Raw genomic sequence first — 72,089 nt, forward strand, 5'->3', positions numbered from 1 at the left:
AAGGCCAGCAGGGCTCGGGCTGGTGCACTAAATGCGGTAAGCCACATAGTGGAGCTTGTCGGGTGACAAGTTCGAGATGCTACGTATGTGGGTAGCAAGGCCACTTGATTAGTGATTGCCCCAAGAAGGGCTTGATTTGTTTTCACTGCAACCAGATCGGCCATAAGTAGGCCGATTGTCCGAAGTTGTTTTGTAGGGGAGGATCAGTGGTGGTGCCTGCGCCCGCCATGATGAGGATTGCCGATGGCCGCCCTATTATGGCAGAGGCTCCAGCGGTGAAGAGTAACGCCTCTTAGATGACTACTGTGGAAGCTCGTGCAACGCCAGATGTTGTGGTTGCCATGTATTTACTATTCTCTGTTATGTTTTTATATGTATTCCTTATGTGCATGTTGTATTTGTATAGGGACCTTTTTGGTCATTGGTATGTCGACTCATGTTTTCTTTAATTCGGGTGCTACCTAATTGTTCGTGTCTCTTGCGCTTAGCAAGAAGCTCCAGGATGTACCGGGAACTTTGGAATCCTCACTCGAGGTAGAGATTATAGATGACTGCATTATGAGTGTTGCTAGGGTGTATCGGGACTATGTAGTGAATGTGCTTGGTGAGAGGTTTCGAGTTGATCTAGTTCCGATACCATTGCGAGGATTGAAGGTGATTGTCGGGATGGACTGGTTGGGGGCGAACGGGGCCATGATTGATTGTGAGCATCAGTGTGTGATGGTTCGAACCTGAAGTGGGGGAGAACTGGTTATACACGGTGAGATGGTCTCGTTGGGGCCAACTCTTTGTTTGGCTGCTAGGGCTAGGAGATTTCTAAAGTAGGGATGTACGAGAATCCTGGCTTATATCTCAGATAGGAGGGTTGAGACCACGAAGGGTGTGGGTAATGTGCCAGTTGTACAAGACTTTCGGGATGTTCATACCGCAGAGTTACCAGGAGGACCTCAAGAGAGGCAGGTAGAGTTCTGCATCGACTTGGTGTCGGGTGCCTCTCCAATAGCAAAGGCACCATACCGGTTGGCGCTACCCGAGATGCAGGAGTTATCTACGCAGCTTCAGGAGCTGCTAAACGGAGTGTTCATCCGTCTGAGCAATTCCTTATGGGGAGCACCGATCCTGTTTGTGAAGAAGAAGGATGGATCACACAGGATGTGCGCTGATTACCGAGAGCTGAACAAACTAACTGGAAGAACCATTATCCGTTGCCAAGGATTGATGATTTGTTTGATCAGCTGCAGGGTGCATATTCGCTTTCCAAGTTTGATCTTCGGTGAGGGTACCATCAGATGATGATTCGGGATGAGGATATACCAAAGACGGCTTTCAGGACTCGGTAATGGCATTATGAGTTTGTGGAGATGTCATTTGGGCTCACAAATGCCCAACAGCGTTCACGGATCTCATGAACAAGGTGTGTAGATCGATGTTGTATCGGTTGGTGATCGTTTTTCTTGATGATATCCTAGTCTATTCTAAGACTAGGGAACAACATGAGCAGCATTTGAGCGAGGTACTAGAGGCCCTGAGAGTGGACAAGCTTTGTGCAATGTTCTCTAAGTGTGATTTCTTGTTGCGGGAGGTACAATTTTTATGGCATATCATCAATTAGGAGGGAATTTCGGTTAATCCAGCTAAGGTTGAGATTGTAATGCTGTGAGAAGTACCGAAGAATGCATCAGAGATTCGTAGCTTCTTGGGTTTAGCAGGCTATTATCGAAGATTAATCCAGGATTTCTATAAGATTGTTGTGCCATTTACCCGCTTAACTAAGAAGAATGTGACCTTTCAGTGGGGCATGGATCACCAGATGGATTTTGAGATCTTGAGACATAGGTTATGCGAGGCTTCGATCCTGGTACTACCCAAGGGGTTAGATGATTTGGTAGTGTACTGCGACGCGTCGATTTTAGGGTTAGGCACGGTACTGATGTAGAGGGGGCACGTGATTGCTTACGCCTCGAGGCAGTTGAAGCCTCATGAGGATAATTATCCTACTCATGACCTGGAACTGGGGGCAGTGGTGTTTGCCCTCAAGATTTGGAGGCACTATTTGTATGGAGTACGGTGCGGCATCTATACTGATCACAAGAGGTTAAAGTATATGATGGATCAACAGAATCTCAACATGCGACAGAGGAGGTGGTTAGATGTGCTGAAGGATTATGATTGTGAGATCCTACACCATCCAGGCAAGGGGAACGTGGTGGCCGATGTGTTAAGCTGCAAGACAGCGGGGTACCCATTGAGAACATTTGTATGAAGATGACGATAATTTCTCCTTTGTTGGATACGATCAAAGAGGCCTAGGTGGAGGGAACGAAGAAAGAGAATTGGATGATAGAGAAAATTTTAGGACAATATCCTTTGTTTGTTAATGATAGTGATGGCCTTTTGACACATTGTGGCCGAGTGTGGGTACCAGTGACGGAGGGAGTCACACAGAGGCTATTAGAGGAAGCGCATAAGTCCAAGTTGTCGATACATCCAGGGGATAGGAAAATGTATAGAGACTTGAATTTTGGTTATTGGTGGCCCTACATGAAGCGGGAGATCGCTTGGTTCGTAGAGCGGTGCTTGAGTTACAGGAAGGTCAAGGCCAAGCATCAGCGGACTCATGGAAACATACATCCGCTACCCATTCCCATGTCGAAATAGGAAGGGATCACTATGTATTTCATCACGAAGTTACTGAGGACAAAGAGGGGCGTGGAAGCCATATGGGTGATCGTGGATAGGCAGGTAAAAAGCACCCACTTCATTCTGATTTCCGAGAGTATATCCGCGGAGAAGTTAGCGGATATTTATGCATGAGAGGTGGTGGCTAGGCACGGGCTACCAGTATCGGTAGTCTCGGATAGGGATGTTCGGTTTGCATCTAGGTTTTAGAAGAATTTCCATGAGTGTGGCTACCAGTGACGGAGGGAGTCACACATAGGCTATTAGAGGAAGCGCATAAGTCCAAGTTATCGATACATCCACGGGATAGGAAAATGTATAGAGACTTGAAATTGGGTTATTGGTGGCCCTACGTGAAGCGGGAGATCGCTTGGTTCGTAGAGCGGTGCTTGAGTTACAGGAAGGTCAAGGCCGAGCATCAGCGGGCTCATGGAAACGTACAGCCGCTACCCATTCCCATGTCGAAATAGGAAGGGATCAGTATGTATTTCATCACGAAGTTACTGAGGACAACGAGGGGCGTGGAAGCCATATGGGTGATCGTGGATAGGCTTGCAAAAAGCACCCACTTCATTCTGATTTCCGAGAGTATATCCGCAGAGAAGTTAGCGGATATTTATGCATGAGAGGTGGTGGCTAGGCACGGGCTACCAGTATCGGTAGTCTCTGACAGGGATGTTCGGTTTACAGCTAGGTTTTGGAAGAATTTCCATGAGGAACTGAGTACCCAGCTACATTTTAGCATGGCGTACCACCCCCAGACCAATGAACAGAGCGAGAGGACGATCCGGATACTAGAGGACATGCTTCGAGCATGTGTGCTGGATTTTGGAGGGAATTAAGACATGTACCTCCCACTAGTAGGGTTTTCATACAATAAAAGTTATCATGTCAATATCTACTGAGCTCTATTTGATATGTTATATGGATGGAGATAGAGGACCCCGGTTTATTGGAACGAGGTTCGGTACCGTGTTATGGGGAGCACGGAGGTAGTGCTCAAGACTACCAGACTGGTTCAGCAGGCGTGCGACTGTCTGTGGGACGCACAGTGTGGACATAAAACTTATGTTGACCGAAAACGATCGGAGCTTGAGTTTCAGGTGGGGAATTTTGTGGTTGTAAAGGTGTCACCCAGGAAAGGGATTATCCGGTATCGAAAGAGGGGTAATTTGGGGACTCTGTTCATAGGCCCATTCAGGATCACGTCCCGATGGGTAAGGTGGCGTATCACATAGATCTACCAAAGGAGCTTAGCCAGATCCACAACACCTTCCTGTTAGCTAGCTGTTAAGGGACTAACCATTCCTACAGCTAGCTGTTAGCTACATAGGTAAATGCACATCTACGGATGTCTACTGTAATACTATTTGTTTATCCTAATACCAAAGAATACTTTAAAGGACTAACCATTCCTACACCTAGCTGTTAGCTACATAGGTAAATGCACATCTACGGATGTCTACGGTAATGCTATTTGTTTGTCGTAGTACCAAGGGATAATACTTAAGTTATCTATGTTATTACCTTATTTTGTGACACATAAACGATGAGGTAGACTATATATCTATAATAATAGTGATATTTGGGAAAAACATCCATTTACACAGAAATGAAACTTTTAAAACATCATGGTCTTAGTAGAAGGCTACCTTTTATACTAGTAGGAAATATGAGATTTTCTAGGGCTTTCACACTTATATCAAATGCTTCATCAATAATTGCATGTTTTTCATAACAACTTTCCAAATCAACGACATTTAAATACTTATGAATTCACTAGCTTTATGTTGATCTACTCGCTTTCAAAATAACTTGTATTCTCAGGTCACCAGTAGACAGGTACGATGACCAGGTTTTGAGAAGAAAGAGCACAAACAAGACTTATCTTTTATTTTGATTATATTTTAGTGTTTTATTACAATGAAAGAACACTCATGTATTAAAAGTTTACTTTTAATGCAATTGATGATGTTGTTGCTTGTTTACTACTTTACACTGTTATGATAATGTACATGACATCCTTCACCCCTGAACGTTTCTGACGTTCTTGGTTTTAGGGTGTGACATTGGGCTTCAAGAATCTGCATCTAGTTGACCTTGGGGAGCTTCTGGAGGTATAAAGCTTGGACCTCTCCACTTTGATCACTAGATCTAGCTAGGGTTTTCTAGTTTTGTCCTCTTTGTTGATTTTGCATCTTCTCTTGTGAGTTGAGCAACTCCAAAGGATGGAAATGATAGATCTGAGGTCCCTTGGTCCATTTGCGACATAAAAATGGAGACTTGGTGGGTGGTTTGACCTCATATGCATGGGTTAAGGACCTTAAAGAGGTCTTAATGTGGGTGTTGGGAGCATATGGGACATGCAAAGGCATAAAGTTGCAAACTTTATGCCTCAGGTCATCTTAATAAGCTTAGATATGACCTTTGGACGTAAAGGAATCGAGTAATAAACAATTAATGGAGAAAGTCCTTAATCTGTTAGTATGTTGGGGTAACCTAGAATACGTTGCGTGTAAATCCTAGAGACCCAGTACGCTATGCGCAGCAGGGTGGTACGCTAGGCATACACACCACAGATAGGCTTGGATCTATTTTGGGCATTTGAACTGTTGGGCTTCAATGAGTTATTGGATTTGGTTATATTTTGGGAATAGTGGGTCATTTTATCTACTATGGGCCATGGATGTTATGATTGGGCTCTGTTGGGCCATGAGGTCCATTAATGATTTATGGACATGGAATTTGGGCCCATTAACAAAGAAATATTAGTTGGGCCTTATGGAGGGACTTGAAGTTTGGGTTTCCCATTGAAAGTGTGAAATTCTAAAATTAGGTAATGTTATTATTCGGTGCGGGTGGTTACAAATTGTCAAGAGAGCAGCTCTCAGATTCTTTAGACAAATGGTGCGTCTTCTCACCATACCAATGGGTGGCACCAAGACCGAACCATTTTATGATATGTGGTACACTAGCTATAGTAGAGATATGTAGTATGAGAGTTAACTTTACGCTAAGTTGTATGTTAGTGATTTTGTGATATTTGCATGAAATACCATAGGGGAGCCCAAGGCACTTGGATGTAAGGCCATGTAGGGAGCCCATGGTTGTCCGGCAGGGAAAGACCATGGGGAGAGCCTATGGAACTTAGGTGTCAGAGCATGTGAGGAAGCCAATGGCATCCTTATGCCGGGATATGTGGTAGAAATAGCTTTTATAGCTAATGTTATATGGTAGACATAGCTTACGGCTAACATGATATGTTATGTGGTAGAGATAGATTTATAACTAATATGTTGTGTGTTATGTGACTTGTATGTAGGGTATGCTCTGGGGGACTCACTAAGTATTAGCTTACAGTTTGTGGGTTTTTTTCACATACATCTGAGCCCAAGGGCAAGGGCAAGGCTTGATGGCACGACGTGCACTCTGTCACCGATGATTTATGGGACACTCCGATGTTTTTAAATAATGTTGTATTGAATGTGGATTTGAAAACAATTGGTTTGGATTTCATGGTTATTGGAAATGTGTTTGATTAATAAAAAATGAAAAAAATCTTTTGAAAATTTGGGTTGTTTGCGTTTCGAGCATTCTAACACTCCTAAGTGTACATGCAACCCTAAATACCTTAGATCTATGTTTTCTCTATTATACATGCAAATATGAACTTTCCAAGGTATTCATCCTAACTAGCATAATAACATTGATTCGTATGAATATATAAAGTTAGAATTACATACCTCTTTGATGTATAATGTCTTTATGAAGCTTGAGTGCCTAGTGCCCCAAGTGTGACACCTAAAATGGTTCACACAACACCAAACACACTTGGAATAAGTTGAGAGAATATACACACTTCATGAAAATAGGCTAGCCCTTTCACATATACTCTAGTGCCAATTTTGGCAACAATAAGATGCTTATATAGTTAGTGACATTTAGGGTGAACCCTAATTGTCATGGCTTTCCATTTCCTTGGATCCATGGGTTCAAATATACCATGGAGCATCTTATGCGTTTTAGCCCAACTTGAAAAGAAATGAAGCATTAGCCCACTATACAAGTATGGATGATTTACACAATCAAGCCATCTATTTAATTATTCTTCTTTTGATCACATAACTAATCCTAGATTTTTTTCTTGATCAATACTAATTAAATAATCTTATTAATATATTAGAACTTATAATATATTAACCAACCTTAAGTGTTATTTCTCTTATTATAGTCTATCCCAATGCATGATGCCATTCATCATGTTGGGTCGCGTCAAGTCTTACCAATTATAGTTATGGACATAGACATTAATCTAACAGTCTACAACTTTGATAAGTCTAAAACTATTATTGCAAGTATGACTTCAAGAACCGACTAGAAATTGTAGCTCTCAAAAGCTTATGTCGAATTCTGACCTTGTCGATGATCTCTGACTTTTGTCAATGACTTGTCCATTAGATAAGGGATCATATATTCCTCCATTCTAGATATCATATTGACTGAGACATGGAATATAATCATTCTCTCTGTCCATTTTTTGTTTCCCGATTTCCGATTTATGACGACTGACTAATTGAACAAATCAAATCAGTCCAGGCCCAACCGAGTAATTACATTTGTCATCACCAATTCATTGAGGGGCCCACAAATATCGCTTTTATCCCAATGGTAAAAGTAATGGATAAACTTCCACTCATATGGGTTGTTGTACTACTTGTTGAATCATACACAAAGGCAAGTTTTATAATATCGAGTTACCAATGCGTATTCGTGCAATCAATGTATAACTAACTCGTAGTAACAACTAATATTTCTAGGTTTGAAGAATATAAGATATTATCGTCTCACGATCACTCGTGATAAAATCTATGAAGTGATTCAAATGAGCATAGGTTGAATCCAATACTTAGAACTTATGAGCACTCATGAATGTTGTAGCACCTCTTGGCTATGTCCCATACCTTGGGCATCTACAAAACCCAATTCATAACACTCTTGCCTTAATACCTACTTCCAACGTATTATTGACTATGGATTGTTTGAATAACATAATCATTCAGGAAGAACGACCTAGTTATTCTGGTGGGGCAAGGTTACTAGCCAAGTTGGAGCCCGAGATTGGTGGGGCAAGGTTACTAGCCAAGTTAGAGCAGCCTGTGTGGCTAATATGACGTGGGTTGAGTTTGGTATGAGGTTTAATTTGGAGTTTTCACCACCGATTTTCATGCAACGACTTGTGAGGGAGTTTGATGACCTTACACAGACCACCAAGACTGTGGTGGAGATCAACGCCAAGTTTCGGGAACGAGCCTTGTTTATCTTATAGTACGCTGTTAATGAGGACATGAGGAGGAGACTGTATCATTCCATGTTAAGGAATGATATTCGGGAGTTTGTGAGCTTCACAGGGTGCAAAAACCTGAACAAGATAGTGGAGAAAGCTCGTAAGCGGGAGATTGTGTTTGACTTCTACACCAAGAGGAAGCCTGAGCAGGCACATACAACAGTGGGTCAGGCTAAAAAGCCTAAGACCTTAGATTCATTTAGTAAAGGCCAGCAGGGCTCGGGCTGGTGCACTAAATGCGGTAAGCCACATAGTGGAGCTTGTCGGGTGACAAGTTCGAGATGCTACGTATGTGGGTAGCAAGGCCACTTGATTAGTGATTGCCCCAAGAAGGGCTTGATTTGTTTTCACTGCAACCAGATCGGCCATAAGTAGGCCGATTGTCCGAAGTTGTTTTGTAGGGGAGGATCAGTGGTGGTGCCTGCGCCCGCCATGATGAGGATTGCCGATGGCCGCCCTATTATGGCAGAGGCTCCAGCGGTGAAGAGTAACGCCTCTTAGATGACTACTGTGGAAGCTCGTGCAACGCCAGATGTTGTGGTTGCCATGTATTTACTATTCTCTGTTATGTTTTTATATGTATTCCTTATGTGCATGTTGTATTTGTATAGGGACCTTTTTGGTCATTGGTATGTCGACTCATGTTTTCTTTAATTCGGGTGCTACCTAATTGTTCGTGTCTCTTGCGCTTAGCAAGAAGCTCCAGGATGTACCGGGAACTTTGGAATCCTCACTCGAGGTAGAGATTGTAGATGACTGCATTATGAGTGTTGCTAGGGTGTATCGGGACTATGTAGTGAATGTGCTTGGTGAGAGGTTTCGAGTTGATCTAGTTCCGATACCATTGCGAGGATTGAAGGTGATTGTCGGGATGGACTGGTTGGGGGCGAACGGGGCCATGATTGATTGTGAGCATCAGTGTGTGATGGTTCGAACCTGAAGTGGGGGAGAACTGGTTATACACGGTGAGATGGTCTCGTTGGGGCCAACTCTTTGTTTGGCTGCTAGGGCTAGGAGATTTCTAAAGTAGGGATGTACGAGAATCCTGGCTTATATCTCAGATAGGAGGGTTGAGACCACGAAGGGTGTGGGTAATGTGCCAGTTGTACAAGACTTTCGGGATGTTCATACCGCAGAGTTACCAGGAGGACCTCAAGAGAGGCAGGTAGAGTTCTGCATCGACTTGGTGTCGGGTGCCTCTCCAATAGCAAAGGCACCATACCGGTTGGCGCTACCCGAGATGCAGGAGTTATCTACGCAGCTTCAGGAGCTGCTAAACGGAGTGTTCATCCGTCTGAGCAATTCCTTATGGGGAGCACCGATCCTGTTTGTGAAGAAGAAGGATGGATCACACAGGATGTGCGCTGATTACCGAGAGCTGAACAAACTAACTGGAAGAACCATTATCCGTTGCCAAGGATTGATGATTTGTTTGATCAGCTGCAGGGTGCATATTCGCTTTCCAAGTTTGATCTTCGGTGAGGGTACCATCAGATGATGATTCGGGATGAGGATATACCAAAGACGGCTTTCAGGACTCGGTAATGGCATTATGAGTTTGTGGAGATGTCATTTGGGCTCACAAATGCCCAACAGCGTTCACGGATCTCATGAACAAGGTGTGTAGATCGATGTTGTATCGGTTGGTGATCGTTTTTCTTGATGATATCCTAGTCTATTCTAAGACTAGGGAACAACATGAGCAGCATTTGAGCGAGGTACTAGAGGCCCTGAGAGTGGACAAGCTTTGTGCAATGTTCTCTAAGTGTGATTTCTTGTTGCGGGAGGTACAATTTTTATGGCATATCATCAATTAGGAGGGAATTTCGGTTAATCCAGCTAAGGTTGAGATTGTAATGCTGTGAGAAGTACCGAAGAATGCATCAGAGATTCGTAGCTTCTTGGGTTTAGCAGGCTATTATCGAAGATTAATCCAGGATTTCTATAAGATTGTTGTGCCATTTACCCGCTTAACTAAGAAGAATGTGACCTTTCAGTGGGGCATGGATCACCAGATGGATTTTGAGATCTTGAGACATAGGTTATGCGAGGCTTCGATCCTGGTACTACCCAAGGGGTTAGATGATTTGGTAGTGTACTGCGACGCGTCGATTTTAGGGTTAGGCACGGTACTGATGTAGAGGGGGCACGTGATTGCTTACGCCTCGAGGCAGTTGAAGCCTCATGAGGATAATTATCCTACTCATGACCTGGAACTGGGGGCAGTGGTGTTTGCCCTCAAGATTTGGAGGCACTATTTGTATGGAGTACGGTGCGGCATCTATACTGATCACAAGAGGTTAAAGTATATGATGGATCAACAGAATCTCAACATGCGACAGAGGAGGTGGTTAGATGTGCTGAAGGATTATGATTGTGAGATCCTACACCATCCAGGCAAGGGGAACGTGGTGGCCGATGTGTTAAGCTGCAAGACAGCGGGGTACCCATTGAGAACATTTGTATGAAGATGACGATAATTTCTCCTTTGTTGGATACGATCAAAGAGGCCTAGGTGGAGGGAACGAAGAAAGAGAATTGGATGATAGAGAAAATTTTAGGACAATATCCTTTGTTTGTTAATGATAGTGATGGCCTTTTGACACATTGTGGCCGAGTGTGGGTACCAGTGACGGAGGGAGTCACACAGAGGCTATTAGAGGAAGCGCATAAGTCCAAGTTGTCGATACATCCAGGGGATAGGAAAATGTATAGAGACTTGAATTTTGGTTATTGGTGGCCCTACATGAAGCGGGAGATCGCTTGGTTCGTAGAGCGGTGCTTGAGTTACAGGAAGGTCAAGGCCAAGCATCAGCGGACTCATGGAAACATACATCCGCTACCCATTCCCATGTCGAAATAGGAAGGGATCACTATGTATTTCATCACGAAGTTACTGAGGACAAAGAGGGGCGTGGAAGCCATATGGGTGATCGTGGATAGGCAGGTAAAAAGCACCCACTTCATTCTGATTTCCGAGAGTATATCCGCGGAGAAGTTAGCGGATATTTATGCATGAGAGGTGGTGGCTAGGCACGGGCTACCAGTATCGGTAGTCTCGGATAGGGATGTTCGGTTTGCATCTAGGTTTTAGAAGAATTTCCATGAGTGTGGCTACCAGTGACGGAGGGAGTCACACATAGGCTATTAGAGGAAGCGCATAAGTCCAAGTTATCGATACATCCACGGGATAGGAAAATGTATAGAGACTTGAAATTGGGTTATTGGTGGCCCTACGTGAAGCGGGAGATCGCTTGGTTCGTAGAGCGGTGCTTGAGTTACAGGAAGGTCAAGGCCGAGCATCAGCGGGCTCATGGAAACGTACAGCCGCTACCCATTCCCATGTCGAAATAGGAAGGGATCAGTATGTATTTCATCACGAAGTTACTGAGGACAACGAGGGGCGTGGAAGCCATATGGGTGATCGTGGATAGGCTTGCAAAAAGCACCCACTTCATTCTGATTTCCGAGAGTATATCCGCAGAGAAGTTAGCGGATATTTATGCATGAGAGGTGGTGGCTAGGCACGGGCTACCAGTATCGGTAGTCTCTGACAGGGATGTTCGGTTTACAGCTAGGTTTTGGAAGAATTTCCATGAGGAACTGAGTACCCAGCTACATTTTAGCATGGCGTACCACCCCCAGACCAATGAACAGAGCGAGAGGACGATCCGGATACTAGAGGACATGCTTCGAGCATGTGTGCTGGATTTTGGAGGGAATTAAGACATGTACCTCCCACTAGTAGGGTTTTCATACAATAAAAGTTATCATGTCAATATCTACTGAGCTCTATTTGATATGTTATATGGATGGAGATAGAGGACCCCGGTTTATTGGAACGAGGTTCGGTACCGTGTTATGGGGAGCACGGAGGTAGTGCTCAAGACTACCAGACTGGTTCAGCAGGCGTGCGACTGTCTGTGGGACGCACAGTGTGGACATAAAACTTATGTTGACCGAAAACGATCGGAGCTTGAGTTTCAGGTGGGGAATTTTGTGGTTGTAAAGGTGTCACCCAGGAAAGGGATTATCCGGTATCGAAAGAGGGGTAATTTGGGGACTCTGTTCATAGGCCCATTCAGGATCACGTCCCGATGGGTAAGGTGGCGTATCACATAGATCTACCAAAGGAGCTTAGCCAGATCCACAACACCTTCCACTTCTATCAGCTTCGGAAGTGTGTCAATAACGAGCCTGTAGTTATTTCATTGGATGATATTCAGGTGGATGAGAGCCTGAAGTATGTTGAGAGGCCAGTTCCCATCTTAGATTGGAAGACAAAAGGGTCTTCGGAACAAGGAGGTGAAATGGGTAAAGGTGCAATGGTAGCACTGAAGAGGCTCCGAATGGACTTAGGAGCTAGAAGAGGAGATGCGGTAGCATTGCTGATCTATTCACCGCCACAGACTTCGAGGACGAAGTATAGTTCAATTAGGGGGGAGTTGTAACACTCCAATTCAAGTATTACTTTGAAACCCTTGAAGAAATTGAATTTTCAAATAATAGTTCCTTACGTAGGTTGGGAGTACCTATGAGTATGCTTAGCGTACTATGAATGGATGATCACGGATGGGCAGCACGTATGTTGGGCGTACCAGAAGCACACTGGGCGTACGAGCCGGATGACCAAACCCAAATTTTCGGACATGAGGCCTATTTAAACGCTCTTAAGTCCCTTGGACTTAACCCCAGAGAGCCTCCATAGCCTTAGAACATCCTACTCGAGAGATCTTGTGAGACAATTTTGAGCTTAGAGAGGGTGTTGGTGGCCATTTTTAGTGTCATTCAAGAAGGAGAGGTCGTTAAGGAAGCTTGGAGTGTTATTGGGCTTCAAGAATCTGCATCTAGATGACCTTGAGGAGCTTCTGGAGGTATAAAGCTTGCACCTTTCCACTTTAATGATCTAGATAGGGTTTTCTTGTTTTGTTTCCTTTGTTGATTTATGATCTCCTCTTGTGAGTTGAGCAACTCCAGAGAATGGAAATGACAAATATGAGCTCCTTTGGTCCGTTTGCAACATAAAAATGGAGTCTTGGTTGGTGTTCTGACCTCATGCATGGGTTAAGGACCTTAAAAATGTCTTAATGGAGGTGTTGGGAGCATGTGGGACATGAAAAGGCATAAAGTTGCCAACTTTATGCCCTAGGTCGTCTTAATAAGCTTAGATCTGACCTTTAAACATAAAGGAATCAAGTATTAAGCACTTAATGGACAAAGTGCTTAATCTGTTAGTATGTTGGGCGTAACCTAGCGTACGCTGCGTGTTAGTCCCCAAGACCCAATACGTTGGTCGTACCAGGGTGGTACGCTAGGCATACGCACCACACATTTTTGAACTATTCGGCCTTAATGGGTTATTGGATCTATTTATATTTTTGGGATAGTGGGCCATTTTATCTATCGTGGGCCATAGATGTTGTGATTGGGCTGTATTAGGCTATGAGGCCCATTAATGATTTGTGGACATGGACTTTGGGCCCATTAGCGAGGAATGAATAGTTGGGCCTTATGGAGAGACTTGAAGTTTGGGTTTCCCATTGAATGTGTGAAATTCTAAAATTGGATAATTTTATTATTTAGTGCGGGTGGTTATACACTGTCAGGAGAGCAGCTTTCAGATTCGTCAGAGAAAAGGTGAGTCTTCTCACCATACCAATGGGTCTAAGGCACCAAGGCCGCCCCCTTTTATGATATGTGGTACACTAGCTATAGTAGAGATATGTGGTATGATAGTTAACTCCATGCTAAGTTGTATGTTAGTGATTTTGTGTTATTTGCATGAAAGACCATAGGGGAGCCCATGGCACTTGGATGTAAGATCATGCGGGGGAGCCCATGGTTGTATGGCAGGGAAAGACCATAGGGCGAGCCTATGGCACTTAGGTGTAAGACCATATGGGGGATCCCATGGCATCCTTATGCAGGGATATGTGGTAGAGATAGCTTTTATAGCTAATGTTATAGGGTAGAGATAGCTTATGGCTAACATGATATGTTATGTGGTAGATATTGCTTTTATAGCTAATGTTATATGGTAGAGATAGCTTATGGCTAACATTATATGTTATGTGGTAGAGATAGCTTTATAGCTAATATGATATGTGTTATGTGACTTGTGTGTGCGGTATGCTCTGGGGACTCACTAAGCATTAGCTTATAGTTTGTGGATTTGTTTCAGGTACATATGAGCCTAAGGGCAAGGGCAAGGATTGATGGCGCGACATGCACTCTCTCACCGATGTTTTATGGTACACTCTGATGTTTTTAAATAAAGTAATAATGAATGTGGATTTGAAAACAAGTGTTCTGAATTTCATGCTTATTGGAAATGTGTTTGATTTATTAAAAATGAAAAGAGTTTCTTTCGAAAATTTGGGTTGTTATAGTTTTATTCCTAACTTTTGTCAATTTTTGAAACCGTATCCTACAGAGATCATTTTGGCCTAAAATTCATGTTTTTGAAAGATTTAAATTTTTGACCCATAGGAATTACCCGCGTGGGCTTGTAGCCTGAACCACCCACGGCCCGCGTAAGGACTTATGCGGCCAATATGCGACCCGTTCTCAAGCCGCATGAAGAAATCCTTTACAACTCGTTCAGCAAACGCGGCCAGCCCTCGACCCAAGTTGTGACCACATGAAGGATCAGGAAGATTTTGAGGCACTAGACGCAGCCAAAACGCGACCCACACCTAGCCCACGTCTTGCCCACGTAAGAACTCAGAAGATCTTAGGAGGAAATCGAGCAGCTGGACGCGGTCAGTGTGCGGCACGCATGCTGCCCGTGTGTTACACATTGACCATATTATTGGACTGTTGACTCGTTTTGACTTTCGTTGACCAGGAGTTTAATGATTTGACCAACATTGACCATATTTGACTTCTCTTGACCAAGGATTAAAACACTCTATCACTCTTCTTCTTCATTCAAACCCTACCCAAACTCACCATTTCTCTCTCTCTCTCTCTAGAGCTCAAGAAAACAAAAACCCACCTTTCACATAAAACTTGATTTCCCGTCAAACCGCCGGTCCGAATTACGTGAAACCACCGTGTAACACCGTAAATTTTCAAACAAATTTTTCATTTAAAAATTGCATACTTTTCATAACATATTGTATAAAAATCTTGTTTATTCAATTTACAAAACACAACTCAGTTAATAATCCAGGATCGTCATAAGTCTTTCTCTGGTGTGTATAATCAAGTCGGTGCCGTCCCGCGATCCTAAGAAACCTGAAACACATAACACATACACAGTAAGCATAGAGCTTAGTGAGTTCCCCAAAATACCACATACATCACATAAGCCACTTGAGGCTATAACTCGGTATGAACCTTCGGTCAATGTGTCTCAACGGGACCCTTTAGTCCCGTAGCGCTATGGACCCTCCGGTCCGGTCTAAATCATTGGACCTTCTGGTCCGGTCTGGTCGAGGACCCTCTGGCTTTATGAGTCGTTGGACCCTCTGGTCTGGTCTATATAACACATAGCATTCATATAACATAATGCACATTAATCTCAAACATACACATATACATAAGACCCTCCGGTCTGCACATAGATACCACTCTAGGTATTATATAGTGAGAAGACTCACCTGACTAGCAGTAAGTAAAGACCTCGCTCCCGAATCTCGAACTAGCGTCCGCCTAATCACAAGGGATGAATATTGCTAAGTGATACTCTAATCACAACTATAATAACCAAAGGCTATTCTTCCTCTCTTTAACTCTTTGATATGGATAAAATACCATTTTAACCCTCCATGGTCTCTAGTAATCACGTTGACCAAAGCCCCATAGTCAACAAAAGTGAAACTTGAGTTAACCATCCATGTTTGACTCGACTCGCCGAGTGCACCCTTGCGACTCTTCGAGTCCACTTATTTTCCTCAGAAATCTCATGACAGTCTAACTTAGCTCGTAGAGTCGACCCCAACACATCGAGCTATCGCATGATTCAGTTCTTTGGGACAAACCCTAACCAACTCGTTGAGTCGACTCATTGACTCGGTGAGTTCATTCAGACCAAATGTTCATTCAGACGATTTCAATTAGATATATCACTCCAAACACTAGATCTATCATCCCAAGGCTCAATAATCGCATAAGGCTCTGGTCTTTACGTTCATACATGAGGTTATTGCTCCAAAATGATAATATATGCCTTTCATGAAGTATTTAGCACATCAACCCTCATTCGAATGACCAAAGCATGGACACCTAGACTCTAAGGACCTTTAGGAGGTACAGATCTGAGGTTTCCAACCTCAAACCATGTCTCCTTCAAGTCATAAATTCAAAAGGATGGAGGCAAAGTGCTAAAACTCCCAAAATGAGATCTAGTACAAGGAATGAGCAAGATGAGGACTTTGTACCTTCTTTTAGCAGCTGAAACACTCAATACCACAGATCCACTACCTTCCTTTGCTCCCCATCATCAAGCTCTTCATCCTTCTTCATAGAAATGCACCAAGATTGCCCAAAATGATCACACACTCACTTGACCTAGGTTAGAACGGTTTAAGGGTTTCTCTCAGGCTCCCAAAGGAAAGTGTGGCCGCCAATGAAGGCCATAAGGGCCTTTAAATAGGTCACAAACCCGGAAAATTAGGGTTTCTCTACCCAGTACCTACTCGGCGAGTCCCTCCTCTGACTCGTTGAGTCCATTCATTAAATCCACGCGATCAACTCGCCTCGACTCGGCGAGTTGGTCCCTTAACTCATTGAGTCCTTCCTTGAATCTCAAGATTAACATACACAATAATGTTCCTAAAAATCCGGATGTTACCATTCTCCTGCACTTGAACTAGATTTTGCCCTCGAAATTGCTCCTCAACAACAAATAGATCTAATCCAATAACCGACAGAACCATCAAAAGGATCTCATATTGCACAACTAGATTTCTCTATGGACACCTGAATCCAAAAAGGATCTCCTCCTTGAAAAAGGATACACCCATCTGCCACTACGCTACCCCTTCTGACTCTCAAGAATCTGGAAACTCTAGTAACCTGACACACAGCCAGACTGCCCTCTCAAGATATCACCACATTATTCGCTCCTCGAATAACAAAGCCCGATAACTCACTACCCCTCTGATTCTCTAGTGGGGACTGATAAAAACAAGTCCAAATCAGATACCAAGGAATGAAAAGGATCACATGACACTAGGGACCCATCCACTAAACTGCAATCACAACCCTTCTGAACAACGAAACCTCAACACCCTGACCTTAGGCACGAAAAAACAATCATGCTTGTTTAGAAGCGTCCCCCGAGATCTAAGAACATAAGCCTCAGCTCCTTTCTCAATATCCCTTTCAAGACTATGCACCAGCTCATATCCCGACCTAGCAGTTGAACCTCCAAGGTCATCCATTGCATTACCGAACCATCTCAATGGTTTTCTTCTCTTTATAACTATATCGAACCATTATGACACACAAGTCACGAAGTTCGCCTTACCCCAAGCGTATGCTACACTCCCAACTGAATATCAACTCAAACCCGACCTCTGTTGCCTACTGCTCAAAGTTCCATGCATCTCGTGGTACCTCTCGTACCCGAGTACCGACCTACACAGGTCTCAAACATCAGATGATAACAGTACCCCACAACATGGAACCCATCTTAGAATCCAGAATCTCATCTCGCATAACCAACGCACCACTAGAGCCAAACTCAAACTAGAGAGTCTGGTCTGACCCAGAGTTGGAACCACTTGACCCAATGGACAAGTCAACTCATGACTCATGACCTGCAACCCACGCGTACAACTTCTCCAAGTCCCTTGGGTTGTGACAACCATAACTCAAATCAGAGTATAACGTTCTTCAACAAATGTGGAGACCCCAATCTCCCCCCTGGTACGACCATTATGCTCCCAAAAAATCAATTATCATGGCTACCCAAGCCTAAAATTCATTTGTGTCTTGCTCTGACCAGAGAGTGCTCCTCACAACACCCTCTCGCTGGCTAGTGAGTACTACGGTTCCTCGCAGCATCACAATAACCTCTCACTGACTAGTGAGTACAACGGCTCCCCGCAGCATCACAACAACTGATATGTTTAAGATGCACTGGTTTTAATCCTACTTTTTAATTATAAATTTAGCACACAAAGGCAGTGAACCTGTCTTTTAGTGGTATAGTTGGATAAGTAGAGTGTCAAACTCAGGGAACGGAAATTAAACTAATAACTAATTTTAACTAAGAAAGTAATAAAAGTAAAGGTTTTTCTCTAGTTTTACAAGACCAGAAACTTAAACACACCACCTAACAAATGATTAACTAACAACTAAAAACAAGTAAAAATTCACCAAATTTGATAAAGAGTTTCTGTTTAGGTCCAACGAATTCACTCCTATGGTTATTTGTATAATAATGTGATAAATTAATTGTTACTGGTTACCAACTAGAGTAGTTAGATTCATGTTCACTATTACCAACCCTTAGAGAATTAGTCAATTCAAGCAGTGGCCAATTGTTTAAACTAATTAATTCTCTAGTTCAATTATTTGGATTAAATAAGATTTGTAATTAGTTAATCAAGTGGGTGTTTCAATTAACCTCTTGTTTGTTGGTTTCTAAAACAAGCTCACACATTAATTTACCCATTTTCAAATTAATCCTAGTTTCATGTTCATTATTCCTAGACATATGATAAAGTGTTCACATAAGCATATGTGGTTAACAACTAAGAGATGTTCATGCAGCTTAATTGTCTTCCAATTAACAGAAAATAGTTATGGTTAATGCATAAGGTTCTTTAACAAACTTAATTTAATAAAATCACCAATAAACGTTCAATAAAAGTAATAATTAAACCATAGGAGTAATTTGGTTCTTCCTAAACAGAAAGAATATGAATTTAGCTCATGATTACAGTGGAAACAAGCTCAAACACGAATTTAATTAAGCTAAACATGATTCAATCCTAAGATTAATTGGAAAATATAACCTAATTCACCTTGAGTTTTCAAAAGATCAAAGGTTATGGTTCTTCAGGTCTCCAAAGGGTTCTTCAATCGTAGGTCTATCTCTAAGAAAGCCAGAAAAGTTCCCCAATTCGGATTAAGATCCATTATTTATACTTATCACAAAACAGGGGCAAGTCGGCGAGTAGGTCGTGTACTCGCCGAGTAGGCGTGTAAAATCCGTGTACGACAAGGATTTTTGACTTTTCTTCGGGAACATTCTCATGAACTCGCCGAGTTGGTGCATGGACTCGCCGAGTAGGTGTGGGTTTTTTTTTTCTTTTTCTTCATCTTTGGTCTCTAATTGCTTCTCCTTATTCCTTTTTACCTCCAAGTATGTCTTTTAGACGGAAAACACAATTTAAGCATTATTAAGTTTCTTTTGTCCACATTATGCACATAGTTAGCTAAAAATGAATAAAAATCTATACTAAACATATGGCCAATTATGCACATATCAAAATACCACACACTTGACTTTTGCTTGCCCCCAGGAAAAACTGAATTTTAACACATTATAATCACATAGGAAAACTACAAACGAACCCAACCATTATGCCAAGACCGCAACGCATGCATTAGTGTATAAAATTTTCCTAATAACCCCTCATACTCTAAATACTCACAATCCTCATAAACATTCGCCCACTTTTTCCAAACAATGCTCATTTTATGCATCCCTCCGAATCCATTTGTAGAAAACCTCTTAACCTCAAGGTATTTGTGGTTGAGCAACCCAAGCATACATAATCTAGACAATTACAAATTTTATACCACATTGGGGCTCTTTGGAATTCTTCACTTCTTTGACATTTGATCTTTAATTTCCTTGAATTCACCACCTTGTTGTTTGATTTTTGGCATCTTCAACTTTTTGAATTTCTTCAGAATTTTTGATCCTTTAACTTCATATATTAACTTTGATGCTCCAAAAATTCTTCAAAATTTTTCTTGTAATTCTATCTTTTGTTTTAACATATAACTCACTTTTTTCCACTCAAAACCCTACATGCTTAAGCAGGGGCTCTCAACTTCAACATTTATTGGTTAGCGATAATAATTTTCTTGGATACATTTATGATACACGATGTTAAACATATTACATCCTTCAAACTAAGCGAGGTCGTGTTTTTGTCCCATGATTTCACTAGAATAAGGAAGCCACAAATGCACTAGAACGTATATAGGCTCAACTAAACATTTGGGTTTTCATGCAATCATCAACATAATTCTAACATGGAATCCTAATTACTTTTTACCAAAATTTTCTAAATTACATCCTAAGTAACATTTTTGGTATGCAAGAGTGCAATTTTTTTTAAAATAGACCTAAATTATGATATTAGGATTCTAAATTTGCTAAGATGTAACCAACCCCCTACCCCACACTTAATTCATGCAATGTCCCCATTGCATGGTATGCATGAAAAATAAAAACATATAAAATATAGAGAGAATTGGAACAAACTCCCCTAGGTTAGACTTGGGTGCCATGTCGCGAAGGTGATTTTCTTCAGTTAAGCTCCAACTTTGAATGACTTTAGACATGGGAACAACTCTTCCATGTCTTGGGTGCCATGTCGCGTGTGGTAGACTTGCAAATGACTCAAATATGTAGGACAAATCTCCTAGAAACCTTCAGTAATGAATCATCACGAAAAAGATGGATAAGATTGCAATGAATATGCCCAAAACAACTCTGGGATTTGAAAAATGTTGATGGACTCGGCGAGTATATTGTCAACTTGAAGTAATGTCGTGTAAATACCCATGTACTCGCCGAGTAGGCTAGATGCACTCGGCAAGTAGGCACTGAGTTGAGAAAAATGTCTTGCCCGTTTACTTCTTGACTGAGGTTTTGAATTGGTGTAATTTAGTGACTCTTCTTCTAATTACTTAAGTAATAACACACTCAATCACTCCCCACTCTAACGGACTCAACCTTAATGGAAACACTTCGCACTCTCATTTATAACATTCCCCACTTGCACCTTGACCCTTAAGACTTCTAAATGCATCCTAACCTTCCAACCTGAAAACATGTAACCACGAGTGAAAGTAACCAAATAAAAGTCCTAAAACATAATTATCCAAGTTCAACAAAGTTCATAATCAAACACCATAAAAACATAGAAACATAAAACCATAAAAACATAAAAACAACCAATCTTCAATCTCCTTCTTCCATATTTGCCCCTCCTGCACCACTGCCTCCTTCTTGATTTTTTCTTCTCCGCATCCTCTCCACCCAATTCATGATGTAAGGATAACCGGGCCCGTGTCATGGGGCGATGTTCATTTGTTGGAAAAGATACCCAAATGACTGATTATTTTAATTGACACCTCGCCCGATGTCATCTAAGTATCTTCGATATTCAACTTGGTTCCACCCGTCATTTTCATCCTCCACCGGAATAACCGGTGGGTCTTCTCGGGCCCTCTCACTCCTTTTCCTCACCCGTCGTCCCAGCTCCTCGGGGATAACCGCCTCATCTTCATGCGGGATCACATAAGAATCTCCAAATTTTTCTACAATTCGTGCCCTCCGATATAATGTAGTGTTGAAAGGAGGAGGAGAAATGACAGTTAGTGCCCTCGCCTCTTGCAAATCCAAGATCCCATATGATGTCGCGAGCCTCGTTATGAACATTCCTCTACTAATTTTGGAGGTCACCTTTTCTTTGACCGCCCCGTCCGCGAGGTATTTGGCTAAGCAAAAGGGAATGTTGTAGAAGACGTCGAGAGTAATGATGCTCTAAAGGTAGAAAGTGTCAAGGGTCGGGACCTTGTCATCGTCCTTCCTCATATTTGTGTTGACAATGATGCGGTGAATGAGACGATGAACTGGTGAGCAGATGTGGCCTTCCTACGCAGAAGATGGAATGTATACCCGGTTGGCAATGGATTTCCACCAGGTGGAAGCAACAACTTATTCAGGGAGGTCTTTATGGCACTGCTCCAAGATGGTTTCAAAATCTTCATTAAACATGGCACTTTGATCGTAAACGCCAATCCTCCACGCAAGCTCCGCCATGCTACATTGTTGCAGCGCCCAACTGTGACAACCCTATATTTTCCAAAAGCATTGTAACACTCGAAAGCTAAGTACAACGAAATTAACCTCGAAAATAAAGTGTTCAAGTATCTAAGTTGGGATGCATCGAAAATTAGATATCATACCAAGGTTTCCAAAAACATAAAGAACGCTCAAAACCGGGTTATATTGAAGAAATTATAACCACTTGTATATTTACGACACGACGTTAAAACATTATTTGACGTAAAAAGTAGAACCTCAATAAAATGCATTTTAGCCTTAAGTATCTAAACAAAAGTCGTAGATCTCGTTGAAAGGTGAACGTGCATAAAAAGATCGCCCAAATTGGACCTCGTATGAAGAAGTTACGGATTTTCAAAGTTTCGTAACAGTAGTAGAGGGCTAAAAACTCGGATTAAAGATCGAGTGTTATTTAGCTATCGCCACCTAAACGGAAGTTGATGATCTCCTCAGTAGTAATAAAATAATAAAAAGACAAACGAAAACCGACGTCGAATAAAGAACCTATGAATTTTAAACGAACTTTAGGAGGCCCAGCCTATTAAAAATATATCATTATAATACACTCAAAACTAGCCGACGGAGTCTAAATGAAAGTTGTAGAGCATAATCTCACCTACGTGTGGATATAAAGAACGCGAAAAATGGAGCTCGTACGCGAAAGTTACGGAATTTAGAAGTCGGAAGCAGGGATTACGCCCCGCGTACTCTGGGAGTACGCCCCGCGTACTAGACCCAGAGTCGAGTCCCATCGGCACACCCAAGCTACGCTTAGCTAGACCCGAGTCGTAAGCCATGACGCCATATTACGCCCCGCGTACTCCAAGATTACGCGCCGCGTACGGGGTTTTCCAGCCCTATAAATAGAAGGCATAAGCTTCGAGTTTTTGCACACTTTCACAACTTCTCAGTCATTCTCCCATACCACTAAGTTCCAGAGACCATTTTCTTACCTTGGTTTCCGCACTCGAGCCCCCGACGAAAGATTTATGCTGCAGAGATCCCCGAAGAGCCCGACGACACAACCATCCGCGGTCGAAGTTCTGCTCAACCCTAGCCTCTCTTTTCAAACTTAACGAGTGAGTTCATACCCCTACTTTTCAATTCTTTTCACGTTTTAGGGGGGGAATACAAGTACATTACAAATCAAAGTATCATTTTATGCATAAAGTTGTTATTACCAAATGGGAACATACTTTCGAGAAATTATAATGAGTGATGTATTCAAGTGATTCATATATTTTACATATACATCTCGACAAATGAAATGTTTTCAAAAGAAGTAAAGCCTTCATTATCGTAAATCTGTTTATACCAAGTAATGTGAGACATTTAAACTTCAACGTACTCGTATGTATGCATTTCAAGTCCTGTATTATATACCATAATCTCTTGGAGAGAGAGCATGATACTTATGTATAGATCTATACGGGATTGACAATCCCACACCTAAGCTGTTAGCTACAGCTAGGCCGGCAGGCCTGGGGTGACAAATGTCATAACAGTCCCAACGCCTGAAGAACGTTGTTACAGGCCATCAGTGTCAATAGCATGGTTATAAAACTCACATAAAAGTATAAAAACAAGTTTGATTTACGAGATTCATATATGCATTTCAGTTTTCCATTTTATCGTTAACACAAATTTTATCACTATTATTCAAGTATGGAAAACACAAACACACTCCAACACAGGAAACTTTTCAAATCATTTATAGAAAATATTGGATTTTCTGAAAACCTCTTCCATCGATTTACTATCAAAAAGGACATGCTTTTCAAGGTAAAACACTTATGAACTCACCAACTTAATTGTTGACACTTTTTCGAAACCACTTGTATTTCTCAGGGAATCAGTAATACAGGTAACCACCAGCTTTTGGAGAAGGGAACACTAAGGATGTTTTATTATTGAACATTTATCATCTCATTGTAATATTCTTTTGCTAATATGTATAACGCAACAACAAACGTTTTCATTATATATGTGATGGTTGTGTTACTTTCTTTACAATATTCAATGGTTGTGATACTACGTGAAGTCATCCACCCCCGAATGTTTCCGCCATTCTGGTTTGGGGGTGTGACAGATTGGTATCAGAGCATTGTTTATAGTGAACTAAGTATATCGAACCACATACGATATACAAACTATAAATGCAAATGGAACCAAAAACCCTCTGATGAAACATTTTCATGAACAAAATATATTCTTTTAAAGATATACATTTTTACAAGCATGCATTAATCTCGTATCATAACAAGTTTTACTAAAAAGTATTAAGGCAAGTTACGACATTACGATTGAGCACCGGGGTATGTAATCATGTCAAGAATAAATATAGCCTGATCAACTATATTTATCCTGGATTTGACCAACGTACGTCGAGGAATGGTCGTAGTGGACAACAAGCCGAAAACTTACCAAATACAAAATTATTTTAGTTTCGCCAAGTTAAAATAATATAGAAGTATTATTAAAGAATAGTTGTACAATAAAAATTATAGTTAAAAAAAATAATAATAATAATAAGTCATTAAATAGAAATTACTTTTCTTATAACGTTCTCATACATCTACCCTAGTACAGACAAATGGCCGGATTCCATTTACCAGTAGATCCCTACTACCCAAACCAAGGCAACGGCGGTTGGATAGAAGAAGACCCAGAGGAAGACCCGGAGGAAATCGAAGAAGAGGTCGAGGAAGAATTCGAAGTCGAAGTCGGAGAGGAGTTCGAAGTCGACGAAGAGATCGTGGAGATTTCTAGCGGGACAGACTCCGAGCCAGAAGTGTACGACCCTCCCATCCCTCATCCTCCCGTAATCAGACCAGATCAACCGGGACCCATCCCCATCTGGGGAAGCCACCTCTATTACTGGATCCGCCAGCAAGGTGTACGCCCTCCATTCGGCATGTGTCGGGATTTTTACAACGTCAGTGGGGGAGGCTCAGCTGATCGAGCACTTCCTGTCGTCGTGAATGCTATAGCTAACCAGAACTACCAGGTGGACCAACAAGCAGCCAGACTTCGCGAGATCAATGCTGCTACCCAAGGTAACGCCGCTGACATCCGCCGTTTGGAAGGACTACATGAGAATACCCAAATCTACACGAGAACACTTCAGAACCAAATGATAGTGGCTCTGGCAGAAATAAGAGGGATGAAGGAACAACAAGCAGATCTCGAGAGGCGACTAATGGGAGTCAAACGGTCAGATGCCGAGTCTAGCTCCAAATGCCGCAAGTAGAGCTTGTTCGATGCCCAACAATTTTGTTATAGATTAGGATTTCGGATAAAAGTTTTTCCCTTATTTCCCTTTTGTATCAGCAATCGGAGACCTCTAGGAGGGTCAAACTTTCCCGAACAAGATATGTAATGTAACACACCTCAGGTGTGACCTATATATATGAATATGAAGTATTTCTTATATACCTCTCAAAAATTTCGAGTTTTAAATTTCTATGCCTACCTTGAAACCATAAACTGAAGTCAAAACAAATTACAAGATACAACTAACACACGATTGTCAAAACATTAGAAACTTATAGTATTCATTCTTATTTTTCTCTACCAGAACATGCCTCCTCGTAGATCAACATGCAGAAACTCAACTTCAACACCACCTCCACCACCTCCTCAAATTATGGACACCGTTATGTTCCAGACTGCTGTAACCGCTGCTGTAACTGCAGCAATGACACAAATAAGCAACAACGGATCGGGAGGGGGAACAAACAGTTTTACAAATGGCCAAAGCCGTTCAGGGGTATGCACTTACAAAGACTTCACCAACAGAAAACCTATTCCCTTTTACGGGACTGGGGGAGTATTGGCTCTATCTCAATGGATAGAGAAAACAGAAGCTGTATTCGAAATCTGTGCATGTCCTGAAGAAAGCAAAGTAAAGTTCGCCGCTTTTACTTTCTCTGAACGCGCTCTGACATGGTGGAACGGCCACGTCCAGACACTAACCCTGGTGGTGGCAAACTCCATGGGTTGGGAAAACCTGAAAAGAATGCTCCTTCGAGAATACTGCCCAAGAGGCGAGATTCAGAAGCTTGAACAGGAACTGTGGAACCTCTCGATGGTAGGATCGGACATAGCTGGTTACACCAACAGGTTCAGTGACTTAGTAACACTTTGCCTAGGAATGTTAACCCTGGAGAGCCAAAAGGTCGAAAGTTACATCTGGGGACTATCACCCCAACTTCGAGGAAGTGTGCTAGCTTCCAGACCCTTGACTTTCGCCAGCGCCAAGGAACTAGCACAATCTCTTGTTGATCATGGTGTTTGTCAAGGAGTCGCGGCTTTTATGGCTGAACCAACCAAAGGGAACAACAACAATGAAATCAATGCCAACAACAACAACAACAAGAAATTTTGGAACAAAAGGAAGGGGCAAACTTCGCAAGAACCTTCAAAGAAACAAATGGTTGCGGTTCATGCTGCTACTACCCCCACCACAACTCCTGCTACCTCTGCACCAACAAAACCATATGCGGGGAATCTGCCCAAGTGCAGCAAATGCAACTACCATCACTATGGTATTTGTCGCGAGATGCCCTGCAAGAACTGTGACAGGAAAGGGCACACAGCCCGTTTCTGTAAAGCACCGGCATGACCAATCACTCAAGTTTCTGGCACTGGAGTAAGTCGGGCGTGTTATGGGTGCGGAGAGACTGGACACTTCAGGAGGGATTGTCCCAAGGAAAGGAATATTGGCGGTGTGGGGAGAGTGCTGGCAGTAGGACAGAGAGAAGCAATAGCGGACCCCACGGTGGTTACGGGTACGTTTCTACTCAACAACACTTATGCATGCATACTTTTTGACTGCGGTGCGGAGAGAAGTTTTGTGAGTCATAAATTCAAACACCTACTTAATCAAAAACCCCAACCACTCAATAAAATATTCACTGTAGAAATGGCAAACGGTAAAACAGAACACGCAAACGATTTGTACGTAGGGTGCACACTAAATTTAAACGAGCGTTTGTTTCAAGTCGATCTTATGCCCATTTCCATAAGAAGTTTCGATGTCATCATCGGTATGGACTGGTTGAGCCTTCACCATGCCGATATCCTTTGCCACGAAAGGGTTGTTCGCCTAAATCTGCCAAACGGCGAAACTCTTGTCATTTATGGCGACAAACCTAGTTCAAGTTTACAAATCATTTCCTGTATTAAAGCACAAAAGTATCTTCGTAAAGAATATCATGCCTTTCTAGCCCACGTAGTAGACAACAAACGAGAATCGAAAAACATTAAAGACATTCCGGAAGTCTGCAACTTCCCGGATATTTTCCCAGAAGATCTCCCAGGAATCCCACCGGAACGTCAAATTGAATTCAGAATCGACTTAATCCCCGGAGCTACCCCTGTAGCAAAGTCACCTTACCGTTTAGCCCCAGCCGAGATGCAGGAACTATCCAGTCAATTAAACGAGCTGCTGAGCAAGGGATTCATCAGACCGAGCTTCTCACCATGGGGAGCACCAGTCCTATTCGTGAAAAAGAAGGACGGATCCTTTCGCATGTGCATCGATTATCGAGAACTAAACAAACTGACGATCAAGAACCGATATCCCTTACCGCGCATAGACGATCTATTCGACCAACTGCAGGGAGCAAGCTACTTCTCAAAGATCGATCTAAGATCTGGTTATCACCAACTGCGAGTACTAGAGGGAGACATCCCCAAAACGGATTTCCGAACACGTTATGGTCACTACGAGTTTGTAGTAATGCCCTTTGGATTGATGAATGCTCCAGCAGTGTTCATGGACTTGATGAACCGAGTATGTCGTCCCTTCCTGGATAAATTCGTGATCGTCTTCATAGATGATATACTCATCTATTCAAGAAGCCAGGAAGAACACAGCAAACATCTCCGCCAAGTACTGGAAACATTAAGGGCAGAGAAACTTTATGCAAAATTTTCCAAATGCGAATTTTGGATTCGGGAAGTGGATTTCCTAGGACATGTTGTAAGAAAAGAAGGAATACACGTGGACCCTTCCAAGATAAAGGCAATAGATAATTGGACTACTCCAAGAACCCCTACAGAAATCCGGCAATTTTTGGGACTCGCTGGGTATTACCGAAGATTCATACCGAACTTTTCAAAGATTGCCAAGCCACTTACCACCCTAACCCAGAAGAATGTGACCTTCGACTGGGGAGAAAAACAAGACAGCGCATTTCAGACACTAAAGCGAGCCTTATGTAGTGCGCCCATCCTAACCTTGCCAGAGGGAACGGAGGACTTCGTGGTCTATTGTGATGCATCAAACCAAGGACTCGGGTGTGTCTTAATGCAAAGAGGGAAGGTCATCGCCTACGCCTCAAGACAACTAAAGACGCACGAAGTAAACTACACAACGCATGATCTTGAGCTAGGAGCAGTCGTCTTCGCTCTGAAGATATGGAGACACTATCTCTACGGCACAAAATGTACCATCTTCACTGATCATAAAAGCCTCCAACATATCCTCAATCAGAAGGAACTCAACATGAGACAGAGACGATGGGTAGAAATACTAAGTGATTACGAGTGCGAAATTCGATATCAGCCTGGAAAGGCTAATGTAGTGGTTGATGCACTCAGTCGGAAGGAGTACTCAGGTCGCCGAGTAAAATACCAAACTATGACGATCCATTCACACCTGTCCACGCAAATCAAGGAAGCCCAAATGGAAGCCTTGAAATCCGAAAACGTGACAGGAGAAGCCCTAAGGGGAATGGATAAAAACCTTGAGACCAAGAACAACAGAATTCGTTATTTCATTGATCGAATTTGGATACCGAAGTTTGGTGGATTCAGAGAAATCGTTATGGACGAAGCCCATAAAACACGATACTCCATACATCCCGGCTCCGATAAGATGTATCTCGATCTCAAGAAGTTGTACTGGTGGCAAAACATGAAAGCCGAAATTGCTACCTACGTGAGCAAATGCCTGACATGTGCCAAAGTCAAGGTGGAATATCAGAAGCCCTCGGGTTTATTACAACAACCAGAAATACCCGAATGGAAGTGGGAGCGGATAACCATGGATTTCATAACAAAATTACCCAAGACAACAAGCGGACTCGACACCATTTGGGTAATTGTCGACAGGTTAACTAAGTCAGCACATTTCCTACCGATCAAAGAGATGGATAAATTGGAGAAGTTAACAAGGACATACCTCAGAGAAATTGTACGACTGCATGGTGTACCCATATCCATTATCTCAGACCGAGATAGTAGATTCACCTCAAGGTTCTGGCAGTCGCTACAAAAAGCTCTGGGGACAAGGCTAGACATGAGTACCGCTTATCACCCACAAACCGACGGCCAAAGCGAAAGAACTATACAAACCCTAGAAGACATGCTGAGAGCTTGCGTAATCGATTTTGGAAAAGCATGGGACACACATCTACCATTGGTCAAGTTCTCGTACAACAATAGCTACCACACCAATATCAAAGTTGCCCCGTTCGAAGCCCTCTATGGCCGCAAATGCAGGTCACCTTTGTGCTGGGCGGAAGTGGGGGACACGCAACTAGCAAAAGGACAAGCAACTGACAACACGCTCACTGGACCAGAAATCATAAGGGAGACTACGGAGAAGATTGTTCAAATCCGAGAACGTCTAAAAGCATCAAGGGATAGACAAAAGAGTTACGCAGATAAGAGACGCAAACCCTTGGAATTCCAAGTTGGAGACCATGTCCTACTCAAAGTCTCGCCTTGGAAAGGTTTAATACGCTTCGGAAAACATGGAAAACTGAACCCTAGATACATCGGACCATTCGAGATCCTTGCCAGGATCGGTCCAGTGGCCTACAAACTTAGACTACCTCAGGAACTCCACAACATACACCCTACCGTTCACGTATAGAATCTGAAGAAGTTCTTATCGGATGAGACCCTTGTCGTCCCTCTAGACGAAATTGCAATAAATGAAAACCTCCAGTTTGTGGAGGAACCAGTAGAGATCATGGATCGGGAAATCAAAAGGACTAAACAAAGCCGCATACCCATTGTAAAGGTCCGCTGGAACGCCAAGCGAGGACCTGAATACACCTGGGAACGCGAGGATCAGATGAAACAAAAGTACCCGCATCTTTTTCCTAAAACTGTAAACACTATCTTAGATTAAATTTCGGGACGAAATTCCCTTAACAGGGGGATGATGTGACAACCCTATATTTTCCAAAAGCATTGTAACACTCAAAAGCTAAGTACAACGAAATTAACCTCGAAAATAAAGTGTTCAAGTATCTAAGTTGGGATGCATCGAAAATTAGATATCATACCAAGGTTTCCAAAAACATAAAGAACGCTCAAAACCGGGTTATATTGAAGAAATTATAACCACTCGTATATTTACGACACGACGTTAAAACATTATTTGACATAAAAAGTAGAACCTCAATAAAATGCATTTTAGCCTTAAGTATCTAAACAAAAGTCGTAGATCTCGTTCAAAGGTGAACGTGCATAAAAAGATCGCCCAAATTGGACCTCGTATGAAGAAGCTACGGATTTTCAAAGTTTCGTAACAGTAGTAGAGGGCTAAAAACTCGGATTGAAGATCGAGTGTTATTTAGCTATCGCCACCTAAACGGAAGTTGATGATCTCCTCAGTAGTAATAAAACAATAAAAAGACAAACGAAAACCGACGTCGAATAAAGAACCTATGAATTTTAAACGAACTTTAGGAGGCCTGGCCTATTAAAAATATATCATTAAAAATAAACTCAAAACTAGCTGACGGAGTCTAAATGAAAGTTGTAGAGCATAATCTCACCTACGCGTGGATATAAAGACGTGAAAAATGGAGCTCGTACGCGAAAGTTACGGAATTTAGAAGTCGGAAGCAGGGATTACGCCCCGCGTACTCTGGGAGTACGCCCCGCGTACTAGACCCAGAGTCGAGTCCCATCGGCCCGCCCAAGCTACGCTTAGCTAGACCCGAGTCGTAAGCCATGACGCCATATTACGCCCCGCGTACTCCAAGATTACGCGCCGCGTACGGGGTTTTCCAGCCCTATAAATAGAAGGCATAAGCTTCGAGTTTTTGCACACTTTCACAACTTCTCAGTCATTCTCCCATACCACTAAGTTCCAGAGACCATTTTCTTACCTTGGTTTCTGCACTCCAGCCCCCGACGAAAGATTTACGCTGCGGAGATCCCCGAAGAGCCCGACGACGCAACCATCCGCGGTCGAAGTTCTGCTCAACCCTAGCCTCTCTCTTCAAACTTAACGAGTGAGTTCATACCCCTACTTTTCAATTCTTTTCACGTTTTAGGGGGGAATACAAGTACATTACAAATCAAAGTATCATTTTATGCATAAAGTTGTTATTACCAAATGGGAACATACTTTCGAGAAATTATAATGAGTGATGTATTCAAGTGATTCATATATTTTACATATACATCTCGACAAATGAAATGTTTTCAAAAGAAGTAAAGCCTTCATTATCGTAAATCTGTTTATACCAAGTAATGTGAGACATTTAAACTTCAACGTACTCGTATGTATGCATTTCAAGTCCTGTATTATATACCATAATCTCTTGGAGAGAGAGCGTGATACTTGTGTATAGATCTATACGGGATTGACAATCCCACACCTAAGCTGTTAGCTACAGCTAGGCCGGCAGGCCTGGGGTGACAAATGTCATAACAGTTCCAACGCCTGAAGAACGTTGTTACAGGCCATCAGTGTCAATAGCATCGTTATAAAACTCACATAAAAGTATAAAAACAAGTTTGATTTACGAGATTCATATATGCATTTCAGTTTTCCATTTTATCGTTAACACAAATTTTATCACTATTATTCAAGTATGGAAAACACAAACACACTCCAACACAGGAAACTTTTCAAATCATTTATAGAAAATATTGGATTTTCTGAAAACCTCTTCCATCGATTTACTATCAAAAAGGACATGCTTTTCAATGTAAAACACTTATGAACTCACCAACTTAATTGTTGACACTTTTTCGAAACCACTTGTATTTCTCAGGGAATCAGTAATACAGGTAACCACCAGCTTTTGGAGAAGGGAACACTAAGGATGTTTTATTATTGAACATTTATCATCTCATTGTAATATTCTTTTGCTAATATGTATAACGCAACAACAAACGTTTTCATTATATATGTGATGGTTGTGTTACTTTCTTTACAATATTCAATGGTTGTGATACTACGTGAAGTCATCCACCCCCGAATGTTTCCGCCATTTTGGTTTGGGGGTGTGACACCAACGAAGTGAAAAGGAAATAGCATTGGAATTATAATATTCACTACCACCCCGGAATGAGATGGTAGTGAAAAATTCCCAACAGAACTCCACAAAAACGGCTCTTGGATCTGGAATAATTTTAACCATCCGTCACAAATGATGGTAGAATCCCCACATCCCAAGCTTTTACCAAATATGGCGTCAATTATTCCTCTAACCCAATCTTTCCCAACCAATCCCAATTTATTGCATTGGGGAGGTGGATCTCCTTCCGCTTTAAAGCTTCCAATCTATTTTTAGCACGGGCCTGTGAGGATTTACAAGTTATTTGGCGAAAAGAAAGCCATGGAATGTCTCCTTGGCTCCCCCCCATGAAGTTCCCTCTTCTGGACATGGTTCCTGCAAAATAACATTAAGACAGCACAAACAAACAACACCCAACAATTAAAATTAAACAAAATAGATCTGTCAAGGCTCCTACTCGCCGAGTTCATGAACTACTCGGCGAGTAGGAAGAACATCGGGACCAGATTCCAGTCGGACCATATTAGGTCACTTGAAACATCAAATTTTGCAAAGGGGTTTGTTGTACTAAGTCCATTAAACACTAATCCATAAGAAATTTTGACTAAAGCCTCCTAATTCATGATAAAATCAAAACCCTCGAATTGGAGAAAACCCCTAATCTGAGTTTTGGGCAAAATAAGAACTAAGAATCGATAAAGCTTCAATCTTTAACTAGTATTGGGTGTAAAAATCATACTTGTTTGCTTGATTGACGGAGATTCAACAAAAGTTAAAGAAATCGCTTGAGAGGAGTAAGTATACGGCGAGTATGAGGGTTATGGTGAAAATGAGTAAAAGAACCCTTATTTACAGATTGTAAACAACCCATGTAAAACTTCTACTCGCCGAGTAGGAGTATCTACTCGCCGAGTGGGAATGCATTTTTGCGATTTATTAAGGATTTTAAAGAGGTACTCGCCAAGTATGTGTATAAAATCGGTGAGTAAGGCTTGCAGTTTGAAAAAAACTTAATTTTTTTTATTTTAAAACCACCACCCCACACTCTGAGCATTGCTTTCCCTCAAACAATCATTTTAAACATATTTTCAGAAGAAGAATGAAAATAACACAGAACCTAAGAAATTAAAAGGAAAACAAAGGGAAAAGAAATGCAAACTCTAAACATTGTTGCCTCCCGGAAGCGCTTCTTTTTAAGGAGTCATTAGTTGGACTCCTTCCGTGCTACGTTTCTGCCATTCCCTCCAGAAGCAGCCCTTCTTCTATGTCTTCATTTCTTGGGACTCCTTCTTCGTATCTTTTCACTCTATGTCCATTAACCTTGAAAGGGGTACCATCTTTTGATACTAACTCTATAGCTCCATGTGGAAACACCTTCTTCACTAGAGAAGGACCGTCCCATCTTAATTTGAGTTTTCCTGGGAAGAGTTTTAGTCTTGAATTAAAAAGCAATACCTTTTGACCTTCATGAAACTCTTTATTACCCTTGATCCTCTTATCATGCCAACTCTTGGTTCTCTCTCTATAAATTAAAGAGCTAGTATAAGCCTCATTTCTAAGTTCCTCAAGAGCATTCATTTGCATCAACTGGTTGTTCTTGAGCTCTGCTATGTTGAAGTTGCACATTTTTAAAGCCCAAAAAGCTTTATGCTCGATTTTCACCAGTAAATGACATTGCTTTCCATAAACTAGCCTATATGGTGTAGTACCAATAGGTGTTTTGAACGATGTTCGGAAGGCCCAAAGTGCATCATCTAGCTTGTCCGACTACTCCTTCCGATTGCTCCCTACCAATCTCGCCAAGATTCTTTTCAAGGCTCTATTGGTCACTTTGGTTTGCCCACTAGTTTGTGGATGGTAAGATGTAAAGAATTTATGAGTTACCCCATATTTCCTTAACACCTTATCTAGTTGATCATTGGCAAAATGAGTACCTCGGTCACTTATAAGAGCTTTTGGAACTCCAAATCTCGAAAATAACTTCTTCAAAAATCGCACGACCACCCGAGCATCATTAGTTGGTAATGCTTGTGCCTCCACCCATTTGGATACATAATCCACCGCCACTAATGTATATTTGTTTCCTTTTGACATGGGAAATGGTCCTATGAAATCGATCCCCAATACAAAAAATACTTCGCACACTTGAATACTATGTTGTGGCATTTTGTTTCGGGATGAAATGTTTCCCGCTCTTTGGCATGCATCACATTCTTTGACATATTGGGCCGCATCTTTAAAAAATGTGGGCCAATAAAACCCAATGTAAAAGATCTTCTTAGCAGTGTAGTGTGCTCCATGATGTCCACCGGTGGGCCCGCGATGACAATGCTCCAAGATTGGTCGGCTTTCATTCCTGAACACACATCTTCGTATGATTTCATCCGCGCAACTTCGGAAAAGATAAGGCTCATCCCAAAAGTAATATTTTATTTTTGAAAAGAATTTCTTCTTTTGTTGGCGGGTAAGATCTTTTGGGATGTACTTGCTAGCTATGTAATTAGCTATGTCCGCGAACCATGGCTCTTCTCTCATGGTCACCATAATGTACTCGTCCGGAAAGTCATCTCCAACTTTATCTTCTTGCAATTGCAGGTTTTCTAGCCTTGATAAGTGGTCGGCTGCTATATTCTTCATTCCCTTCTTATCGCGTATATCGATGTCAAACTCTTGAAGAAGTAGAACCCAACGTATCAATCTTGGCTTGGCATCCTGCTTGGTAAACAAATACTTGATAGCAGAATGGTCAGTCAAAATAGTTGTTTTAGATAAAACTAAATAAGGGCAGAATTTATCAAAGGCATACACCACAACTAGTAATTCTTTTTCAATGGTGGTGTAATTCTCTTGGGCCGGATTTAAAGTTTTACTTGCATAATAAATGGGTCGAAAGTGCTTATCAACCCTTTGACCAAGGACAACTCCTAATGCAAATTCACTAGCATCACACATTATTTCAAATGGTAAATCCCAATTTGGGGCAATAATGATCTGGGCATTAGTCAAATTTTCTTTCAAAAATTCAAATGCCTCTAAACAATCTTTAGTAAAATTGAATGGTGCATCTTTTAAAAGTAATTGTGTTAGAGGTCTAGTTATTTTAGAAAAATCTTTTATAAAATGCCAGTAAAAACCCGTGTGTCCAAGAAAACTGCTAATGCCCTTCACATTAGTTGGTGGGGGTAATTTGGCAATTGTGTCAATCTTTGCCGATCCACTTCAATTCCCGATTTGGAAATCTTGTGGCCTAGAACTATACCCTCCTTGACCATAAAGTGACATTTCTCCCAATTAAGGACTAAGTCGGTTTTTTCACACCTAGCAAGCATTAAATCAAGATTAGTGAGACAATCATGGAAGGAAGATCCAAAAACAGAAAAATCGTCCATGAAGACTTCCACGAATTTTTCCACCATGTCGTGGAATATGGCTGTCATGCACCTTTGAAATGTCGCGGGTGCATTGCATAACCCAAAGGGCATGTGGCGATAAGCAAAGGTCCCACTTGGGCAACTAAAAGTGGTCTTTTCTTGGTCCATTGGGTCTATGGGTATCTGGAAATAACCCGAAAAGCCATCTAAGAAACAATAATAACTATGGCCCGATAATCTTTCTAACAATTGATCAATAAAAGGTATGGGGAAATGGTCTTTACGAGTGGCATCATTTAGCTTTCGATAATCGATGCACACTCTCCAACTAGTTATCGTTCGTGTTGGAATAAGCTCATTCTTCTCGTTGGTTATGACTGTCATTCCTCCTTTCTGGGGCACCACTTAGACCGGAATCACCCACGGACACTCGGAAATAGAATAAATGAGCCCCACATCTAAGAGCTTGACTGCTTCCTTCTTGACCACTTCTTTCATGTTTGGGTTTAATCTTCTTTGGTGTTGCACAACTAGCTTCGCTCCTTCCTCCAGGTTAATCTTGTAAGAACAATAAGAGAGACTTATTCCCTTGATGTCGGTAATGCCCCATGCTGTGGCCCGCTTTCGCTTCTTCAAGACTTGAACTAGTTCTTCTTTTTCATATTTGGAGAGGTCAGAGGCAACTTTAACTGACTTTTGATGACCATCTTCAAAGAAAGCATACTCCAAGTGATTTGGTAATGTTTAGAGCTCTGTTTTTGCGTTCTGCAAGTTGTACTTGCCGAGTACAGGTGAGGGGCTCGGCGAGTCTGCTGCATAATTTACGAATTCATTTGTTTCTTCACTTGGACTCGGCGAGTAGATTGGCCCTACTCGCCGAGTAGCTTTTTCAAATTTCTTCACTAATTCTTCATACTCAACTTCTTCCAGCATCCTCTCGATTTCTAGTAAGTCTTTTTCAGCATCAAATTCTTCATCACGGATGGTTGACTTGTTGGGATCTTCGTTATCGCATTCCTCCATTAATTCATCAAACATGTCAATCGAGAATGCCATGTGATCACTATTCCTCGCATGCTTCATAGCTTGATCAACCCCGAAAGTGACTGAATCATCTCTTACCCGTAAAGTAAGCTTCGAGTCTCTCATGTGCACTATAGCACTGGCCGTGTTGAGGAAAGATCTTCCAACGATAATCGGGACTTGAGGATCCGCTTCCATGTCTAGAATTATAAAGTCTGCGGGAAACACAAACTTGTTTAGCTTGACCAATAAGTTTTCACGTATTCCTCTTGGAAATGTGACTGTTTTATTTGCTAAGTGAATTGCCATATGAATTGGCCTTGGTTCCAGGAGATCCAACTTCTTGAAGAATAAATAAGGCATGAGGTTCACACTTGCTCCCGAATCAGCCAAAGCATGAATGGTAGCCAAGTTGCCAAATTGGCAAGGCAAAGTCAAGCTTCCCGGGTCACCTTTCTTCTTTGGTAATTTGTTTAACATGGCAGCTGAGCAATTTTCATTAAGAACTACTTCTTTCACATCCTCCATCTTCCTGCTATTGGTTAGAAGCTCCTTAAGGAATTTTGCATATTTTGGCATTTGCGCGACTGCTTCGATGAAGGGTATGTTGATTTGAAGAGCTTTAATATGGTCAAGAAACTTCTGGTACTCCTCTTCCTACTTTTCTTTCTTAGCTCGGGCTAGATATGGAATTGGAGGCTGAAAGGGCTTTTCATGAACTTAATTTTTGGAATTTGGAAGTGGACTCGTCAAGTCCATATTCTCGACTCGGCGAGTAGGGTCTGTTCCATGCAGATTTTTATTTTGATCTTCTTTTTCTGCATCCTCCTTTTGCAATTCTTTGGGTGCTTCATTTTGAATAGGGGCCAGAGGAGTAATTATCTTCCCACTTCTTGTTGTGACTATGCTTATGTGCACGCCTCGTGGGTTTTTTTTGGTTTTACTAGGTAGTTCGCCCGGTGATCTTTGATTGATTTGTTGAGCAAGTTGCCCAAGCTGCGTTTCAATGTTGTGGATAGATGCTTGGTGGTTTGTAAGCATGGTTCTTGTTTCTTGGATTGCAGCATCATGATCATTATGTCTCTTTTCTGAAGCAACTACAAATTTGGTAAGCATCTCTTCCAAACATGGCTTTCTTTCTTGTTCCGGCTCCTCCTTTTGGTAAAAACTTCTTCCATTTTGCTTGTACTTCTCCTCCTTAGCCTTCTTGTACTCGTCATAAGGGAGCCACTCCTTCTTTGGTTTCCGCCAATCTTCATCATATCGGTCCCCACTTGAGTAACATACTTGCACCTTCTTATTTCCATTTTCATCCAAGTCGCAGTCTCTAGTAAGATGAGGCCCATTGCAGTTCTCACAACCCACCCGAATAGCATGTATCGTTTGATCCATTTTGTCCATCCTCCTATCCATGGTTTTTAGCATAGCCATGACTGCTGACAAGTCTTCTGAAGCTGCATAGGCGGCCCCCCTTGTCACATCATTTCTTGGATTATGGTATTCTTTAGAATGCTTAGAGAATTCTTCAATTAATTGCTTTATCACTAGAGGTGCCTTCTTCATGAGTGGACCTTGCGAGTCAAGTAATTGCCTTATTGTAACATTTACTCCATCATAGAAGATTGAGACTTCTTGTTGACTATTGACGTCATGATGTGGACAATTCCTTAGCAAGCTCTTGTACCTCTCCCAAGCTTCATATAGCGACTCTCCAGCTTGTTGTTAAAAGTTAGCTATGGATTTCTTTAGCTTGGATATCTTGTATGGTGGGCATAATTGATCAATGAACTCTTCTTTCATTTGGGCCCATGTAGTGATAGATCCTGGGGGAAATGATTTGAGCCAATCCTTTGCAGCACCCTTCAAAGTAACCGGAAGCATGTGAAGTAGCTGAGTTTCTCGAGGCACATTTGGAACATTGGAGTAATCAGCCACATCATTGACTTCATCCAAGTGTTTGTAAGCATCTTCGTGGTCTTTTCCTGTGAAGGGGATCTCCTTAAGTTGAGCAAGGATGTGACCCTTTAGCTCAAAAGTACCAATTGCGGAATTGCAGGTTGCACAAGTCCCATGGGGATTATATCGATGTTAGCCATGGTAAGAGCTAACTCGTCGCCGGAATCGAAGTCATGCCCGTATGTAGGTTCTTCTTATTCCTTGGTTTCATACTCGGTGTCTTCTTTGATCGGGTTTTCGCTTGCTAAAGATACGCTGGATGCTCCTGATTTGCTGCTCTTCTTCTTCCCAAAAACAATCTTCAAGTTAGACAAAGGCGATTTCTTAGGTGTATTCGAACTTTCCACGTCTTTACCTTTGTTCCTTCTCAACACAGATTTTGGGTCTTCAAGCGGGGGTACCAGCGGAATGTTGGATCCTCTGGTCATGAAAATCCTGAAATAAAATAGACAAACACATAAAAAGAACAAAAAAATGAAATTGAGCTAAACGAAAAGTAAATACCAAATAGCAGGGTAATCGCCAAGTAGGTGCGAGTGCACTCGGCGAGTAGCCTGTTTTAACTAAAAATAAAAACTAAAGGATTTTTTTTTAAAAAGACTAATAAATCCTAAATCCTAACCTACTTACTGAATTACTAAAAAATTAACTTTGTGCAAGAAAACTCACACAAAGGATCGATAAAATTAGGAATTAGACTTAATTTTTGAACCGTTCTCCGGCAACAGCGCCAAAAACTTGATGTGTGTAAAATGCATTGGTTTAATCCTACTTTTTAATTATAAATTTAGCACTCAAAGGCAGTGAACCTGTCTTTTAGTGGTATAGTTGGATATGTAGAGTGTCGAACTCAGGGAACGGAAATTAAACTAATAACTAATTTTAACTAACAAAGTAATAAAAGTAAAGGTTTTTCTCTAGTTTTACAAGACTAGAAACTTAAACACACCACCTAACAAATGATTAACTAACAACTAAAAACAAGTAAAAATTCACCAAATTTGATAAAGAGTTTCTGTTTAGGTCCAACGAATTCACTCCTATGGTTATTTGTATAATAATGTGATAAATTAATTGTTACTGGTTACCAACTAGAGTAGTTAGATTCATGTTCACTATTACTAACCCTTAGACAATTAATCAATTCAAGCAGTGGCCAATGGTTTGAACTAATTAATTCCCTAGTTCAATTATTTGGATTAAATAAGATTTGTAATTAGTTAATCAAGTGGGTGTTTCAATTAACCTCTTGTTTGTTGGTTTCTCAAACAAGCTCACACATTAATTTACCCATTTTCAAATTAATCCTAGTTTCATGTTCATTATTCCTAGACATATGATAAAGTGTTCACATAAGCATATGTGGTTAACAACTAAGATATGTTCATGCAACTTAATTGTCTTCTAATTAACAGAAAATAGTTGTGGTTAATGCATAAGGTTCTTTAACAAACTTAATTTAATAAAATCACCAATAAACAATCAATAAAAGTAATAATTAAACCATAGGAGTAATTTGGTTCTTCCTAAACAGAAACAATACGAATTTAGCTCATGATTACAGTGGAAACAAGCTCAAACACGAATTTAATTAAGCTAAACATGATTTAATCCTAAGATTAAGTGGAAAATATAACCTAATTCCCCTTGAGTCTTCAAAAGATCAAAGGTTAGGGTTCTTCAGGTCTCCAAAGGGTTCTTCAATCGTAGGTCTATCTCCAAGAAAGCTAGAAAAGTTCCCCAATTCAGATTAAGATCCATTATTTATACATATCACAAAACAGGGGCAACTCGGCGAGTAGGTCGTGTAAAATCCGTGTATGACAAGTATTTTTGACTTTTCTTCGGGAACATTCTTATGAACTCGCCGAGTTGGTGCGTAGACTCGTCGAGTAGGTGTGGGTTTTTTTCCTTTTTCTTCATTCTTTGGTCTCTAATTGCTTCTCCTTATTCCTTTTGACCTCCAAGCATGTCTTTTGGACTGAAAACACAATTTAAGCATTATTAAGTACCTTTTGTCCACACTAGTGAGTACTATGGCTCCCCGCAGCATCACAAAAACCTCTCACTGACTAGTGAATACTATGGCTCCCCGCAACATCACAACAATCTCTCACTGACTAGTGAGTACTACAGCTCCCCGCAGCGTCACCACACCCCTTTACGAATTCATGAATGTTGCAACTCTCTACAGCCTTATGTGACAACCCGATATTTCGAATCAATGTGATGACCTAAAAAGTCAAAAAATTGTAATCTCTTTTGATATAATTAAATTAACATCAGAAATAAAATGCTCAAAAGTTTCTATTGGGTTGCCTAAAATGATCGTTATCATGTCAAGATTTTCAGAAATATAAAGAACACTGAAAACTGAGTTATAACGAAGAGGTTATGACCAACCAAAGATTCACAACAAAAACCGTCAGTACGGCTAAACATAAAACGAGAAATTTCAATAATATACTTATTAGGCTTAGGTATCTAAATAAAAGTCATAGGTATCATTAAACCGTGAACATACATAAAAAGAACGCCCAAATCTGACGTCGTATGAGGAAGTTGTCATTTTTCGAAGTGTCGGTATAGCAGTAGACAGCTAAAAACTCGAAACAGAGATCGAGTGACTTTTGGCCGAAACAACCTAAATGAGAATCGAAGGTCTTGACAACAGTATTTCAACGGTAAAAAGTCTGGCGAAAACGGACGTCGAACAAAGAAATTATGGATTTTTAACGGACTTTTTCGTTTCCCGTCTTGTTAAAAATAATTAATTAAAAAAAATCAAAACCAGACAACGAAGTCCAAATGAAAGTTGTAGACCGTATTCTCACCTCCGCGTTCATATATACAACGTCGAAAACGGAGCTCATACGTGGAAGTTACGGATTTTACAAGTTTGAAGGGCACAAACCAAGACAATTTACGCCCAACGTACTCGGGTGCCAGGCCTTGGATCGTCCACGTCACCCCCTACGCATCTATGCCGTCCCATTCGAAGTCCGGCAGACCAGGATGCGGTAAGCCATGATGCACGAATACGCCCCGCGTAACCTCGTACGCCTAGCGTACCGAGGGTCTTTTGCCCTATAAAAGGGATGCGAGTGTTCCGGCTAAAGTTGCTCAATTCCTCTCCTTCTCTTGCATTTTTATTCCATTTTACGTGCAAGAAATATCCCGAAGCCCCGGTTTTCATACCCAACCCCCAAAGGAATTTTTATGCTCCCGAGATTCCCGAGAATCCCAAGAAAATCCGCTTTCTCGAGTCAAAGTTCTGCTCGGTTTGCGTCTCACTTTCTTCAATCTATCAAGTGAGTTCATACCCCTATAACTACGTTTTCAACTACTTTATAGATGCTTTTATACGCTTTCAAAGGGGGGAAATACAAGTAAAACACACGGTTACTCTCGTGTGGAAAACAATAAGCTTCTACTACACTTATCTTTATATACCAAATCATATGTGATTCTTAACTATCATATGAAAACGTTCGCATGCAACACCTATTCAATAACATCTTGTCCTTTAAGAATATATACACGTTGTTATACGAATGTCTAACACTTCATTTATATTTTGAGTATAAATGTTCAATAACGTTATACTTTACATACAAAGTTGACAGTACACTAGGGTTTACCATACAAACGAAACACACTTTTGGAAAAACTATAATAGGTATAGTTTACTTGATATTCATGACATTTTACATACTATAAGTACTATATCAAGGAAATACCTTCATATACAAGAACAAACGAGCTTTTCATACATAAATGTATTTGATACTAAGTTTTGTGAGACGTTCATCTTCACGTACTTTCTAGTATGTAGTTAAAGTCCTGTATTATATACCATAATCACTTGGAGAGAGAGCGTGATACTTGTGTATAGATCTATACGTGATTGAAAATCCCGCACCTAAACTGTTAGCTACAGTTAGACCGGTGGGTCTTGGGTGACAAACGTCATAACACTCCAACGCCTGAAGAACGTTGTTACAGGCAATCTGGGTCAATAGCATAGTTGTAAAACTCACATCAAGTATTAAAAACACGTTGATTTACGGGGATATCAAATGTCTAAGAGATTTTATACACACATAGATCTACTATTCTAGGCATGAAAAACAATATTGCATTATAGTTTTGGAACTTTTAAACTGTCATACAGTTATGGAAAAATATTGGATTTTTACAAACGACATGCAAAACGATCGGGTCTTAGTAGAAGACTACTTTTATGCTAGTAGAAAATATGGAATTTTCTAGGAGTTTTCAAACATCTATAAACAAATTTATTCAATTTCATACAAACATTGACATCAAATACTTATGAACTCACCAGCTTAAATGCTGACCTACTCTTTCAAATCTACTTGTATTTTTCAGGGATTCAGTAATACAGGTAAACCCCAGCTTTTGGAGAAATGATGCTAAGGGGTCAGTTTTAAACTCATTTTGTCATCATATTGTGATTTGTTTTTGAAACCAATATCAAACATACAAACTTAAATACTATTGGAGTATTTGGTAGATACAATACTTTAACTTATGTATTTAGATGTACATGTTTTAAATTCTAGACAATTGTCATATCTCTATTCTCGCACAGACACCTGGCTGGATTCCACCCACCAGGGGACCCCTACTACCCGAATATGGGCAATGGAGGATGGGTAGAGGAGGATCCCGAAGAGGATGAAAAACCCATAGAGTTGGAAGAAGGGGATGACTCTGGGACGGACTGAGAACCAGAAGTTATCGACCCACCGGTAGCCCAACCGCCAGCAGTTAGGAGAAACTTTCAAGGACCAACTCCCAATTGGGGAAGTCACCTTCACCATTGGAGCCAACAACAAGGATTACATCCTCCCTACGGTATGTGTCGGGACTTCTACGATGTCAGGGATGGAGGTTCAGCCGACCGAGCACTCCCAGTCATGGTGAGCAAACTAGTCAACCAGTCCAATCAATCTAGGGTCCAAGCAAACCCACTTCGTGAAAGTCAACGTGGAAGTACAAGTTCACACTTCTGACATCCATCGACTGGATAGGTTGCAGGATGACGCCCAACTCCGCGCCGACACATTCCAATCACAAATGATTGCAGCCCTCTCGGAGATAAGGGAACAGCAAGCCGCCTTCTGTGACAACCCGAAATTTCCATTCTGAACAAGCCATATCAAGCCAATAGAAGTTAGAACAGTTACAGTGAAATTCCAGACATTGGGTATAAGTTTGACAGTTTTTTTTTTCAGGATTTACACTTAAGGAGATATCAGGATAATGGATGCACTAGGGTTTTGTGCAACACTGTTATTCCAATACTCTAGGATATTAGAGTTCATTCCGGGAATAAAATATTTTTCTGCCAAAAATCCCAGGACTATATATAGAAATATGAGCCATATTCATTCATTAGTTACATTTCCAACTAGAGAAAAGTCAAATTCTTTCTCATAGATCTTCGGGTTTTTATCCCAAATCGTGAGTACTTCTATCTAGTTGTATTATATTGCTTAGATTGTGTTTAATAACATCAAAATTGTGTCAAAACACTAAGATCTGTGAGTTTAACGCCCAACAACACCTTGGGGAATAAACTCCTTTTTAAGGGCCAAAAGTGTGCCCAATGTCCCTCAAAGCCTTGGGAATGAACCTAGAAGCTGCCATTACATGTTTAGACCACAAAATCACTTAGAAACAAAGGGTGAAAGTGAGTTCACGGCCAAGGAAGTTCTTGGGCCGTGAACTCCATTTTTGTGTGCCAAAATGCCCTAAAAGCCTTCCTTAAGCCAAGAGACTAATTTAGACATGTACCTAGTTGAGTTTAGGACTAGCAAACACCCTTAGAACACCAAGAGTAAGGTGTTCACGGCCCAAGAAGTTCTAGGGCCATGAACTCCATAAAATAGTGCCAAATTGTGCTATAAACTCACCTAAAGCCTTGGACAATTTCCTTGCTTCATTCTTGGATAAATTAGGGACTTGAAAACACCATAAACACCCTCCCAAGGGAGATTACGGCCGTAATCTCCATGGGATATGGTCCATGGGCCATGAACTCCTCAAAGGAGTTAAAAGGAAGCCCAAACACTTGTTTAAGACTAGAAGCTCTTTACCACTTAAGTTGTAATAATGTTAAGCTTCATTTAGTGACCTAAGAGAGAGTTTACGGCCAGGAGTTTACTCCCCTGGGCCGTAAACTCCAACACATATGGTCTTTTGACCATAAACTCCCATAAGAGGTCTTGCACTCCTTTGTTGCAACCCATTAGCCTCCTAGCACTTGACCAAAAGTGTTTTCCTTGCATTAGGATGCATATACATGTTTAATTAGTGTTATAATCACTAATTTTTTATATACATATGTCTTCATATGTAATTAGGACCATTGTGTGTGTGTCTAAAGTCTTCACTTGACACCTAGCAGTCCTACCTCTTCAGTTCATCCGTATCACGCACAACAGGTGAGTTCATACCACTTAATCAATGTTTTAACTGTTTTTAAATGTTTTATGGGGTGATACAAGTAGAATTATGCTAATTATTATATCAATCGCATGTGATTAATAAGCAGCATTCAAATGATTGGCTACTCATTAGCCGTTTTATCAAGCAGTTTCATTCAAATGTTTTTCATAAACACTTTATGTGTTTAAAACTCCTTATTACACTGTACGTTTTACTCTGTATGTTTTATTTCAAACTTATTTACAATTGCGTTTCAAACAAATGTTTCTTTATACTAAACTGTTTTATCAAACCGATGCCTTCAAACCGTTTTATAGATTGACATCAAGTCGATCTTTTCTTAGATGATAATTATTTTCAAAGGTTTTACAAAACTTATTTTATTGCTTTTATATTATAAATTGCATGCCTCTATATGTATAGTTATATAAGAAATGTTTAAAAGACTTAGGAAGGCTGTCCACCTTGTTTCCTTTTCCTCGATTTGGATGTGGTCTGGTGGGATATCGGGTACTCGTCCGAAGGTCGTTTAAATATTTGTTATATATTATGTGTACATATATAGTTATAAAGATCCTTCTAGTTCATCCAATGCCCTTGGTTAACAAGGGTATACATCCATTTCCATACGTACAAGTTAGATTACTAGTAAACTACCATATGGGTAATCTAGGAAGATACTAGAACTATTACTAGAACGTGATATCATACAATGAGTCAGTTTATTCATGAGTCAATACTTATTACTATGAGAACATATACATTACATTACTATGAGAACATATACAACTATACTAGGAGAAGAACATATACAGCTATACTAGAGGAAGAACATATACAACTATACTAGAAAGAGAACATATACTACGACACTAGAACGAGTAACAATACATTACATATACATATATACATTGACAAAAATTTTGATTTACTGTATCGGAGCATGCCTTAAATTTCATGGCCCGAGTTGTAGCCAGAATTCTCTTGGATGGAGAGCGTGAGTTTACGTGTAGGTCTATACTAGATTGACTATCCTACACCTTGCTTCTAGCTACAGCCGGACCTGTAGGTCTGCGGGTGCCAAACGTCATTTCTTTTTACGACCATACCTTTGTCGTTGTTACCAATCGATAGTATGGTGCAATTAATCACATGATGCCTTAATATAAATCCAGTTTAAGGTAGTTTGTACAGCAGTAGTTCCTATAATACAACAATACCGTCCGTCGTGTGAAAATTCACGAAGTGAATGTAATGGGAAAAGAAATAGTACTATGGTATAGTGTCGAACTACAACCGTACCTTTTACCTTAAATCTAGGGTAATACATCCAAGTACTGTAGTATTTGTAATAAATAACTACATCGGTACTCAAGTGCCTTATTTGAGGGATAAGGTATAATGTGATGTCTAGATCCCAGACTATACGCTCCCCTATCAAAGGGATTTTGGGACCTACCCACGACCCCTGCATGTATGCAAGCCGTGAGCATCCACATTACTATGATCATATATACTCGATATAACGATCACAATTGCGTTGTGATTCATTGGTATAGTTAGATCCTGAATCGGTTCCATGCTATATCACCTAGTGACGTTTGTCCTATGTATATGTAAGTGTGATCATGTAAGTGATCATGTAGTTGTTCTCATGTAAGTGTGATCATGTAAACATATCTATGTAATAGTATAGTAATGTACTGTAATGTTCCACATGTGCTAGCTGAAATGTGTGTTCTCTCTCTATCTAGCATGTATAGTGATGTACTGTAATGTTCTAGCTGTAATGTATGCTCTCTCTATCTAGCAAGTATAGTAATGTACTGTAATGTTATAGCTGTAATATACGTGCTCTCTACCTAGCAAGTATAGTAATGTATAGTAATGATCTAGAAAGTATTGACTCATGAATGAACTGACTCATTGTATGATATTGCGTTCTAGTAATAGTTCTAGTATCTTCCTAAACTACCCATATGCTAGTTTACAAGTAATCTAACTGGTACGTATTGACATGGATGTATACCCTTGTTACCTAAGGGCATGGGATGAACTGGAAGGACCTTTTATGACTATATATGTACACATGATATATATAACTAATATTTAAACGACCTTCAGACGAGTACTTAATATTCTATAAGCCCACATCCAAATCGAGAAAAAGGACACAAGATGGATAGCCTTCCTAAGTCTTTTAAACATTACTTATATAACCATACATATAGAGGCATGCAATTTATAATATAAAAGCATAAAATAAGTTTTGTAAAACCTTTGAACATAATTATTATCTAAGAAAAGATCGACTTGATGTCAATCTATAAAACAGTTTGAAGGCATGGGTTTGATAAAATAGTTTAGTATAAAGAAACATTTGTTTGAAACACAATTGTAAATAATTTTGAAATGTAATATATAGAGTAAAATGTACAGTGTAATAAGGAGTTTTAAAGCATATAAAATGTTTATGAAAATCACTTGAAGGAAACTGTTTGGTAAAACGGCTAATGAGTATTAAATCATATAAATGCTGCTTATTAATCACATGTGATTGATATAATAAGTAGCATGATTCTACTTGTATCCCCCCATAAACCATTTAAAAATAGTTAAAACATTGATTAAGGGGTATGAACTCACCTGCAGTAAGTGACTGGAATTGAACAAACTGTTATCGTAAGGAAGGATCAGACAAGTGCTTGGTGTCAAGTGAAGACTTTAGACACACACAATGATCCTAATTCCATATGAAGACATATGTTTATAAATAATCAGTGATTAAAACACTAATTATACAAGTATAAACATTTTAACGCGAGGAAAACACTTTTGGTCAAGTGCTAGGAGGCTAATGGGTTGCAACAAAGCAGTACAAGACCTCTAATGGGAGTTTATGGTCAAATGAGCATATGTTTTGGTGTTTATGTCCAAGGGGAGTAAAATCCTGGCCGTAAACTCTCAACAACGTCTCTAATTCAAGCCTATCATTTATACAACTAGTTTGGTGAATTGTTTCAAGGCTAATGCAAGTGTTTGGGTGACGTTTGCCCCCTTTATAGGGGTTTACGGCCCTGGGACCATATCCCATGGAGATTGTGGCCGTAATCTCCTTTAGGGGAAGGTTTATGGTGCTTTCAAATCTCTAAATTAACTAGGAACTAAACTAGGCTTTTGTACTTGGCTCTAGAAGAGTTTATGGCACCATTTGGCACCATTTTATGGAGTTCACGGCCCTAGAACCTTTTGGGCCGTGAACACCTTACTCTTGGTGTTCTAAGTATGTTAGCTAGTCCAAAACTCATTTAGGTACATGCCCAAATTAGTCTCTTGGCTTAAGGAAGGTTTTAAGGACATTTTGGCACTTAAACATGGAGTTCAGGGCCCAAGAACCTCCTTGGCCGTGAACTCACTTTAATCTTTTATTTTGATTGCTTTTGGGTGTCCTAAACATGCAACGGTGGGTTCTAGTTCGAGTTTCAAAGCTTTGAGGGTCATTGGGACACTTTTGGCCCTTAAAATGAAGTTTACTCCCAAGGTGTTCTTGGGCGGTAAACTCCCAAATCTTGGTGTCTTGATCCGATTTTGATGTTTTCTAGTCATATACACACTAGCATACAAGCCTAAGGTAGTTACCTAACATGGGGAAAAGACTAGGTAGCATTTAAGCCACATATATGAGTTTACTCTCCAAGAACGTTCTTGGGCGGTAAACTCCCGAATCTCACAAATTTGCTATGTAATCTAAGTTATTAAGAACATTATAAGCATTATAAGACAACTAAGTTATTAAGAACATTATAAACATTTAAGCCACATATATGAGTTTACTCTCCAAGAACGTTCTTGGGCGGTAAACTCCCGAATCTCACAAATTTGCTATGTAATCTAAGTTATTAAGAACATTATAAGCATTATAAGACAACTAGAGAAGTGTACTCACAATTTGGGATAAAAACCCGAAGATCCGTGAGAGAGAATTTTTACTTTTCTCTAAATGGAATGTAACTAATGAACCAATTTGGTTCAGAATTCTATTTATAGTCCTGAGATATTTTTGGCAGAAAATATTTTTATTCTCGAAATGATATCTAATATAGCAGAGTGTTGGAATAACAATGTTGCACGAAACCCTAGTGCATCCACTCTCCTGATATCTCCTTAAATGTAAATTCTGAAAAACTACCAAACTTGTACTCGAAGTCTGAAGTTTCACTGTAACTGTTCTACTTCTATTGGCGTCAAATGGTTTGTACAGAATGGAAATTTTGGGTTGTCACACTTACTTTTGCGAGATCTTGTCTGTATAGGGATGCTCGAGCTGCGTATACTTGTCTTTTGTAGTATACCTTATTCGCAGCAATGGTCTTGTTATAAGTCTAAAGTATCGTAACTCTGTTGATGGTTGCACGGTTGGGTTTTGTCTGTAAACGTCTTGTGTTCAAATCTAATGTCTTTAAGTTTCTGTATGATTCCGACATTATCATACGACTCGATTCAGTTTGATCCTCACAAAAACAGCTTCATACGTACGTCTCATTATCAGTAAACGTCTTTTTAGCGAAACCCTCATATCAGAAGACCGAAGTACTCATGCGTGGAGTACCTCATAGTTCTTCTCTTTTCCGAAGAAATCCCCGAAGTACCACTCGTGCAGTACGTCAAGTTCAATCCAAGGATTCATACGATTGACCGATCACTAAGGAATGTATACATAAAGAGTGATATATAATCAAGGTTCTATAGGTTTAGAATTGATGATTTCACTTTAACTTCATTTCCTCGATGGGATGTGAGCTTAAAGAAGAATCAGTTATTCGGCTACCTTTTCAATCTTAATTATATACGACTCGTATACATGAGATTGTGATTGTGAAACCAACTATGAATTCTAATATGAACTTCAGGATGGAGAACTGCCCAAGCCTACGAGTAATCGCATCGTCATGTGAACAAACTTAGAACTTAGTACGACTCCTGTAAACAGATTTCCCTACAGCCTAAACACCTACGGAGACACAAGAACAGTGCAGACAACTTATCAAACCACACAATGATAGAATAAGAAGACTACACTTCTCACCCTGGAGAACCCCAATCTTATTCTTCCAGAGATCGACGGATTGCATCATATGTGCCTCGGCTATCGAGGACTCCGTCAAGATTTTCCAATAGAAATCGTTATCTCTGCCTCGCATAGATGAGTTGGTTGAACAAACACAAGGAAAGAATTACTTTCAGAAATGGATCTGAGATCCGAATATCACCAGTTTGAGTGTTAGGGAAGGATGTCCGGAAGACTACCTTCCGAACTCGATGCGGACACTTCGAGTCTGTAGTGATACCCCTCGGATAGGACCAATACGCCCGAAGCGTTAATGAGCTTAATGAATAGAGTCCGTCTTTCTTACTTGGATCAGCTCGTCATTTCTCCATGTAATGACTTACTTATCTACCCTCGTGGTAATAAGGATCCCCTGGAAACATTACCTTTAGAGGAACTTTCGCGAAGTTCTTTAAGCACAAGTTTTGAAATTGAAGAGCCAGGTTCCTATGACACACTGTTAGTGATGTGGGAATTTTTGAGTAGTTTTGCAATTTGTCGAAACTATTGAAAATTTGTCGACACCAGAGATGCCGACAGAAATTCGCCAAATTCTAGGTCTTACAGACCTACTATCTTAATTCATCCAAAACCCCTCGCAAATCACAGAAAACCGTACGACGTTGATCCAACAAGGAGTGGCCCTTCACTGGGATGTTTAGCAACAGAAAGAACCTTTGGAATTCCAAGTGAGTGACCAAATTCTTTAGGAAAGACTGACTTTGGGAATGGCTTATTATGCTTCGTATCGCGTGGAAAGCTAAATCCAATATAGTTAGGACCTCCGAGATTCTTACCAAAATCGGTCCTGTACCTCGCAAACTAGACCTACTCCACGAACTCAGTGACGTACGTTCTAATCTTCGTGTCCCGATCGTTAAACTGTACCATTCCGTAAGGACTCTTGTAAGTCCACTTGTCGAGATCCTCGCCTTCGTATTAGAACCGTAGTGACCCTCGACTGAGAGGTCAAGCGGACGAAGCAACGCCATCGCCCATTAGTGAACGTTCATTGGGATACCAACCGAGAACCCGATTTCACTTAGGAGCACTAGAACCAATCGATTAGGAAATTTCCTCCTCATGACTCGATCATTTGTACCTAATTCCTTGCCTAAATTCTAATTTCGGGACGAAATTCCCTTCAAAGGGTGAAAGTGGTTTCACGGCCAAGGAAGTTCTTGGGCCGTGAACTCCATTTTCATGTGCCAAAATGCCCTAAAAGCCTTCCTTAAGCCAAGAGACTAATTTAGACATGTACCTAGTTGAGTTTAGGACTAGCAAACACCTTTAGAACACCAAGAGTAAGGTGTTCACGGCCCAAGAGGTTGTAGGGCCATGAACTCCATAAAATAGTACCAAGTGGTGCTATAAACTCTCCTAAAGCCTTGGGCAATTTCCTTGCTTCATTCTTGGATAAATTAGGGACTTGAAAACACCACAAACACCCTCCCAAGGGAGATTTCGGCTGTAATCTCGATGGGATATGGTCCTTGGGCCGTGAACTCCTCAAAGGAGTTAAAAGGAAGCCCAAACACTTGTTTATGACTAGAAGCTCTTCACAACTTAAGTTGTAATAATGTTAAGCTTCATTTAGTGACCTAAGAGAGAGAGTTTACGGCCAGGAGTTTACTCCCCTGGGCCGTAAACTCCAACACATATGGTCTTTTGACCATAAACTCCCATAAGAGGTCTTGCACTCCTTTGTTGCAACCCATTAGCCTCCTAGCACTTGACCAAAAGTGTTTTCCTTGCATTAGGATGTATATACATGTTTAATTAGTGTTATAATCACTAATTGTTCATATACATGTGTATTCATATATAAATAGGACCATTGTGTGTGTGTCTAAAGTCTTCACTTGACACCTAGCAGTCCTACCTCTTTAGTTCATCCGTATCACCCACAACAGGTGAGTTCATACCCCTTAATCAATGTTTTAACTGTTTTTAAATGTTTTATGGGGGAGATTCAAGTAGAATTATGCTAATTATAATATCAATCGCATGTGATTAATAAGCAGCATTCAAATGATTGGCCACTCATTAGCCGTTTTGTCAAACGGTTTCATTCAAATGTTTTTCATAAACACTTTATGTGTTTAAAACTCCTTATTACACTATACATTTTACTCTGTATGTTTTATTTCAAACTTATTTACAATTGTGTTTCAAACAAATGTTTCTTTATACTAAACTCTTTTATCAAACCGATGCCTTCAAACCGTTTTATAGATTGACATCAAGTCGATCTTTTCTTAGATGATAATTATGTTCAAAGGTTTTACAAAACTTATTTTATTGCTTTTATATTATAAATTGCATGCCTCTATATGTATAGTTATATAAGAAATGTTTAAAAGACATGGGAATGCTATCCACCCGGTTTCCTTTTCCTCGATTTGGATGTGGTCTGGTGGGATATCGGGTACTCATTCGAAGGACGTTTAAATATTTGTTATATATCATGTGTACATATATCGCCATAAAGGTACTTCCCGTTCATCCAATGCCCTCGGGTAGCAAGGGTATACATCCATGTCCATACGTACCAGTTAGATTACTAGTAAACTACCATATGGGTAGTTTAGGAAGATACTAGAACTATTACTAGAACGCGATATCATACAATGAATGGACATGGATGAATACCCTTGTTACCCAAGGGCATGGGATGAACTGGAAGGACCTTTTATGAATATATATGTACACACAATATATAACTAATATTTAAATGACCTTCAGACAAGTACCCAATATTCTATCAGCCCACATCCAAATCGAGAAAAAGGACACAAGATGGATAGCCTTCCTAAGTCTTTTAAACATTACTTATATAACCATACATATAGAGGCATGCAATTTATAATATAAAAGCATAAAAGAAGTTTTGTAAAACCTTTGAGCATAATTATTATCTAAGAAAAGATCGACTTGATGTCAATCTATAAAACAGTTCGAAGGCATGGGTTTGATAAAACAGTTTTGTATAAAGAAACATTTGTTTCAAACACAATTGTAAATAAGTTTGAAATGTAATATACAGAGTAAAATGTATAGTGTAATAAGGAGTTTTAAAACATATAATTTTTTTATGAAAATCATTTGAAGGAAACTGTTTGGTAAAACGGCTAATGAGTATTAAATCATATAAATGCTGCTTATTAATCACATGTGATTGATATAATAAGTAGCATGATTCTACTTGTATCCCCCCATAAAACATTTAAAAATAGTTAAAACATTGATTAAGGGGTATGAACTAACCTGTAGTAAGTGACTGGAATTGAACGGACTGTTATCGTAAGGAAGGATCGGACAAGTGCTTGGTGTCAAGTGAAGACTTTAGACACAGAGAATGATCCTAATTCCATATGAAGACATACGTATATAAATAATTAATGATTAAAACACTAATTATACAAGTATAAACATTTTAACGTGAGGAAAACACTTTTGGTCAAGTGCTAGGAGGCTAATGGGTTGCAACAAAGGAGTGCAAGACCTCTAATGGAAGTTTATGGTCAAATGACCATATGTTTTCGAGTTTATGGCCCAGGGGAGTAAACTCCTGGCCGTAAACTCTCAACAAGGTATCTAATTGAAGCCTATCATTTATACAACTAGTTTGGTGAATTGTTTCAAGGCTAATTCAAGTGTTTCGGTGACGTTTGCGGCCGTAAACAGATTTCCCTACAGCCTAAACACCTACGGAGACACAAGAACAGTGCAGACAACTTATCAAACCACACATTGATAGAATAAGAAGACTACGCTTCTCACCCTGGAGAACCCCAGTCTTATTCTTCCAGAGATCGACGGATTGCATCATATGTGCCTCGGCTATCAAGGACTCCGTCAAGATTTTCCAGTAGAAATCGTTATCTCTACTTCCCATAGATGAGTTGGTTGAACAAACACAAGGAGAGAATTACTTTCAGAAATGGATCTGAGATTCGAATATCACCAGTTCGAGTGTTAGGGAAGGATGTCCGGAAGACTACCTTCCGAACTCGATGCAAACACTTCGAGTCTGTAGTGATACCCCTCGGATAGGACCAATACACCCGAAGCATTCATGAGCTTAATAAATAAAGTCCGTCTTTCTTACTTGGATCAGTTCCTCATTTCTCCATGTAATGAATTACTTATCTACCCTTGTGGTAAGAAGGAACCCCTGGAAACATTACCTTTAGAGGAACTTTCGCGAAGTTCTCTAAGCACAAGTTTTGAAATTGAAGAGCCAGGTTCCTATGACACACTGTTAGTGATGTGGGAATTTTTGAGTACTTTTTCAATTTGTCGAAACTATTGAAAATTTGTCGACACCAGAGATGCCGACAGAAATTCGCCAAATTCTAGGTCTTACAGACCTACTGTCTTAATTCATCCAGAACCCCTCGCAAATCACAGAAAACCATACGATGTTGATCCAACAAGGAGTGACCCTTCACTGGGATGTTTAGCAACAGAAAGAACCTTTGGAATTCCAAGTGAGTGACCAAATTCTTTAGGAAAAACTCACTTTGGGAATGGCTTATTACGCTTCGTATCGCGTGGAAAGCTAAATCCAATATAGTTAGGACCTCCGAGATTCTTACCAAAATCGGTCCTGTACCTCGCAAACTAGACCTACTCCACGAACTCAGTGACGTACGTTCTAATCTTCGTGTCCCAATCGTTAAACTGTACCATTCCGTAAGGACTCTTGTAAGTCCACTTGTCGAGATCCTCGCCTTCGTATTAGAACCGTAGTGACCCTCGACCGAGAGGTCAAGCGGACGAAGCAACGCCGTCGCCCATTAGTGAACGTTCATTGGGATACCAACCGAGAACCCGATTTCACTTAGGAGCGCTAGAACCAATCGATTAGGAAATTTCCTCCTCATGACTCGATCATTTGTACCTAATTCCTTGCCTAAATTCTAATTTCGAGACGAAATTCCCTTCAAAGGGTGAAAGTGGTTTCACGGCCAAGGAAGTTCTTGGGCCGTGAACTCCATTTTTATGTGCCAAAATGCCCTAAAAGCCTTCCTTAAGCCAAGAGACTAATTTACACATTTACCTAGTTGAGTTTAGGACTAGCAAACACCCTTAGAACACCAAGAGTAAGGTGTTCACGGCCCAAGAAGTTCTAGGGCCGTTAACTCCATAAAATAGTGTCAAGTGGTGCTATAATCTCTCCTAAAGCCTTGGACAATTTCCTTGCTTCATTCTTGGATAAATTAGGGACTTGAAAACACCACAAACACCCTCCCAAGGGAGACTACGGCCGTAATCTCGATGGGATATGGTCTATGGGCCGTGAACACCTCAAAGGAGTTAAAAGGAAGCCCAAACACTTGTTTAAGACTAGAAGCTCTTCACCACTTAAGTTGTAATAATGTTAAGCTTCATTTAGTGACCTAAGAGAGAGTTTACGGCCAGGAGTTTACTCCCCTGGGCCGTAAACTCCAACACATATGGTCTTTTGACCATAAACTCCCATAAGAGGTCTTGCACTCCTTTGTTGCAACCCATTAGCCTCCTAGCACTTGACCAAAAGTGTTTTCCTTGCATTAGGTTGTATGTACATATTTAATTAGTGTTATAATCACTAATTGTTTATATACATATGTATTCATATATAAATAGTGTCACACCCCCGAACCAGACGGCGGAATCGTCCGGGGGCTGTCGTGACTCAATTGAATACCACAACATTGAATATATATGAAACAAAACAACATTCGTCACCATTCATCAACATATTACAACCAGTAGTGTTTACATGACATACATTACTTAAGATATTACATTTCCAAAAATTAATATTGTTTGGTTCATTCAAAAATAAACTGCAACCGTCACTGAGCATGATTTCCCTTGATTCACTGGTTCCCTGAGAATACAAGTATTTTGGAAAAACGTCAACATATGAAATGTTGGTGAGTTCATAAGTAGTGTTTGAAATCGAATGTTTATATTGTTTGAGAAACCACCAGAAAATCCGATATTTTCTGAAAAGAAAAGCTTTCAAAAACGTTTGTGAAGATCCATAGGTATGCTTGTTTGTTTCTATACTTGTAAAAAAAAATGTTCGTTGAAGATGTATGCGTTTCAAATCTGTATGTAATGAAAACCCTAGGGAAACCCGATGTTCCCCTAGTTCTTTTGAAATCCCTTGAGTTGCGTTGAAAACATTATGAAAATAGCAGTATCGGTCCCAAGCGACGTTGGAAGGTTCTCGAGCATTGATTATTTACTACAAACCCGCATTACACAAACGCCCAGTTTGTAGTTATACTAACGAACCCGAAGGCGTCGTCCGTACTAATCACGTTATCCAATCGCCCGGACTATGTGTAGTCCCACATCCGAAGAGAAAGAGGTCACGAAGACCCCGGTAACTCTATTAACCGGCTGGGGAAAATATGCGTGCGAGGGGTCCCCGACCCGCCTCGTAAAATGTGTAGACTTTTCTAGCAATACCATGGACCCTTGGGGACCAGTGGTACAAGCCATTGAAAGTCACCCTACGTTGTGCCAAGTTGGTGAAACTCAACACTTCGTAGAAAAAAAATGTCTTCGGGCCTTAAGATCAGGTCATTGGGCTAGCTAGGCCCAACAAACAAGATTTTACACTTTTGGGGCCCGAAGATGGTGCGTAGACGTCTGTGCACACTCGTATGTATATGTATTACCAATCGTTATTTGTATGTATCAAAGAGTTAGTAGTTGTAGATTTCCATTGGCTCGAGACCGAGCCAATTCGTTTAGCAACGACTTTTGGTATTGTAATGAGTTGTATTTCGTTGATAGTCGAGGTGTCATTATTTGATCAAATTGTACACATTGAATCAGCCTTGAAATATTTCTGTTTTCAGCCCCTCATTATTTGTAAAATTTACATTTTCAACCCTTTTATTTAAATATTTCCCGGTTTGGTCCTTAAACTATTTTTCTTGACATTTTAACACCAAAAATTATTGAAATTAATATTTTCCAGCATATTTTTCAAAGAAACAGTTTAAGTCCCTGAAAATGCAGTTTTTCTCGGTTTTAGCCCATCTTTTCGCAATTTTGACAGTTTTGGCCCAAAATGGAAAATTTTTGCAACTTTGGTCCTTTTTAAATTTAAAAAGCATTTTAAACCTTTGAAAAGGGTTTGGGACACTTATAGTCCACTGTTTTACAGAATTTCACAGTTTTGGCCCTTCAAAACAGAAAAATTCGCATAATGGGCCTTATTGGGCCGAAATTTTCATTTTTAGCCCAATAGGCTTGAAATTTATGTTTTTAATCCACTAATTGAATAGAATTCCAGAAATAGTTTTATGAAAACTGTTTTGGCACATTCCAACCATCAGAATCTGTAAAATGTCAATTTGGGCCCTTAATTTTGTATTTTTCACATTTTTGGCCCCAAATGTGTGTTTTTAGCTTAAAGAAAATTGTTGCTAACCACTTGGCTATTTGTCTAGTATCACTTATTATGTAGGAACATATTTGAAGCTAATATCATAAAACATGAGTTATATCTCGGTTTTGAGGGGTTTAATGGCTAGATCCAACATTAAAACACATATAAGCATACATATAAGCATGGAAATCATACAAGGCATACAAATACATATAGATCTACACTTTCACTTGTATTCCCCCCCACAAAAACTCTTAAAAACAGAAAATAGGGGTATGAATCTCACCTTGAGTGGGTAGTTTCGGTTCTTGAAGAAAAATTGGAAGAAATGAAGTGATTTTTGGCCCTTGCACTCCTTGATGAACTTTTCGAGATTATGGGGTTTCTAGAGTGCAAGATCACGGTTTTTACATGGATTAGGAAGAGATTTTGATAACAAAAGAATTTAAACCATAGATCTATGCATAATCTTACCTTAGATGATGATTTACTTGCAAAATCCTCTTGGAAAGTCCCTAAATTTCGAGATTTTTGGAGAGGGGAGGGAAGGAGAGTTCTTGTGTGTTCTAGAGAGAAAGTGGAGATATTTTTGGTGTGTGTGATGATGCTTGGCCGAGAGCAAGAAGAGAAGAGAGAAAGAAGTGACTCTTGAAGTGATACATGCATGGAGGTATGTGATATATGCCTAGAAATCCATTAGGTAATAGTGAGGTGGCAACACTAGTCAATTCCCCTTGGATTTGGGCCTTGGGCCGAGAATATGAAGGGAAAGAGGAAAAATTTGGGCTTTTGCCCCCAAGCCCAACATTAGAGATAGTTTAGGGTATTTATTGGACTTATAAAATAAAATTGTGATTTTTGTGCTTTATTAAGCTAGGTTAGGTTTAATTATGGATCAAAACTTGTGTTTTATTTCCTTCTAGGTTCTACCTAGCCCAAAATATTGAAATAAACGAATGTGGGTCCAATTAGAGCCCAATTAGGGTCCTAAACCCATGATAGTCCAATTGGAAGCTTATTGGTTCATTTGGATCCAATAAGGAAGTCTTAGTCCAAAATGGACTTAACCAAAACTTCTAGGGTCTCCAATTGTTTGATGACTATTTATAGTACTTGTATCTTGTATTTGATTAAAGTTTTTGATTCACATTAATTTGAATGTATAGATTACATAGCTTAAAATTCACAGTTGTGACATCATCCCCCCGTTAAAGGGAATTTCGTCCCGAAATTCTGTTTGAAAGCTAGTTTTGAGAAAACTAGAATAGGTGAGGGTACTTCTGCTTCATTTGATCTTCGCGTTCCCACGTGAATTCTGGCCCACGCTTTGTGTTCCACCGTACCTTCACGATCGGGATGCGACTCTGCTTAGTACGCTTCACCTCTCTGTCCATGATTTCGATTGGCTCTTCAACGAACAGGAGATTCTCATTGATTTTGATTTCGTCAAGAGGAATGATAAGAGTTTCATCTGATAGGCACTTTTTCAGGTTAGAAACATGAAACACGGGGTGTACACCGTTTAGCTTCGCGGGTAGTTGTAGTCTGTAGGCTACCGGACCTATTCGGGCGACGATTTCGAAAGGTCCAATGTACCGTGGGTTTAGCTTTCCTCGTTTTCCGAAACGTATAACCCCTTTCCAGGGTGAGACCTTCAACAATACTCGATCACCGACCTGGAACTCTAAGGGCTTTCGCCGTTTATCAGCGTAGCTCTTTTGCCGGTCACGCGATGCCTGTAATCGAGCCTTGATCTGGACAATCTTTTCTGTGGTCTCGCGAATGATTTCCGGTCCTGTCATTGCCCTATCCGACGTATGTGTTCTTGCTAGCTGGGTGTCACCTACTTCAGCCCAACATAACGGTGATCTACATTTACGCCCGTACAGTGCTTCGAAAGGGGCCACCTTAATGCTCGAATGATAACTATTGTTATATGAAAACTCGATCAACGGTAGGTGGGTATCCCAAGACTTTCCGAAGTCTATCACACAAGCACGAAGCATGTCTTCAAGCGTCTGAATGGTTCGTTCGCTTTGACCGTCCGTTTGTGGGTGATACGCAGTGCTCATATCAAGATGAGTTCCCATTGCCTTGTGGAGCGACTGCCAAAAGCGTGACGTGAACCTACTGTCCCTATCCGAGATGATGGATTTTGGCACTCCATGAAGTCTTACAATCTCTCGTAGGTACAAACGCGTCAGCCTCTCCATCTTGTAGGACTCTTTGATGGGCAGGAAATGGGCAGATTTCGTCAGTCGGTCGATTATTACCCATATGGTGTCCAATCCGTCCGACGTCTTGGGCAGCTTGGTCACGAAGTCCATAGAAATCCCCTCCCATTTCCACTCAGGGATTGCCGGTTGTTGTAACAATCCGGAAGGTTTCTGGTATTCCACTTTTACTTTGGCACACGTAAGGCACTTACTAACATAAGTTGCGATTTCCGCCTTCATGTTAGGCCACCAATAGTGCTGCTTAATGTCCAAATACATCTTGTCCGAACCAGGATGAATGGAGTATCGTGTCTTGTGGGCTTCCTTCATAACGATCTCCCTGAATCCTCCGATTTTTGGAACCCAAATATGGTTCATGAAGTAGTATACCCCATTCTCTTTGACTTCCAGGTTCTTCTCCATTCCGCGTAATGCCTCGCTAGTTCTGTTTTCCGTTTTCATAGCCTCTGCCTGGGCTGATGCAATTTGAACGGTCAGATGAGACTGAATGGTTATCGAGTGCGTTTTCGTACGGCGATTTGTGTATTCCTTCCGACTTAATGCGTCAGCTACCACGTTGGCCTTGCCTGGATGGTACTTGATCTCGCATTCGTAGTCGTTTAACAATTCCACCCATCTTCGTTGTCTCATGTTCAGCTCCTTCTGATTCAAGATGTGCTGGAGGCTCTTGTGGTCCGTAAAGATGGTGCACTTTGTACCGTACAGGTAGTGCCTCCAAATTTTTAGAGCGAAGACCACAGCTCCCAGTTCTAGGTCATGGGTTGTGTAATTTACTTCGTGCGTCTTTAGTTGACGGGACGCATATGCTATTACTCTTCCTCGTTGCATGAGAACGCAACCTAAGCCCTGATTTGACGCGTCACAGTAAACTACAAAATCTTCCGTTCCTTCAGGTAGAGATAGTACAGGAGCGCTACAAAGAGCTTGCTTCAAGGTTCGAAACGCAATCTCTTGTCGGTCTGTCCACTTGAATGGCACACTCTTTTGCGTAAGCAAGGTAAGTGGCTTGGCGATTTTCGAGAAGTTTTGGATGAATCTCCTATAGTAGCCTGCTAGGCCTAAGAACTGACGAATTTCCGTGGGCGTCGTCGGAGTTGCCCATCCTTCCACAGCTTTGACCTTGGAGGGATCCACATGAATTCCGTCTTGGCTAACTACGTGGCCTAAGAAATTCACACTCCGAAGCCAGAACTCGCACTTGGAGAGTTTGGCGTAAAGTTTTTCCGATCGCAGCGTTTCTAGGACTTGTCGGAGATGTTGGCCATGCTCCTCTTTGCTTCGGGAATAGACGAGGATGTCATCGATAAACACAATGACGAAGTTGTCCAAAAACGGTCGACAGATTCGGTTCATTAGGTCCATAAATGCGGCAGGTGCATTTGTTAGTCCGAAGGGCATTACGACGAATTCATAATGTCCATAGCGGGTTCGGAAAGCGGTTTTAGGAATATCTTCTTCTCGGACCTTGAGTTGATGGTATCCGGACCGTAGATCTATTTTAGAAAAGTAGCTAGCTCCTTGGAGCTGGTCGAATAGATCATCGATTCGCGGGAGTGGGTAGCGGTTTTTAACAGTGAGTTTATTCAACTCTCTGTAATCGATGCACATTCTGAAAGATCCGTCCTTCTTTTTGACAAAGAGCACCGGAGCTCCCTATGGCGAGTAGCTAGGTCGGATAAATCCCTTGTCCAGAAGCTCACTGAGTTGGCTGGACAATTCCTGCATTTCAGCAGGAGCCAGTCGATATGGTGATTTAGCGAGGGGAGTTGCTCCTGGAACGAGGTCGATTCGGAATTCAACCTGTCTCTCTGGGGGTACTCCTGGAAGATCTTCGGGAAATACGTCCGGAAATTCACACGCTACCGGAATGTCTTGGATGTTAGTTTCTTCTTTTGTCTTGTCCACTATGTGGGCCAAGAACGCTAAGTTATTCTTTCGCAGATGTTTTTGTGCTTTGATGCACGAGATAAGACGAAGATTCGTGCTAGGTTTGTCTCCGTAAATTACTAGGGTTTCGTGATTCGGGAGACGAAGGCGAACGGCCTTCTCGTGGCACATAATCTCAGCATGGTGGGGGCTTAACCAATCCATGCCGATAATCACATCAAAACTCCTAATTGATACTGGCATTAGATCTATTCGAAAGACGTGCTGGTTAAGGGTTAGGGTACATCCAGTGTAGATTTCCCTAGTGGATTCGGTCTTCCCATTGGCCATTTCCACCGTATAGGTTTCATTTAGCTTTTGGGGTTGTTGTTTTAATAGATGTTTAAACTTCTCGCTTACGAAACTTCGCTCCGCTCCGGTATCAAATAAGATGCATGCATAAGTGTGGTTTAGGAGGAACGTACCGGTCACAACTGCGGGATCTTGAACTGCATCACTCTGACCCATAGTCAGCATTCTTCCTGTTCCTCTGTTTCCGGAGTTGTTGTTGTTGTTAGGGCAATCTCGACGGAAATGTCCCGTCCTTCCACACCCGAAACAGGTGTGGCTAGGCCCTGTGTTGTTGCCGCCAGCATTGGTGTTGTTGGTGTTGCGGTGATTGTTGTTGTTGTTCTGGTTGTTTCCCTGACTCTGGTTCTGAGAAGGATAAGTCCTGCAGAACTTTGCAGTGTGTCCCCTTCGGTTGCAACTGGTGCAATGGAACTCCCTACATTCTCCTTGGTGATGGAAACCGCACTTGTTGCATTTGGGATGAGTGCCGAAATAGGGTCTTGAAGTATTTGAAGCAGCTGAGGCTGGAGCATGTGATGTGACTGGTACCGGCGCAGTGACAGCGTGAACTGCCACCGTTTGCTGCTTCTTAGAGGTCTCGGGACCTTGACGCCCCTTCCTCTTGTTGTTCCATCCCTTCTTACCATCGCTCTCCTTCTTCTTCTCAGTCTCTACCGGTTTCTTGCCCTTTTTGTGGTTATGATCATAGAGCCTCTTTGCCAATCTCTTCGCGCTGTCAAACGTTTCAGGGTTAGCAGCTATCACGTTCCCTTGAATGGGGGATGTCAATCCCCAAATGAATCGTTCAATCTTCTTCCCCTCTGATGTGATCATACCCGGGCACAACAGAGATAGTTCGCTGAATCTCGATATGTAAGCATCGATGTTCCCATTCTGCACCGTGAGATTCCATAGTTCCTGCTCCATCTTCTGTATTTCGCCTCGGGGGCAGTACTCAGCCGTCAACATCTCTTTCATCTCTGCCCAGGGAATAGAGTTGGCGACAGGGAGTGTCATAGCTTCCACATGACCATTCCACCAAGTGAGCGCTTGGTCTACAAAAGTGCAGGCCGCGAACTTCACTTTCATCTGCTCGGGGCACTCGCATATCTCGAATACCGACTCTACTTTCTCGATCCATCGCTTCAGGGCGATCACTCCTCCGGTACCGTTGAAAGTTCGGGGTTTAGCGTTCGCAAAATCCTTGTAGGTGCACGTTTTAGTGAGTCCTTGGTTCGTCCCGTTGTTCGAACTTCCGGATCCTTGCCCGTTACCTCCTCCGTTGTTCCCTCGGTGAAGTTGTGCCATAGCTGCCGTGACCGCAGCAGACACGGCTGCCTGGAAAGCAGTGGAGTCAACTTCCGGCGGGGTTGGTTCGGGATTTCCGCGAGTAGCTGGGCGAGGCATCTTTCTGTCATGAAACGGAAAGATGTTGAGTGTACGTGGTTTCGGTGAGGTTATGATCCTACTAACTAGGCGTATGGTGCGAACCTAAGCATTACTATCATCAAGCATGCAATCATAATGTCTCAACACATAGCAACTGAGAATAATTTAGCAAAACACACAAAAGTTTATTAATATTATCCGCATTTCGTACAAGAAAATTTGCTCGTAGGAGCATACATAAGTAACACTAATCCAACAGCATATCGGCTCCATGAGTAGTGTAGTCACTTAAACATAGAGCCGGAGTACATGACATAGTTACTAATATCCTACTACGATAGGTCTATCCCTAACCGCGATGAGCTGCGTCAGGAGGTGGTGCCGAAGATGTGGATGCTCCCTGAAGACGAGCCACTAGGCGTTCTGCATCCTGAAGTCGAGATTCCCACCTTACCTGCCTCATGTGAAACTCCCGAAGGACGTCACGCGTCTCCTGCTCCGCACGCTCGACTCTAGTCCACAACCGGCGTACTTGATCAGCAGTGTCCTGAGCAAGGTCGCCGGTGTCCCGTAACCGTCTCACCATGACTGGTAGGGCTCGGTCGGCCGGTCCTCCGTCCCTCAAGTCAAAGAACTCGCGTGACATGCCAAACGGGGGTCGCTGTCCCTGATGTCTGCTCCATCTCCAAAGATCCATGCCCCAAGGAGGGGTAGGTCCAGTGGGTCCCACACGATAAGCGGGTACCCTGATCGGGTAAGGGGGGTCGATGACCTCGGACTCTGCATCCGAATCACCCCCTTCGCTGTCATCGAGCTCCTCTTCGAAAGGTTCTTCGTCTTCTTCGGGTTCGGCAGGCTCGCCCTCGACTTCTGCTTCCGGTTCCCCATCTGATTCCTCTTCGGGGTCCTCCTCAGGTTCTTCTTCAGGCTCTTCCTCAGGCTCCTCCTCTAGCCACCCGTTGTTTCCCTGATTAGGGAAGTAGGGGTCTCCCGGGTGATGAAAACCAGCCATGCTGTCTGCGCGAGTACGTAATTATGCTACATTATTCCTAGGATACTATGACTATTACACAGACTAAGCAAATATTCTCTTTTTGAGTGATGGAGGGTATAATTTTTTTTAGGTTCCCTGGCTATTCCGATCTCATCAAGACATGTGTTAGCTTTACCTTGGAGAGAATGTAGTTGATCAGGCTACATTCACTCCTTGGTATCACTAAGGACAGTCCCGAATTAACCGAGATACCAGCATTATGGTGTTTGATTCAGTGTTAGGTCCTTACTCCTAATGCAAGCAAGTGTATTTTATTCATTTGTTTTGTTCAGAGTTATGTTAGTCCCTCTTTTTGGTTTATAGTTGCATATCAATGTATGGCTCGACATGCTAGTTCACTATAAACAAAGCTCTGATACCAACCTGTCACACCCCCGAACCAGACGGCGGAATCGTCCGGGGGCTGTCGTGACTCAATTGAATACCACAACATTGAATATATATGAAACAAAACAACATTCGTCACCATTCATCAACATAGTACAACCAGTAGTGTTTACATGACATACATTACTTAAGATATTACATTTCCAAAAATTAATATTGTTTGGTTCATTCAAAAATAAACTGCAACCGTCACTGAGCATGATTTCCCTTGATTCACTGGTTCCCTGAGAATACAAGTATTTTGGAAAAACGTCAACATATGAAATGTTGGTGAGTTCATAAGTAGTGTTTGAAATCGAATGTTTATATTGTTTGAGAAACCACCAGAAAATCCGATATTTTCTGAAAAGAAAAGCTTTCAAAAACGTTTGTGAAGATCCATAGGTATGCTTGTTTGTTTCTATACTTGTAAAAAAAAATGTTCGTTGAAGATGTATGCGTTTCAAATCTGTATGTAATGAAAACCCTAGGGAAACCCGATGTTCCCCTAGTTCTTTTGAAATCCCTTGAGTTGCGTTGAAAACATTATGAAAATAGCAGTATCGGTCCCAAGCGACGTTGGAAGGTTCTCGAGCATTGATTATTTACTACAAACCCGCATTACACAAACGCCCAGTTTGTAGTTATACTAACGAACCCGAAGGCGTCGTCCGTACTAATCACGTTATCCAATCGCCCGGACTATGTGTAGTCCCACATCCGAAGAGAAAGAGGTCACGAAGACCCCGGTAACTCTATTAACCGGCTGGGGAAAATATGCGTGCGAGGGGTCCCCGACCCGCCTCGTAAAATGTGTAGACTTTTCTAGCAATACCATGGACCCTTGGGGACCAGTGGTACAAGCCATTGAAAGTCACCCTACGTTGTGCCAAGTTGGTGAAACTCAACACTTCGTAGAAAAAAAATGTCTTCGGGCCTTAAGATCAGGTCATTGGGCTAGCTAGGCCCAACAAACAAGATTTTACACTTTTGGGGCCCGAAGATGGTGCGTAGACGTCTGTGCACACTCGTATGTATATGTATTACCAATCGTTATTTGTATGTATCAAAGAGTTAGTAGTTGTAGATTTCCATTGGCTCGAGACCGAGCCAATTCGTTTAGCAACGACTTTTGGTATTGTAATGAGTTGTATTTCGTTGATAGTCGAGGTGTCATTATTTGATCAAATTGTACACATTGAATCAGCCTTGAAATATTTCTGTTTTCAGCCCCTCATTATTTGTAAAATTTACATTTTCAACCCTTTTATTTAAATATTTCCCGGTTTGGTCCTTAAACTATTTTTCTTGACATTTTAACACCAAAAATTATTGAAATTAATATTTTCCAGCATATTTTTCAAAGAAACAGTTTAAGTCCCTGAAAATGCAGTTTTTCTCGGTTTTAGCCCATCTTTTCGCAATTTTGACAGTTTTGGCCCAAAATGGAAAATTTTTGCAACTTTGGTCCTTTTTAAATTTAAAAAGCATTTTAAACCTTTGAAAAGGGTTTGGGACACTTATAGTCCACTGTTTTACAGAATTTCACAGTTTTGGCCCTTCAAAACAGAAAAATTCGCATAATGGGCCTTATTGGGCCGAAATTTTCATTTTTAGCCCAATAGGCTTGAAATTTATGTTTTTAATCCACTAATTGAATAGAATTCCAGAAATAGTTTTATGAAAACTGTTTTGGCACATTCCAACCATCAGAATCTGTAAAATGTCAATTTGGGCCCTTAATTTTGTATTTTTCACATTTTTGGCCCCAAATGTGTGTTTTTAGCTTAAAGAAAATTGTTGCTAACCACTTGGCTATTTGTCTAGTATCACTTATTATGTAGGAACATATTTGAAGCTAATATCATAAAACATGAGTTATATCTCGGTTTTGAGGGGTTTAATGGCTAGATCCAACATTAAAACACATATAAGCATACATATAAGCATGGAAATCATACAAGGCATACAAATACATATAGATCTACACTTTCACTTGTATTCCCCCCCACAAAAACTCTTAAAAACAGAAAATAGGGGTATGAATCTCACCTTGAGTGGGTAGTTTCGGTTCTTGAAGAAAAATTGGAAGAAATGAAGTGATTTTTGGCCCTTGCACTCCTTGATGAACTTTTCGAGATTATGGGGTTTCTAGAGTGCAAGATCACGGTTTTTACATGGATTAGGAAGAGATTTTGATAACAAAAGAATTTAAACCATAGATCTATGCATAATCTTACCTTAGATGATGATTTACTTGCAAAATCCTCTTGGAAAGTCCCTAAATTTCGAGATTTTTGGAGAGGGGAGGGAAGGAGAGTTCTTGTGTGTTCTAGAGAGAAAGTGGAGATATTTTTGGTGTGTGTGATGATGCTTGGCCGAGAGCAAGAAGAGAAGAGAGAAAGAAGTGACTCTTGAAGTGATACATGCATGGAGGTATGTGATATATGCCTAGAAATCCATTAGGTAATAGTGAGGTGGCAACACTAGTCAATTCCCCTTGGATTTGGGCCTTGGGCCGAGAATATGAAGGGAAAGAGGAAAAATTTGGGCTTTTGCCCCCAAGCCCAACATTAGAGATAGTTTAGGGTATTTATTGGACTTATAAAATAAAATTGTGATTTTTGTGCTTTATTAAGCTAGGTTAGGTTTAATTATGGATCAAAACTTGTGTTTTATTTCCTTCTAGGTTCTACCTAGCCCAAAATATTGAAATAAACGAATGTGGGTCCAATTAGAGCCCAATTAGGGTCCTAAACCCATGATAGTCCAATTGGAAGCTTATTGGTTCATTTGGATCCAATAAGGAAGTCTTAGTCCAAAATGGACTTAACCAAAACTTCTAGGGTCTCCAATTGTTTGATGACTATTTATAGTACTTGTATCTTGTATTTGATTAAAGTTTTTGATTCACATTAATTTGAATGTATAGATTACATAGCTTAAAATTCACAGTTGTGACAAATAGGACCATTGTGTGTGTGTCTAAAGTCTTCACTTGACACCTAGCAGTCCTACCTCTTCAGTTCATCCGTATCACCCACAACAGGTGAGTTCATACCCCTTAATCAATGTTTTAACCGTTTTTAAATGTTTTACGGGGGGATGCAACTAGAATTATGCTAATTGTTATATCAATCGCATGTGATTAATAAGCAACATTCAAATGATTGGCTACTCATTAGCCGTTTTATCAAACGTTTCATTCAAATGTTTTTCATAAACACTTTATGTGTTTAAAACTCCTTATTACACTGTACATTTTACTCTCTATGTTTTATTTCAAACTTATTTACAATTGTGTTTCAAACAAATGTTTCTTTATACTAAACTCTTTTATCAAACCGATTCCTTCAAACCGTTTTACAGATTGACATCAAGTCGATCTTTTCTTAGATGATAATTATGTTCAAAGGTTTTGCAAAACTTATTTTATTGCTTTTATATTATAAATTGCATGCCTCTATATGTATAGTTATATAAGAAATGTTTAAAAGACTTTGGAAGGCTATCCACCCGGTTTCCTTTTCCTTGATTTGGATGTGGTCTGGTGGGATATCGGGTACTCGTCCGAAGGACGTTTAAATATTTGTTATATATCATGTGTACATATATAGCCATAAAGCTACTTCCCGTTCATCCAATGTCCTTGGGTAGCAAGGGTGTACATCCATGTCCATACATACCAGTTAGATTACTAGTAAACTACCATATGGGTAGTTTAGGAAGATACTAGAACTATTACTAGAACGCGATATCATACAATGAGTCAGCTCATTCATGAGTCGCTACTTATTACTATGAGAACATATACATTACATTACTATGAGAACATATACAACTATACTAGGAGAAGTACATATACAACTATACTAGAGGAAGAACATATACAACTATACTAGAAAGAGAGCATATACTACGATACTAGAACGAGTAACAATACATTACATATACATATATACATTGACAAAAATTGTGATCCACTGTATCGGAGCATGCCTTAAATGTCATGACCTGAGTTGTAGCCTGAATTCTCTTGGAGGGAGAGCGTGAGTTTGTGTATAGATCTATACTGGTGCCAAACGTCATTTCTTTTTATGAACATACCATTGTCGTTGTTACCAGTCGATAGTATGGTGCAATTAATCACATGATGCCTTAATATAAATCCGGTTTAAGGTAGTTAGTACAGCAGTAGTTTGTATAATACAACACGAGAATACTACGTTAATTTCTGCTTTTCATATATTTAGTGATCATTTCACTTAAACATTAAATGTAAAAACTATATTTTGTTAATCATAGTTACACTTGGGAAAATTACACACTTTTACAAGAAACAAACATTCAAAGCAGTTAGGTCTTAGTAGAAGACTACATATAGATCAGTTAAGTCTTGGTAGAAGACTACATATAGATCAGTTAAGTCTTGGTAGAAGACTCCCTGTAATAATAGTAGGAATCATAGGGATTTCTAGAGTTTTTCGAACGTTTACAGTCGATTTACATACATTTTCAATACTTACGATTTACATACATTTTCAATACTTAAAAATTCTTACATACAGATTCTTTCATACAAATTAAGACATTTAAATACTTATGATCTCAATAGCTTCAAAGCTGATACTCGCTTTCAAAATTACTTGTATCCTCAGGTCATCAATAGACAGGTACCGATGCAAGGTTTAGAGAAGATGGATACTGTTCAAGACTCATCTTTCATTTTGATTTATGCTTTAGTGTCTATTATAATTTGACAGAACACAATTGTATAATAATTATATTATTAATGCAATGGATAATGTTGTTGCTTGTTTACTACTTTTCATTGTTGTGATACTATACATGACCTTCTCCGCCCCAAAACATTTCCGCCATTCTTGGTTTTGGGGTGTGACACCTTCGATAGGCATCTTATCGAAGAAAAGCAATCAGACACAGAGTCAACCTCCAAGTGCAACCTACGTCGCAAGTAGTGCTTGCCGAATCCCAAAATTTTCTTATAGAATAGGAGCTCGGCTAAAACTCTTACTTTTCTTTAACTTCTGTATCGGCGATCCTTAGAAGGGTAGAAATTTTCCTAACTTCAAATATAACTCAACATATTTTTAATATATATGAAGAAATTCCTTTGTGTGTAAATAATTTGATTACCACTTAGATTCATAAGTTTATCTAACACTATGCAAACTTTTATTATGAGTCAAGCTCTAAACCTTGGGTAGGTCAGTCGAATTTATAAATTGATAACAATAACAAATTTATTAACACACTAAAAACTTATGTTCTTCATTCTATTTATTTAGCAGCACGATGTCGCCCCGTAGCTCATTCATGAGTCACTACTTAATTACTTTAACAGCTTCTGTGACAGCAATGGCACAGATGAGTAATAATGGGTCTGGAGGAGGAGTAAATAGCTCTACGAATGGCCAACATCAAGGTTGTTAAGGGGATTGTACCTTCAAGGACTTCACCAATAGCAAGCCCATGACTTTTAACAGATCCGGAGGGATAATGGCTCAATCACAATGGATAGAGAAAACATAAGCGGTTTTCGAGATCTATGCATGTCTGGAAGTGAGCAAGGTAAAATTTGCCGCTTGTACATTCTCCGAGAGAGCTCTGACGTGGTGGAATGGACACTTCAAGTCACTAACTCTGGTAGTGGCAAATTCTATGCGCTGGGAGAATCTAAAACAAATGTTAATGCAAGAGTACTGTCCAAGTGGCGAAGTACAAAAGCTAGAGCAGGAACTTTGGGGCCTTACTATGGTAGGCTCGGACATCACAACCTATACCAATAGGTTTAGTGATTTGGAAATCCTTTACCCAGAGATGGTTACTCTAGAGAGCAAGAATATCGAAAGATACATCAGGGGACTGTCACCCCAGATTCGAGGAAGTGTACTAGCTTCCAAACCAGTCGCTTTCGATAGCGCCAAACAGTTGGCACAGACTCTCATTGACCATGGAATCTGTCAAGGCATCGCAACTGCTGTCCTGGAGCAAACCATAGGAAACAACAACAACAACATCCATACCAACAACAACGGCAAGAAGATGTTTTGGAACAAGAGGAAGGTTCAGTCTTCACAGGAACCTTCCAACAAACAACAAATAGTGGCAGTTCATGCCGCTACTACCCCCACTACTGCTCCAGTTACCTCTGTACCAGCGAAGCAATATGCTGGGAACCTACCTAAGTGCAGCAAATGCAATTTCCATCACAACGGAAATTGTCGGGAGATGTACTGCAACAACTGCAACAAGAAGGGGCACACTGCCCGTTTCTGTAAGGCACCAGCACAACCAATCACTCAAGTCCCTGGAGTCGGTGTTGGGCAGGCGTGTTATGGGTGTGGGGAGGCTGGACACTACAAGAGGGACTGCCCAAAGGCAAGGAATGCTAGCGGCATAGGAAGAGTGCTGGCAATAGGGCAGAACGAAGCAATAGCTGACGCGACGGTGGTTACAGGTACGTTTCTCCTCAATAACGCTTATGCATGCATACTCTTTGATTGTGGTACAGAGAGGATTTTCGTGAGTCATAAATTCAAGCACATACTAAAACAGAACCCTCAATCACTCAATAAGATATTTACAATAGAAATGGCAAACAGTAGAACAGAAAGCACAAACGATATGTACATAGGCTGCACTCTAAGTCTAAACGAACATTCTTTTCAAATTGATCTAATGTCGATCACTATAAATAGCTTTGATGTCATCAATGGTATGGATTGGTTAAGCCTACACCATGCCAATATACTTTGTCACGAAAGGGTCGTTCGCCTAAATCTGCCAAATGGCGAAACTCTCTTCATTTATGGTGACAAACCCGGTACCAATTTCCAAATTATCTCATGCGTCAAAGCCCAAAAATACCTACGTAAGGAGTACCATGCCTTATTAGCCCATGTGGTAGATAAATAAAAAGAAACGAAAGACATCAAGGACATTCTAGAAGTCTAAGATTTTCCTGATGTCTTCCCTTAAGATCTTCCTGGTGTCCCACCAGAACGACAAGTCGAGTTCAGGACGGATTTAATTCCTGGAGCTACCCCAGTAGCTAAGTCGTCGTACCGTCTAGCGCCAGCTGAGATGCAAGAAATATCTAGCCAATTAAACGAACTACTCAACAAA

General features: G+C 40.7%; 1 non-coding gene across 1 annotated transcript; it reads left to right on the top strand.

The window, feature by feature from the left end:
* Nucleotides 1-38,380: 38,380 nt before the first annotated feature.
* On the top strand, nucleotides 38,381-38,487 carry LOC145091163 (small nucleolar RNA R71). The gene has a single exon (XR_013702050.1). It is a non-coding gene; the product is annotated as a small nucleolar RNA R71 (small nucleolar RNA).
* Nucleotides 38,488-72,089: the final 33,602 nt, after the last annotated feature.

Source organism: Lactuca serriola, chromosome 2, assembly GCF_051521515.1.
Source record: "Lactuca serriola cultivar US96UC23 chromosome 2, Lser_US96UC23_V15, whole genome shotgun sequence".
Taxonomy (NCBI): domain Eukaryota; kingdom Viridiplantae; phylum Streptophyta; class Magnoliopsida; order Asterales; family Asteraceae; genus Lactuca; species Lactuca serriola.